The sequence below is a fragment of the Camellia sinensis genome, chromosome 2 (genome assembly GCF_055761805.1).
Source record: "Camellia sinensis isolate YWXY chromosome 2, ASM5576180v1, whole genome shotgun sequence".
Taxonomy (NCBI): Eukaryota; Viridiplantae; Streptophyta; class Magnoliopsida; order Ericales; family Theaceae; genus Camellia; species Camellia sinensis.
The window spans coordinates 65,459,101-65,531,189 of NC_138962.1; the positions used below are offsets into that span (position 1 = coordinate 65,459,101).

The window sequence follows — 72,089 nt, forward strand, 5'->3', positions numbered from 1 at the left end:
CAAAATAGTAATGGAAACATGACATGGGCTCAATTTAATACGATCTTTTATGACAAGTACTTTTCACAGTGCTTCCAGGATCAAAAGGTTTCAGAATTTCAGGAACTCAAACAAGGCAGAATGTCTGTAGTTAAGTATGAGGCAAAGTTTACTGAGTTAGCCAGATTTGCTCCTCATATGGTGGACACGAATTATAAGAAAGCCCACAAATTTGAGAGTGGATTGGATTTAGATATACTAGATCGGGTAGGAGTCCTCAACCTACCCACGTATGTGAATGTGTTGGATAGAGCATTGATGGCGGAAGCCATTTTGGCAGCTAAGAAACAAACTCTTGTTCCAACAAGTGAATGGAGGGGCAAAAGATTGGGGTCTAATTTCAAAAGAAGTCAGTCATTCTCAAAGAAGCAAAATATGGGGTCCTACAGTAGCTCAAGCCAAAGCAATGGATCTGTACCGACTTGCTCAGAATGTGGTAGGAAACACAAGGGGGTTTGTTATCGAGCATCAGGTGCCTGTTTCAGGTGTGGTAAAACTGGCCATATGATGAGAGATTGTCCTGTCAGACTTGAAAAGGCCAATCACCCAGCAACAAGTTCAGCTGGTTCCGCCTTGGCACCAAAGATGAACACAAAAGCTAACGCTGGAAAGGAAACCTTAAAGCAGGGTCAAGTATTTGCTCTTGTGCCTGGTGTTGTACAGAACACCGAATCTGTGGTGTCAGGTATAATTTCTATCTGTGCTCAGGATGCTTATGTGCTGATTAATTCTGGTTCCACGCATTCATTTGTATTGCATAGTTTCTCTCGAAAATTAACTAGACCGTTAGAACTTATGAATTGTTTACTATCTGTGTTTACATCGATTGGGGGTTCTATGATATGCGCTTATGTTTATCCAGTATGTGATATTGTAATTGGTGAAATGACATTGTATGTTGATTTGCTACCGCTGAGTATTGATCTTTTTTATTGTATTCTGGGTATGGATTGGTTAACTAAATATTGTGCCACCATTGAATGTGCAAGTAAATCTGTTGTGTTTAGACCACCTGGTATGCTTGAATTTATTTTTACTGGAAATGGGATAGTTCCTCCCACATACTTGATTTCGGCCATGAAAGCTGCTAAATTGCTTAGGAAAGAATGTAGGGACTACTTGCGTTGTATACTAACGACATCATCTGATAATGCTAATGTGGAAACTATTCCTGTTGCTTGTGAATTTCCCGATGTGTTTCTGAATGACTTGCCTGGAGACTTAGTTGATAGAGAAATTGAATTCACTAGCGAAATAACTCCGGGAACACAACCTATTTCCAAAGACCCCCTAGAGAATGTCAACCTCAGAATTGAAAGAATTGAAAACTCAACTTCAAGAACTGTTAAACAAGAAATTCATCCGTACGAGTGCTCCACCTTGGGGTGCTCCAGTCCTATTTGTCAAGAAAAAAGATGGATCTTTGAGGTTATGTATAGATTATCGGGAATTAAACAAAGTGACTATCAAGAACAAGTATCCACTACCCCGAATAGATGACCTGTTTGATCAACTTCAGGGAGCCCAATTGTTTTTTAAAATTGATCTTAGATCCGGGTATCACCAGTTAAAGGTTAAGGAAGAAGATGTAGAGAAAACTGCATTCATAACTAGATACGGTCACTATGAATTTTTGTAATGCCGTTTGGGGTGACCAATGCACCTACCGCCTTCATGGATCTTATGAACAGGGTGTTTAAATCATATCTGGACGAATTTGTTGTTGTATTTATTGATGATATCTTGATTTACTCCAAAGGCAGAAAAGACCATGAGAATCACTTGAGAACCGTGTTACAGACTCTGAGAGAAAAAAAAACTATATGCAAAATTGTCCAAATGTGAATTCTAGCTCGACAGTGTAGCATTTCTGGGACATGTGATTAACAAGAATGGTGTATTAGTAGACCCACAGAAAATTGAAGCTATTGTTGACTGGCGAAGACCAACCAACGTGACAGAAGTTAGAAGTTTTTTGGGACTTGCTGGTTATTACAAAAGATTTGTGAAAGACTTTTCAAAACTTCCTATGCCATTGACCCAGTTAATTCAGAAAAATGTCTCATTTGATTGGAATGATCAAAGAAAGTCTGCCTTCCAAGAGTTGAAAACTAGGTTAGTAACTACACCAATTTAACTCTGCCTAATGGTACTGATGGGTTTCAAATTTACAGTGATGCTTCCTACAAAGGTTTGGGGTGCGTGTTAATGCAAAATGGGAAAGTGATTGCTTATGTTTCTCAGTAACTTTGTCCTTATGAAAAGAACTATCCAGCCCTTGAACTTGAATTAGCCGCCATAGTCTTCGCTTTAAAAAATTTGTCGCCATTATTTGTATGGGGTGACTTGTGAAGTATACATAGATCATAAAAGATTAAAATACTTCTTTACCCAAAAGGAACTGAACATGAGACAAAGAAGGTGGCTAGAATTGATTAAAGATTATGATCTACAAATTTTGTATCATCCGGGGAGGGCAAATACCATTGCAGATGAATTAAGCCGAAAATCCATTGGGAATTTGTCATGTTTGCTCACTGGCCAGAAGGAATTGTTATGTGACCTGGAAAAGAATGAAATTGAGATTGTGATGCGTGAACAGGATGGAAACTTAACTGCTATTACCACTTAGCCTGCAATCATTGAAGAAATTAAGGAGAAACAACCGCAAGATAAGTTCTTGAAAAGGATCATGGATGAAATTGACTCAAAACCAAGGCCAGGGTTTGTACTTGAGAACAATGTATTGAAATTTCAAGGTCGCATTTGTGTGTCGGATTATGATGATTTGAGGAAACGCATTCTGACAGAGGCCCACAATTCCAAATTTATTATGCATCCAAGAAGTATGAAAATGTATCATGATTTGAAGTAGAATTTCTGGTGGCTGGGAATGAAAAAGGGTATTGTAGATTTTGTGGCTAGGTGTTTACACTGCCAATAAGTTAAAGCTGAACATCAACGACCCATTGGTTTGTTACAAGTGCTTCCAATACCGGAATGGAAATAGGAGCACATTACCATGGATTTCATTGTGGGATTGCCTCGCTCCTCCCGAGGTATAGATTCTATCTGGGTCATTATTGACCGTTTAACTAAGTCTACTCATTTTCTACCTGTCAAATCTATTTATAATGCAGACAAGTTAGCTAACATATATATAAATGAAATCGTGAGATTACATGGTGTACTAGTATCTATAGTTTCTGACAGAGATTCTAAGTTTACATCAAGATTCTGGCAGAGTTTACAACAAGCCTTGGGGACTGAATTGCGATTGAGTAGTGCCTATCACCCACAGACAGATGGCCAAACTGAACGAACAAATCAAACTTTAGAAGACATGTTAAGGATGTGTGTCTTAGACTTCCAAAGAAATTGGGAGACCTATTTACCATTGGCCAAATTTGTGTATAACAACAGCTATCATTCAAGTATTGAGATGGCTCCTTATGAGGCTTTGTATGGAAGGAAATGCCAATCTCCTATCTGTTGGGCTGAAGTAGGTGAGAGACCAACTTGTGAAGGAAACAACAAAAAAATGTGGAATTGATTCGACAAAGGTTGAACATTGCACAAAGCTGCCAAAAGAGCTATGTAGATGTACGAAGGCGACATAGAGAATACGAAGTTGGGGACCATGTGTTCAATAAAGTGACTCCAATGAAAAGGCAAACGCAGTTTGGAGTTAAAGGGAAATTGGCACCGAGATACATCGGCCCATATGATATTCTTGACAAGATCAATTCAGTAACATACCAAATAGCCTTATCTCCGGTCATGGAGCATATGCATAATGTTTTTCACGTATCTATGCTTCGAGAATATTTGAGAGATCCATTACATGTGATTGAGCCCACTCATGCACTTCTAAAAGATGATTATACATATGAGGAGAGGCCAATACAAATTGTGAATCGTCAAATCAAAAGATTAAGAAACAAGAAAATTGCGTTAGTGAAGGTCGATTGGCAGAATCATGGAGGAACCTATGCAACTTGGGAAACAAAAGAAGACATGATGAAAAGACACCCAGAACTGTTTCCTTTGAACCCAGTATTCTTCCAAAATGAAGGTAATTCAAGTTTTGAGGACCAAACTCTTTAAGGAGAGAAGACTGTAACAACCCCGACCCATGATTAGCCTTAATCCATGATTTCATATGTCTAATAAGTTATTAAGATCAAATTCTGAATTAATTACATGCATGTTGCATTATATGCTGCTTTATGTATGCGTATATCTGTCTAACATAGAAGATCTGTTCATGTTTTTATTTCAATTGTGAATTGAAAGCCTTGTCAGCATCCGATTTAGAAATTGACTTGATTTATGTGTTATTTGGAATTTTTAAAATTTTATGGTAGGTTTAATTGAAATTCAATTCGGAACGATTAAAATAGATTAATTTGATGCCCATGTGATTAGCCTTAGTTAATTATCATTTGGCAGGCCTATATAAGGCACCTTTTGCCTCCACTCATCTTTTTCCTTCATTCAACACACTCTTGAGCCTATATTCACACACACAACCATGAGAGTGAGATGGGGGGAGAGGTTGGAGTCAATTTGAAGCCAAGCTAGCAAGAATTACAGAAATTGAAGAGAATTTGAGGGATTAAGTAAGAAAACACTAGCATTTGAGGCCTTGAGGACTCTAGGTAAGGAATCAAACTCTTAGATATGTAATTGAGTTAGATTTTACAAGAATTCAAGTAAGAGAAATAGATTGACAAGAGAATCAAGTTAGAATTTGGGAATTGTAAGTCATTCCATTCATGCATGACCATATCATGAAGTTTTGAATTTGTTTTCATGAGAAATCTCACATGCATGTTCATATTTTGGTTGTAGTCTAAGAATCCACCATGTTTTTGAGTTGAAAATTTCATTTGATCATGTATTAGATGCCATGAACTCTAGTGAACACATGCATGTCATTTCATGGATCATTCATGAATTTTAAGTTGAATTTTGCACAATTGGCAAGCTATTTGGCCATGATTTCTTGAAAAGATCCTTAATTCATAATGTATTATGAACTTCTAAGTGTTCCTCAAGTTTTAGCCCAGAAAATCAAGTTTGAATGCTTAAAGTTTGAGTTTTGAGCTTTGGGAACAAATCTAGAAATCCCAGAATTTGCATCTACGCTCGAGCGACCTGAAGTATGCTCGAGTGTGAAATGCAAGCCCTCAGAAGTCCTTGTGTTTTGCAGCACGCTCGAGCAAGGATTTGAGTCTCAAGCTAGAGCGGGGATCGAGCGCTCGTCGAACGTGAAAAACAAGCAACAGTACTTTTGTCAAAGTTTGCAAACCGCTCGAGCAAAGAAAGTTAGGCTCGAGCGGACCCTCACATTTTGCATGTCCGCTCGAGTGAGGAAAGCCACGCTTGAGCGTGGACCCTATTTTCAGCAAGTTTTGAAAAATATTTTCAAGTACATTTTGCATCCTCATTCCATCATAGGCAGTCCTAAGCCAAGATTAAGACACCATAATGAGAATGAAGGCTAGAAACACACTCAAATAAATGAAATAAGTTGTGCAATCTGAACGTGTGTTTCAACATATGTATTTGTCATGTTATGTAGGTCACGCGCCTCAAGTTAAGTGAATTGCCCACTCTACTTGTCTAATTGGAGCCATCGGTTATCTGTGAGTAATAACTCCGTAAAGTTATCTTTAACTTTAATTATTTTCTGATGATATGAAATGATTAGTTTTCTGAAATGCTATATCTTGAAAGAATGAATGTTTCTCCAAGTCTCTGAAATATATTCGTGGCATCCTTAGTATCATATGTTATGCATCCCTTTATGGGTCATTGAAATGCCTTTATGGTCGTCCCTTTATGGGTCATCGGAATGCTAGACGAAATGTGGGTGACTATAAAAAAGCAGTTAGCAGAATTAGGAAGGAGAACAACAAAATGTTGATGCGGAGATATCGACATTTCATGCTTCAACTAGCCACCGAAATGACAGAAGCAAGCAACAAAGAATTGACAGTGATTGAGCGAAATAATGTCTTAAACAGTGAAAAATATCTCTCTGACTACTACACATCAGATGAGGAATGAGAAATCAAATACCTTTATCTTTCATATATGTTTGTATGTTGTGTCGTATCTTCGTTATTGGGGTGTAAGACAATGTTGTTGTTGATCTAGGTTACAGATCTATTTCAATTATTTGTTATATGAAGCTGAAGTTTATGAATCACTACATTTATAAGTACACATGTCAAGATTCGTTACGAATTTCTTTTCCTATTGATAACTCATGTATAAGCATTGCAAAGTCATTACAATAAATGAAAACGTTTGGTCATACATGCAACCAAGTTCATTCAATATCATCATTATATTCCACTTCAATAATGCATAAAATCATGAAAGCGTAGTTCAATTAGCGTTATTCAAAATAACAATAACAGAGAGAAAGCAAAGATAATTATTATTTGTAGAATTACAAGAACTATTCAAAAACTATTAAAATTTCTTCATTCATTGATAAGTCATGGATAAGCATTAGAAAGCCATTACAAGAGAAATGGTTTAATCATTCATCCAAACAATTTCATTCATTATCATCATCATTTGACATCTCAATGTCAGATTCATACATAGCATCCATGCTCCAGGTGAAGTACTGGTGCACATTATCCATTAACCCATCTTCGGCATCCTCATTTGCGGTCTTCATTAGTTCGGACCTTTGCAAACGTTGGGTTATGCGATTAATTTCGTTGCGGATACGATGCAATGCCCTTTGCAACAACTGTGGAGTGTCGATTGGCATACGCATGGCTAACCGTCGAGGAAATTTAATATTAACTTCACAACATAACTCAACGAGAACGCTTGCTTGAGTTATGCGAAATTCCCACTCAGCTCTTACGATATTGACGGCGGCATGTGAGTAACGCAAATTTGGATTAAATGGGTATTGAAATTCATCTCCATCTGCAACCTAATGGCGACCCATTGCTGAATATAGATCAACCACCGTACATCTCATGATAATATCTCTCGATATATTTATAAAACTTTTGTTGTGGTATGATGTGATATGTATACCACATATGCACAGTTGTTGCAACATGCACAAATTCAAAATGGAGATGGACGCAAGTATTCATGTCTTATAAACTCTAAACTCACATGCCAACAATGACTTGTCATACTTCAGGAGGTTCACATGGTAGTTGTATGTTTAAAATTATTGTAAAAGAGTTGTCATGTCAACCTTTATATGATCTGAACAACTATGCATCAACTTAATAGGAGTTGTCACTTTGACTTTTATTGATTATTCAGTGCATATCTGAAGGTTTTAAGCAAAATTCAAATCCGCTTAGAAATTTAATTTCACTTTTCTGTTTACAAATTTAATTCAATTTATTTTGCCTTGACAATATATTTAATTTCACTTTTCACCTTACATATTTAATTTAAATGGAGAAATTTAACCAATTTAATTTCTCTATCTTTTATAAGTATTGTGAGCATATTTAAATGTACATGATGGGGTTTGGATTCTTCGGTTCGGCAGATATCTTTTAAATTGTTCCACTTCCTTGATTTTCTCGAATTGTTGTTGTATTAACTACTCTTAAAATCTCTTTGAACTAACTTTTAATGATTTCTCTCAAATTTTTAGTTAACTATGTGTTGATTTAAGTTGGTGTTGTTCTTGTCTGGATACTAGGCTAGCTTTTATCTGTAACACTTTCAAGTTCTATACATCCAAAAACCCATCTATAAGTACTCTACAAAAAATTAATCCTCAATACATTCCAACTCTATAATATTTTCTGTTCAAGATTTATCAATCTATTTGAAGCTGCATATGGTAGCTTTTTAAACGCACAGGGTCTAATTGTTTTGTTGTTTTGTTCTGACACCCCCACATCCCGTTATGAATTGCTGAAGTTCACATGGGCACAGTAGCTATGGTATGACTTCTTGCTTTTTTCATATAGTAAGTAGTCTCGTCAAAGTCGTCGCAGTGATACGTCCAACATTTCTCAGTGATGCAGTGATGTAGTGACTTTAACAGACGTAATAAATTAAAGGACTCAATGAAATGGCCAAGTTCACATGGCCACAGTAAACAACATACGGATGATTGGTCTTTTTTGAAAAAGTGAGTAGTCACTTTAGAGTGACGATTAAAGTACTGATTGTGTGGAGCGCGTTTAGCATTGATTGTTTGTTCCTTACAATGACAACGCATAAAGATGTGTTGGTATATGTGGGCTTTTAATGGCATGTGACTTTGTGTAGTGCGACTTAGATGCTTTGTTTTTTCCTTACATTTCATAACTCATCTAAGTTACATTAATACGACCACATGGAAATAGTGCTGACAAATAACTATATAAAGGACTGAAGGAGTGATAGTAAATACACAACCTTTCCACTCAGTTCGCCCTATGAAACTATCTTTCATTTACTGCGAAAAAATCAAATGGAGTATAGATTCACGGCAGGGGGTAGGAATTGCAGAGGTGAGAGTTCACGACGAGGAAGAGGAACGGGAAGGGGGGACTCGCAGGGGGTAAGACTTCGAAAAAGGTGAGAGTTCACGTGAGGAAGAGGAATAAGAAGGGGAAGTGGCGATACTGAAGATGAAACGCCATTTGCTTTGTTAGATGCCTCTTGTGCTTATCATGATAGGTTTGGAAAGCGACATTTTGTCATGCCCAAGTACTATCGAGATCCATGTGGTTTCATGGAGGATCCATCTGATAATCAAACAGGATATGGTTTAGCAGACACTGCACTTCTGAAGTGGCCCGCACTATTTATAGAGCGAGTGCAAATGGAAAGATTATCTCGGGAAAATTGACTGAAGGTACTGAAAGCATGTTCAGTTGAGATCCAAAAGGAAGATCCGGATAATGTTGATCGACTATGTGAAAGGCTTCAACGTGAGATTTCTCAAATGCGCCGTAGGTTAGCCCGTGATATGAAACTATCTATACTTAAGTCAGATGCCAAGAAGAAAGGAATAACACCAAATGTTGAGGCTATCAAGGCTATCAAAGAGGATCCTGCACTTCTCTTTGACCCTGAGCTCTCAGATTGTTCGGACTTTGAGATTGCTGATTCGAGCGAGGATTAGGTGTCTATTTGTCTACTAAATTATATGTTGTTATCCATAATTATGTACTGTGTGTGTTAAACTAACTCTTTCGGCAATGACTTTGTGAAAGGTTTGTCTGATATTTGTCTATATAACTGTTAAGTATTGTACTCGTCACTTTATTTTATGTACTGTGTTATGTTGAATGTTTCCACAAATTAGTTTTGTGGGATACTTATGTTTGAACTAGCTACATCATTCTGAAGTGTTATAAGTGTTATAGTCATGCCTTTATTTTGTTTCCCTGCTCATAGTAGTAATTAGCAAATTAGATACTTTGTATATGCTGTGTGAAGTTTTATTTAAATATTTCTTGGCAACAAATATTTAAGGAAACAAACAAGATCTCTAAACTCATTCATCTGTTCAACAGTGATAACCAAAAAAGTGATTACCCCCCCCCCTCCCCGCTGTGCACTCTCTTCGTCTCTCTTCGGCTTCGTCTGTGTGTATTGGACTGGAGAGCAGGGCAAAAACGTGCATTCAACCAAAACTAACACTGACAAACCAAAAAAACAAACATTTTTTTAAAAACGGCTTTGCTAAAGCCATATTGTAAAACGGTTTTCCTATAACCGTTTTATGTTTGAAATATATTTTCTGTATAAATATTTATCTTCAAAATTAAGAATTTAAAAACAAAAAATATTTGGCACAGAGTAATTATTATTTATTATTATAAATTATTATTATATATATTTAATATTGGTCTCATTTTAAAAATATGATTGTTATCTTTTTATTGGTATTAATTTTATAAAAATAAAATTTATATATATTAAAAATTATATATGTTTTATTAAAATAAATATAATCAATAAAATTAATTATTTTTATTTTTGATTATTTATTATAAGTGTGTGTAGATGTGTGTGAAAGAGAGAGAGTGGAGTGATGTGGGTGTAAGTGTGTCTGAGAGAGAGAGAGAGAGAGAGAGAAAGAAAAGAGTGTGTGTATGATGTTTGACGCTAAGTCTTATCTTTTTTTTTTTTTTTTTGGCCACGGGGTCACTGCTGTGACCCCCTATTGTGTTTTTTTTATTATTCTTAAAATGACACAGTTTTTTTTTTTTAATGTTCTTACTATGTTTTTTGGCATCATAAATTACACTTTGCCCTAAACCTTAAATCCTAAACATAAACCCTAAAATTAAAAAATAAAAAATAAAAAATTAAGAATTAAACCCTAAAATTTTTAAAAAAAATTATGAATTAAACCCTAAACTCTAAAATAAAAAAATAAATTTTAAGAATTAAACTATAAATTCTAAACCCTAAATCTTAAACCCTAAAATAAAAATAAATAAAATTTAAGAATTAAACCCTAAACCCTAAAATAAAATAAAATAAATTTTAAGAATTAAACCCTAAACCCTAAAATAAAAAAATTAAGAATTAAACCCTAAATCCTAAACCTTAAAATAAAATAAAATAAAAATAAATTTTAAGAATTAAAGTAAAAAAGTTATCATTTTATATAGTTGATTATTGTTTTCTATTATAAATTATTACTATATATATTTAATATTGGTCTCAATTTTAGAAAATAAAATATATATATATAAAATTATATATGTTTTATGAAAATAAATATAATGAATAAAATTAATTATTTTTATTTTTATTTATTTATTATAAGTGTGTGAATGTGTGTGAAAGAGAGGGTGGAGTGATGTGAGTGCGAGTGATATGGGTGTAAGTGTGTGTCACATAGAGAGACATAGAGAAAAGAGTGTGTGTGTGAGTGTGAGTGTGAGTGTGAGTGTGTGTGATGTGGGTGTAAAATTAATTAATTAATTATTTATTTATTTATTGAAAGCGTGTTTTCAAAACACGTTTTCATGTTGTGTGTTTTTCAATTGCGTTTTATTAATTTACAGGATAAGTAGTAAACACGCGATTTGTAATCGCGCAACCTTAATTAAAAGCGTGTTTTCTCACACGGCTTTATAATTTTGTTTATTTTGTTTGTCTGGATCACAAAAATACTGAAAGCATGTTTAGTAAACATGTTTCAGCTTAGTTTGGGAAATAAAATAGTGTAAGGGCTTAGTTTGGGAAAAGGGCCCTAAAGGGACAGGTAGAGAGCCCATGGCCTAGTGGTATGGAGGTACACTTAGGTTCTTGCAAATGAGAGATTGGGGCTTCAACTCTCCTAGGAACTAATCTAACAACTAACAATTGACTTTCGCTGATAAAAAAAAGAGGACAGTTGGAGACCAACATCCCTCCAATTTTTTATATAGGTTTGACTTATAATTATTATTATTTTTAAATACTCATCCCCTTTGCAACATTCGCCCCTTCAAGTTAAAATCCTTCATCCAACCTTGATTGGATTTGAATCTTAATTGAGTTGAAGTCATTTAAAAAATTTAGAATTTCCATGCTCAAATCTAAGACCGAATTTGGAGAATCAAGAACATGGAGGAGTGGAAGTTACATACCCATCAGCCTGATTTCCCAAAACCATCCCTCCCAAGTCTGCAGCTTCTCTGAGTGCTTGCCTCCATCTTCTCACCTTCTCCACCCAGTCCTCGTTTCCTCCACCGCCTTCCGTCTTCTACCTCCGTTCATGCCTTTCAAATGCTTCAGCAAAACTTCCCGTTTGTTTCCTTACTTGGGATGGATCCACGTCATAGAAGACAGGTAAAACTCAATGTTTAGAAGTCCTTTTATGTTCAAAGATTGTCACAAGTTCGTCAAGGCACCATCTGGAAGACACGTAGTTTTTGGAGAAGACAGCTACTGAAATCATTGACTACATGATTGCCTTTTGCAGTTCTGAATTAATCTTTTTGCCTCTTGTGATCTCGTCGTCGTCTCTGAATGTGCGAAAACCAGCATGCACCAAAGCTGTGTAGAGGTGGTCAGTGAAAGTCTTCCTTGTGTCTTTGCCTCTGAAGCTCAAGAAAATGTGGTAAGCAAATGAAGAAGTGGGAGAGAAGGCTTCTTGGGATGTCACAGCAGCCATTTAACAAGGGTCTAAGAGATCATTGGGGGCTGAGGTATGTATATGATCTGCAAAGGTACCACTGTGGAAGGTGCAAAGTTTTAAATAACAGTATTGGGAGACAAATTGAAATCACCATGTAACACTGCAGAAGTATTAAGAAAGTATTATAAAATTTTGAAAAAAAAAACTATATGCAAAAAAGAAATTTATAGCAACTGAATCAACTGTATTGGCTGTAAACCGATTCGTGAATCAATTATGAACTGTGAACCGGCTGATATGCTTGTGATTTTTTTATTCTTAATAGTATATCAAGATGCAAAATAATTGATATTCGCTGATATTTAAAAACATGGGAAGTTGTCAATGTTTATAATTTGATTGGAAAATTATGCAAATAGTCCCTGTCCTTTACACGATGCGTCAATTTGGTCCCTGTAGTTTTAATTTGCTCGATTTTGCCCTTAATTTAACGAAAAGTCAAACAATGTGTCAATTTGGTCCCTGTACTTTCAACAATATGTCAATTTAGTCCCTGTCAAAATTGAGAAAATTGAAACTACAGAGACCAAATTGTGTAAAGTAGAGGGCCCAAATTGATACATTATTTGACATTCCGTTAAATTAATTTAACAACTGTTATTTATTGGACTAAAATGACACAATCCGTTAAATTAAGGGAAAAAATTGAGCAAATTAAAACTACATGGACCAAATTGACACATCGTGTAAAGTAGACTATTTGCATAATTTACCCTAATTTGATTATAAAAAAAAAATAGATATTTGTAGGAGATTTCAAGTTAAATCATGGAGAAAAATAGTAGAAGTCAATTAAATCCAGTATAAAAAATAAACCAGTGGTGAGGGAAATACTCCCATGACCTGTTGATACATGGTTTTTCCATGAGGTATATGAGAACCCGAATATACAACTCAAATAAATAATTAAGTAATAATTATTTTACAGCCTCAAATATTTTACTTGTGAATTCTAAAGTGCAAATTAAATATTTGAAGGGTCTTTTAATTAATTTTGAACCTAAAATAAATTTATGATGAAAGTCTTTAATTTAGAGTCAAGATTTATTGTTAAAAAATAGTAATAATAATAATAGGGAACAAATTATTAAGTATATTTTGATCTGATAGTTATATTTAATTTAATTAGTGAAAAGATAATGAAAAATAGAATTAAATATTATAAAGAAACATGGCAGTGGATCTTTGTGAGGAAGCTTATTAGGGTTTTATATTCACTATATCAGACCATAAGTCTCCATAGCTGAGACAGAGGCGACAAAGTGTGTGGCGAACATCAAGGAGAGAAAAAGGAATTTAGTAGTGGGTTCTGTGTAATCACCACTGTGGGTAAGACAATTGTTTATTCTCACTTTTATTTTATCTTTTGATCTTCCAATAGTCGAGTTTGAGAAATTGCATGGATTATTCATTTAGGTATTTAGTAATTTATGGGCTGGTGTGAATGAATTTTGAACTGAAAGTTTTACTGTAGATTAATTATATATTGAATTGCATACCAGAATTTTTTATAATTTTTGAGAGTCAAAATCTATATTAACTGGTGCGTTCAAATCTATTCAGAAAACTGGTGTAAAACAGTAATTTCGAAAGTGTCGTTCTCTTTGGGTATAAATTCGAAAATTATCAAATCAGTGTCATTAGAACCGGTTACGAGTCTAGTTTCTTACATTTTTTGCCTTGCATTTATTCCTCATGTATACTAAGAGAACCATTAATTTCTTTAAAGTGCTGTGGAAAACAATCTGTTTGGGCATAATTAATTGTAAAATAATTACTTTGATAACAAAATCAAGTAAAACCAATTGGATTTGAAACTTAGGATATATTGGTTGATATCTGGAGGGTTTTGGAATTTTTCGAACAGCATGGAGTGGGTTTTGTAAATTTTCAAAGTTAGCGAATAGATTGGGAAAACTTGTTTAAAATTCTATTTTATCTTAAAGTTACTTTTAATTAAGTTTCGATTTGAACCCATATCTTGGGCGATTTTAGACCTTGAAAAACATGAGCTTAGATAATATTTAAGAGTAATGGTGTGCTGGGTTGAGCCGTGTTAGGGCGCTTAGTTTGGAGTTACTTAGTTTCTTATTCTTTAGTATTTTTAAATTAGTAGTGACGTATAGTTTTTATACTTGGTTCAGGGCACTAGTTGGACTTTATACTCTATTCGAGGATAACATTATTTCGTTTTCAGGTGAGTAGTTGTATGCTACATATTTTTATAAATGTTTCCCTGTCCTGAACTGTTGGAAAATTTAATTGTTGTTTCAGGACTAAATTGTTTCGATAAATTATTCTATTATCAATGCAATTAAATTATTTCTGAAACATGTGTAAACTTGGCATACTGTAAACTATTTGTTATGGTCTCATGTTTATAATGGTGAACTACCATGTTTTGCGAAACTGAATTGTATTGATTATCGGGACCATATGTATATTTTAGTCCAGGGAAATTATTCCATTGTGTGTTGTGACTCTGGTCACTAGAGAACAGATCCGGGTTGGGCCGTGATGACTCTAGTGCTCAACGATTGTAAGGAAAAGACCTAGGCTAAGCTAGGTGACCTTCAATCGGATCGTCTTAGAGAAAAGGCCCAGGTTGCCACCCCAAGGATGACTCTTGGTTCGATATTGGATCCAATGGGCTTATTGCCTTGAGAACTGTGTGGCATGTTACTTGTTATTGTGAGAACCCGAATATAAAAATTAAGTAAATAATTAAATAATAATAATATTACAATCTCAAATATTTTGGTGGTGAATCCTAAAGTGCAAAATAAATATTTGAAAGGTCTTCTAATTAATTTTAAACCTAAAATAAATTTATGGTGAAAGTCTTTAATTTAGAGGCAAGATTTATATAAAATATATATATAGAGAAAGGTGTGACTTGAACTCTAGACCACAAGGTTAATAAATAAGCTCTTACCATTTGAGTTGCATATGACTTGTACATATATATAGTATATTTATCTATTTATTTGACCTACACATGCTTTAGGTGTACCCAACCACTAGTATAAAATAAAAACAAAACAAAACCCTAGCTCTTCTAACAATTTCCCTAGCAGCAGCATCAACAGCAGCCGCGAGAGAGAAGAGAAACAAAAGGTTGCAACTAATTAAGGATGGAATTGGGTGTGTTGTGCTGTGAGTGATCATCAAAGGATAGCCCTCCTAGGTTTTCTTCTCTTCTTTCTTTGTTCTTCATCCTTATTCTATAATTATTTTATTCATTCATGGAGAGGTTGTAGGTCTATGTATTTTGTATATATATATATATACAGTTAAGAAATTTGAGGAGTTAAATTCATGTATAAAGAATGTGTATAATTCTTAGTCCAAAAATTTTGCACAGAATCACAAACTTTAAAAATCAAGAAACCATATCAAATGGATGAATTTTGAACTAAAATTTTTACAGTAGATTAATTACATATTGAATTGAATATCTGAATTTTCTCATAATTTTTGGGAGTCAAAATCCATATAAACTGATGCGTTCAAATTTGTCCAAAAAACTGGTTGTGAACAGTAAGTTCGGGAGTGTTGTTCTCTTTGGATATAAATCAAAAAATTATCAAATTAGTGTCATTAGAACCGGTTATGAGTCTAGTTTTGTACATTGTTTGCCTTGCATTGATTGCTCCTATATATTAAGAGAACCATTAATTTATTTAAAGTGCTGCAGAAAACAACCTGATTGGGCATAATTAATTGTAAATAATTATTTTGATAAGCAAATCAAGTAAAACTAATTGGGTTTGAAACTTAGGATATATTAGTTGATATCTGGAGGGTTTTGGAATTTTTCAAATGGTGTAGAGTGGGTTTTGTAATTTTCAAAGTTAGTGAACAGTTTGGGAAAACCTATTAAAAATTCTATTTTATCTCAAAGTCACTATACGAGCACGAAATAATTCTCCTCATATGATCCTGTTGACCAAGTTTGCACTCCTCCGTACGTCGTCGCTTTACTCCCTGAAAACACAAACGTGAGCTAACCGGCGGGTGTGTGCCGGATACCTCTCTGATGCCTAAGTTAGCAAAATAGACAAATAGACAAAAAGCTCTGTGTATTCTGGAATCAAAGTTATGTTACCTCTTCCATAGGTTCTGTGTGGCACAATCCTAGTAGGACTCTTATTCCTCCATGTAGAGTCCTCCTAGGAATCACACTCCTGAAAGATAATACTTATCCTTCAACACCCCCCTTACTGCTTAAACCAAGTAAGATGGTTTTACGTCGGTAGTATGACAAAACAACCGAACTAACATGGCCATGTTAAAGCGGCAGAAATGACCGAGCTCCAACTAGCTCGGTTCTTCCTTTCATTGCTTGTACCCCTGTTCGACACACTTCAACTAGGCTAAAAACTAAAACCGAGCTAACTAGGTAGAATGGCATCGTTATCTCGGCGCAACTATGTGTGATGTTTAGCTCTGTCCGAACCTCAACAAGGTCCCACTACTTAGCACTTAGACCGAGCTATATCATCTCTTAACCCGGCCCAATGTGCGGCCCAACTTACAAAGAAGGCAATTCCTTAGCTCGGCCCAATTTACTTATAAATTACCCTCTCAATTGCCCCTTAATTCCATTTGCGCAGCATGATTGGGATTACCTATCACCAGCCGAGCTAAAACTTTTAACCTGTCAACCGAGCTAAATTCACACCGAGCTACCAATCTATCCGGTCAAAAGCGTCTCTTCAGTCACAGTAACTGAATCGCTTTCTATTCTCTTGGACACGTGGCTAACTTCTATTAGTCAAATACATCTGCCACACCATCTTCGTATTTCACGAAATTTGAACAGTCCCGCCTTTTTTCACTCTCTTTACACCAAAACCATATGCCTTGAACCATTCATTTCTGCTATTCATCCTCTCTCTCTCTTTTCTTCTGAGTCTCTGTTCTTGCAACCATAGTGCCTGCGAATCTCGTGCTTTTGTTGATATTGTTTCCATCTTCAATTCCTTCATTCTTGACTGGTATGTGGCTCAAATCTATTTCCTTTCCGTTTATTTCGCATTGTTTTTGTAATACATAGTGTAGTATGCATGTTTCTCAAAACACTTTGTAGTTCCCATGGGATATGGCCACTTTTGTCCAAGAACCATGTAATAGATCCACTAGATTTACGAACAATTTGGGAAACAATACTTTTGATCCAAAATAATACTCCAACCGAACTAGGAAGTAGTTTGTATTAGGTGTGAACCTAGCCAAACTGAACAACCGAACTAAAACTTCATGCCATACCCGTAGTTTCAATAGGTCTAAGTACCATCTGTTTCATTTAGCCGAGCTAGCGAACCGTATTAGGTTTGCGCAATACTGTGCTAGAAAGCCTCAACCACTGACCGAGCTATAACTTGGGGCCAAAACTAGCTCCCTAACTTAGTCAAAACCGAACTAAGAATGCTGCACCATTAGCTTCAACCGGGCTACGAACTTCTCGTTCTACTTAGCCGAGCTTAAGTCTTCCGCTCTAACTGGGTTAAGAACGGATAGTATCCCACGTAGCCGAGTTAGGACTCCATTTATTTTACCTTTGCTATTTCTAGCAAGGTCCAACGATCTGTGCTTAACACTTTTCCTTTTCACTTTGCAGACTGACTTAGGTTGGCCAGGCACACCCTTGCACGCTCAACCGAGATACTGAAGGTCATCTCAACGCCGAGCTAAATTATACGTAATTTAAGGCCTCATGGGGAAGTATCGATTTTTAGTGAACTCTTCAGGGGCCATAGCCGAATTCCAAAATGATTACCAAATTCCAGACGCCGTCCATCTTTCCCTAGCCGAACTAGACACTATTCCTTGGGAAAAATCGGGCTTCGTTCCTTTCAACGTCATTTCCATCGTGGAGGCCGATTTCCGTTTCCCTGTTCAACCTCTGCTTTGTGAATTCCTTAGACAAACTAGAATATGCCCAACCCAACTTAGCACCAATTCATACAGAATAATAAATGGCATCGCCGAGCAAAACCGCCAGCTTGGCCTCAACCTCGGTCTAAGCAGAGTTATTCCACCAATATTCATTAGGTCAAAATGAAGACGGCTGGGTGTACTATTTAAGAATAAGACGCTGCCGAGAAAATATAATAAAAAATACCCCAAATAAAGATGTAAACGATGACGACTTTTTCTAGGTCTCGGGCAATTTTGAAGACCAGGAGGCCCAGATCCCGGGTGACCGAATCAACTGGAACAAAGGAGTAGCCGATATACATACCTCGGCTCATTTTGTGCGTTCTTTACTCCGTTTGTAAGTTTTGAACCGTACTAATAGTTGTCTTATTCCTTTATGCAGATTTGAATTATCTAAAGTCGCAGTACAGTTACCCCAATTTAGATGCCCTTCGCGCCGCGCTGCGGTACCACGAACGAGGTTGGGTCCAACTACTCAATTTCGAACCAACATACCGATACAGCAGCAGGAGGAAGACCAGAGTAACAGACTTCCTATTGGAACCCTTACCAGAGCTAGATCCAATACTACCTCAAATCAATTTGAACCCACTAACTGCAGAACAAGAGATGGCAAAAAAGAGAGCAGTTAGGGCCCTCATCACCGAAGCCAATCAAGCCGAGGTACCACAAACCGGCCAAACACAAGAGGCCGTGGTAGCCCTTCCAACCACCCGGCCTTTATCATCTCGGCCGACCAAGCACGCCCGGACTTCCACGACCGAGCCGCGCCTCGTCGATGAAGAAGACACCATTCTCCCCCAAACCACACAACCAAGCCTAGAGCCCGCGGGTTCTAACTGAGCTAGCCCTTCAGAATGGGCCCCGAGATTATCATACCGGAACCAAGCCATTCGAGACACCAATTCAGTGGTGGCAGACAAAGATCACACTTTTGCCTTCAACCTGGCTAAGAGCGTGTGCTTGCCCCTTGACATGGATCACCATGATCACCTCACCGAGCTGAAGGCCATTCGCTCAGCTACCAAATTGATAGTGTTGGTGAGTACTCTTTCCTTTGTTCTTCAATTTTGGACATCTGTTTACTTGATTTTTACTCAAAATTTCTTACCCTCTTTACAGGCCATGCAGAAAAACCACGTCGCTCACAAGCGCGTGCTGGAGCTTCGAAAGACCACAAGGCAGGCCGTGGCACAGGCCGATGCTAAATTAGCCGAGCTAGAGGAAGCCAAGAAGAAAATGACCGAGCTACAAACCGAACTAGCTTGGCTCACCAGGCTTGTCAACTCGGCCGAAGCAGACAAGCAGAAGGCTGAGGCTGTGTTAAAAGACAAATATCTGCATGAGCTGGCCAAGCTCGAGAATAAGAAGAATGCCGAGATAACTGAGCTTGAGAAGAAGCTGGAGGACGCGGAAGACCGCGGTTACAAGGAGGGCGAAGCCACATATGTCTTGTAGTGTGAAGCTGCTAAAGACATTTTCTTCAAGTGTGGGTGGAAGGCAGCTGTGGCACAGCTCGGTCATAGCCCAGAGACCGAGGTCTTCCTAACCCCACCTCCACATTTCATATCGAGCTACATTGTGGAGTATGCTAACACTATTCAACAAAAATTTCTTCAAGCTGAGGACGAAGAAGAGGTATCAGAGCCTAACAATGCCCCGGTCATTGCCAATGATCCCGCCATTCAGTCAGCTCAAGTGGAGCCAGCGGTGGAAGACTTGGTTGAAAATGCAACCGAGCTACCTGCTGAAGCCGGGCTTCGAGTTGAACTAGATGCGGATCTTAACGACCTTTTTGCTTGATCCTGTATTTTCTTTTTTCTTCTTTTTACTTTTTTGGCAAGAATGTGTAACCGGGCTGAGGCCTCATTTCTTGTACCTTTGATTTGCAATCTCAATGAAATCTTCTGTTGTTCAACTGTTTGTGCAGTTAACTTTATGCTTGTGTTTATTTTCTTAGCATAAATGCATGAAGTATGACACCTTTTGGCCGAGATACCTATCTCGATCTTTTCCTTGTAATCTGTTTATACCTGCCAACCTCTTTAACCTAGATCCTCAATCTCGGATGAAGAGTACTCAAAGTTGGTTATTCCAGCCAACCATTCTTCAGCTTTGATCCTTATCTCGGCTGAAGAGAAATAAATGTTGGTTTTTCCGGCCAACCTCTTTACCCTAGATCCTTATCTCGGCTGAAGAACAATAAATGTTGGTTTTTCCAGCCAACCACTCTTCAGCCTAGATCCTTATCTCGGTTGAAGAGTACTAAATGTTGGTTTTTTCAGCCAACCACTCTCAGCCTGGATCCTTATCTCGGCTGAAGAGTACTAAGTGTTGGTTTTTCCAGCTAACCTCTTCATCCTAGATCCTTATCTCGGCTGAAGAGAGCTCGAAGTTGGTTATTCCAACCAACCTAGAGTAAGGTGTTTAGTTATTCCTGCCAAACTTCCTGCAGCCTAGATCCTTACCTTGGCTTAGGAGAAGTAAGTGTTGGTTTTTCCAGCCAACCTCTTCAGCCTAGATCCTGATCTTAGCTGAAGAGAGCTCAAAGTTGGTTATTCCCGCCAACTCTGATTTCATTGCCCCTAGTTCACTAAAACTATTTTTATAGAGGAAAACAATTTATGTTGAAAAGGAAACTACTTGTTTTATTGAAAAAAATTACAAGTACATTTAAAGAAAAGCTAAAAGTAAAATAGTTTGAGATTTGTAGTGTTCCATGGCCTGGAATGGCCTTGCTGTCATCATCTTCCAAGTGGTATGCCCCTTTTCCTGCTAATCCAACCACTTTGTAAGGTCCTTCCCAATTGGGCCCTAATTTGCCATCTCCAGGTACCAGGGTGTTTCTCATTACTTTACGCAGCACCCAATCTCCAATCTTGAATTGCCTTGGATGCACTGTCTTGTTATATTTTTTGGATAACTCTTGCTGGTATGATGCAATGTGAACCAGTGCTCTTTCTCTTCTTTCTTCCGCAAGGTCGAGTTCCATGGCAATGGCTTCTCTGTTTAACTCTGGGTCAAAATTTTCGCTTCTGATGGTGGGGAGGCCAACTTCCAGTGGGATTACTGCTTCCATGCCATAGGCTAAGGAAAAAGGTGTTTCTCCAGTTAACCGCCGAGGTGTGGTACGGTAAGCCCATAAAACATGGGGAAGTTCCTCAGCCCACTTGTCCTTTGCTTTCTCTAACCTTTTCTTCAATCCATCCAAGACGACTTTGTTTAATGCTTCCGCTTAGCCATTTGCTTGGGGGTATGCCGGTGTAGAATTGGAGAATTCTATCTTGTATTCTTCACAAAAGCCTCTAAAAATTTTGCCATCAAACTGAGTGCCATTGTCAGATATTATAGCTTTTGGTATGCCGAACCGAGTGATGATATTCTGCCAAACGAATTTCTTAACATCTTTCTCCTTTATTGATGCTAGTGCTTCTGCTTCCACCCACTTTGTGAAGTAGTCTGTTGCTGCAAGAAAGAACTTTCTGTTGCCGGGTGCCGTTGGAAGTGATCTTACTATGTCCAAGCCCCACATTGCGAAGGGCCATGGGCTAGTTAATGGTAGAAGCTCTCTGGCTGGTTGATGTATTTGGTGTGCGAACTTCTGACATTTCTCGCACTTCTTGACATACTTCTCAGAATCTGCTTGCATGTAAGGCCACCAATATCCTTGTGAAATTGCTCTGTAGGCTAAAGATCTTCCTCCTTGGTGGCTGCCGCATACGCCTTCGTGAATCTCGAACAGGAATGCTTCGACTTTGCTGGGATGGACATACTTCAGATAAGGTCCCGTGAAGGATTTCTTGTATAAGGCCATTGATGGAGAGAGCCAAAATCACTGTGACTTTGCTCTTATTTTGTTGGCCTCTTTCTTCTCTTCGGGTAAAATGTCGTCTTTTAGGAACACTATAATGGGATCCATCCATGAGGGGCCTAGTTCGGCACAACATACCTCTGTTGCTTCAAATTCTTCAATGCTTGGTCTTGGTAGGAAGTCGATCAGTAATGGATGTGGGATGGATGTATCCGCCATTGACGCAAGGCCTGCTAGTTCATCCACTCTGCTGTTTTCTTCACGGTCGATCTGCTCTATCCGCACTACTTCGAATTTCATGATCTTCTTTCTGACTAACCCTTGGTACTTAGCCATCCTCTCATCCTTTGCCTCGTAGTCGCCTGAAATTTGGTTTACCACCAGCTGGGAGTCACTGTAAACCATCGGTGGCCTGCATGAAGAGTGTTGATTTCAGGCCTGCGAAGAGTGCTTCATACTCCGCCTCATTGTTTGATGCTGGGAAGCCAAGGCTGACTGCTTGTTCCACTACTAGGCCATCTGGTGAGATGAGGACTATGCCAAGTCCTGCACCGTGCTTGTTGGATGCTCCATCCATAAAAAGCTTCCACATCTCTCCAATGAATAGCTTCCCGCAGGTGGAGGGATCAGATGATGTCTTGGGGTCATGCGTGTTGCGGATGCCTTCTTCAAAGTCTACACCTACTGTTTTCCCCTCACTATCTGTTTGAACCGAGTTTTTACTTGTTGATGAGTCTTCGCCAGGTATAGCGCGGTCTGCCTCTTTCTCTCTTTCTTCGACTCGGTGTGCCTTGGGATATGGCTGGGCATCTTGTTGTGGGGGTTGCGCAGTTCCTGCGGCACTTTCCATCCCCTTTTCTGTTGTGCCAGTCAAGTCAACTGGGCAAATATGATGGCTTCCTAGCGTGAACTCTGCCACAAAGTCTGCCAAAGCTTGAGCTTTTATTGCGGTTCTGGGTTGAAACTTGATATCAAATTGTCCCAATTCCACCGCCCACTTTAGGATTCGCCCAGAGAAGTTCGCCCTCTCAAACAAAGCTTTTAATGGAAAAGTTGTTAGGACGATTATAGTGTGGGCGTGGAAGTAATGCGACAGCTTCCTTAATGCCATCATCAAAGCTAAGGCCAGCTTTTCCAATGGTAAGTACCTGGTCTCTGCGCTCAGTAAGGTCTTGCTGACATAAAAGATGGGCAGGTGTTGAATTCCTTCCGCTCTGACCAATACCGCGCTGACTGCGTGCTGTGAGACTAACAGGTACAAAAGGAGCTCTTCTCCAGGTATTGGGGTTACTAGCAACGGTGGAGAAGACATGTATTTTTTCAGGCTTTCTAGGGCGCGGTCGCATTCTTCATCCCACTCAAACTTAGCCTTTAGTGCTTGGAAGAATGGTCGACATCTGTCTAATGACCGACTTATGAACCGATTGAGCGCGGCTGCCATGCCAGTGAGATGCTGCACTTCTTTTTCTGAGTTAGGCCTCTCTAGGTCCTGGATTGCTTTGATCTGAGAGGGGTCTACCTCTATATCTCGGTTGGTCACCAGGAAGCCTAGGAATTTGCCTGATCCTACGCCGAACGCACACTTAGATGCATTAAGGCGCAACTTGTTCTTCTTCAGGATCTGAAACATTTCACCTAGGTCCCTGAGATGGTCCTTCTCATCCTTGCTCTTGACCACCATGTCATCTATGTAAGCCTTCATTGTCTGCCTAACAATGATTCAAACATCTTGGTGACCATCCGTTGGAATGTTGCCCCTGCATTCTTTAGGCCAAAGGGCATGACCTTGTAACAGTACAATCCTCTAGGCGTTGTAAAGGATATGACCTCCTGATCTGGTTCATACATAGCGATCTGATGGTAACCTCTGTACACATCAATGAAGCTAAGTCAATTATGGCCTGCTGTCAGATCTACCAGTTAGTCTATCCATGGCAGGGGAAAGCTGTCTTTTGGGCATGCCTTGTTGACTATTTTGTAGTCCATGCAGACATGCCATTTTCCATTCTTCTTTGGCACTACGACGGTGTTGGAGATCCACCTGGGATAGTGCACCTCTCTGATCGCTCCTGCTTCCAGCAAGTTTCCCACTTCTTCCGCCACTATCTCGGCGTGGTGGAGTGCCGATCTGCGAGTGTGCTGCATAATTGGTCTGGCAGTTGGGTGGCCATTTAATTGGTGATAGATGAAGTTTGGGTCAATGCCAGGCATGCCATACGGCGTCCAGGCAAACACTTCGATGTTAGAGGTTAAGAATTCCATGACCTCTATTCTCTTAGTGCTGGACATAGATGAGTCGAGCAAAAAGAACTTTTCTGGGTTCTTTTCATCTATCCTTACCTGTACCAAGTCTTCCATTATCTTCTATTCAGCGGCTTTGCCAATATCTGCAAATAATTCATTGCTCTCAGGTTCTTCCACTATCTGTACATATCCTTTGGCAGCTTGGCTGCCATTTACTGTGACAAAGCACTGCTTGGATATAATTTGGTCTCCAAAGACTTCTTCAATTACTTCGACTTTGTTGGGGAACCGTAATACTTGATGGTAGGTTGACGCTACCGATCGCATGGCGTGCAACCATGTCCTTCCCAAGATTATGTTGTAAGTGGAAGGGACTTTCAATACCCAAAATTCCAATTGTTTCGTCATGCTTCCTTCTCTGACTGGGAGGATTATCTTGCCTACTGGCCACTCTGGCATTGAGTTGAATCCAATTAGGGGAGATGTTGCCGGTGCCAGGTCCTTGTCCTGTAGTTTCAGTTGTTTGAAGGTTTCGTAATACATTATCTCACATGAGCTTCCTTGGTCGATCAAAATCTGCTTGATGTCGAAGTTCATGATTCATAAAGTGACAACCAGTACATCATTGTGAGGGCAGTATATCCTTGCTAAATCTTTATCTGAAAAAGATATGACATTTGTGGCTTCTGTTCTCCCCTTTTTGATGGCAGGTTGTGTACTTAATACCTCCCTTAAGTGCTCAGCCTTTTTGATCATTCCCCTGAGCTCACATACCAACTCAGGTTCGAATACTCCATGTATTACGTTAATTACGCCTTGAGGTGGAGCGTCGACTGGCATCCCGTTTGGGTTGTTATGGTTCTAGGTGGCTGCAGGTGCCCAACTGCCACTAACTCCTCCAAATGCTGCCTCAACGGCGTGCAATTTTCAGTACGGTGCCCCTTTTCATCATGGAAGGTGCACTGAGACCTCTCGTCATAGTCTTTTTGTGTTTCTCCCAATTTTGCTGGCCATCTGACGAAAGGTTCGTCGCGTATCTCACTGAGAATCCAACAGATTGGTTTTTTGAACACCGTGGTGATGGCAGTGCGAACTCTTAACCACCTTTTATCTGAGTCCTCTCTGTTGGCCCGCTTGCCTCGCCCATTCCTACTTGATCGTTCTACTGTGTTGACTTTTGCCGTAGTCTTTTTATCTGGCATTGCTGTTATACCAGATTTTATTTTAGCACGGGTGCCATCTTCTTCTACGCGAATATGTTGATGCACTCTCTCCATCAAGGCCTCCATCGTGAGTGGTGGCGCCATAGTAATTGAGTCCCTTAACTTGTTTCCGACTGGTAGACCTCTTTTGTATTGCGTAATAGCGAGATTTGTGGGGCAATCTCCTATCTGGTTGAAAGTCTCCCAGTAGCGACCGTTGTAGGAGCTCAACGTCTCCTTGTCGCCCATCTCAATGGAGAGTAGTTGATCGATCTCCACTGGAGTTTTGGTGTTCGTTCTGAACCTAGTCACAAACACCTCTGCCAATTGCGCCCAAGAGGCGATCCTGCCTTCTGGTAGTCTTTCGAACCAAGTTAGGCCTAGGTCGCCAAGGCTGGATGGGAATAGGATGCACATCAAGGCCTTGTTTCGCCGGTATACCGCCATAACCTGGCGAAAGTGGCTTAGGTGCATGTAGGGGTCTGTCTTCCCCTCATAAGTGGTAAACTTAAGCTGGAGAAAGCCTGAAGGTAGTGGTGCGTTCTCAATTGCCGGAACGAACAGCGAGCTCTGTAACCTTGCTAATGCTTTGTCTATTGGTTCGTAAGCAAGGCGCGGTATTGGCATTCCTACCTCGACGCTGCCATGCGTCCAAGGAGCCAACCGCTGAAGGGCTGAAACTCTGTGTGGGTCGCGCGCCCTGGTATCCTCCTTCCATCATGCCTTTTCCTCAAGCACAGTTCGCAAGTCAGATGATCTGGGCAACTCCGTATGCCTAGATGACGTTTGGTGCGTGTGCAAGGGCCGTTGGTGCTTCCCTCAGTATATGACCTCTCTGTTCTCGTTCTCTCAGACCTGGAGTAACGAGTCCTGGAAGTCCTTGATTGGGTGTCGCTTGTTCTCAGTCTCCTACTCTCTGCTTGCGATAGTGTGGTATGCCTACCACGATCTTCCGAGTGGCGAGGGGGCATATTACTTTTGCGCCCCTCTCCTGTCTCCATTGCTTTTCCTTTTATCTGGCACTTCATCGACTCCATGTCTGCCGCCATCTTCCTTATTAATTCGTCTTGCTCCTTCACGCGATCCTCCAGAACTTGAGGATCGAACCTTCGCCTTTGTCTTTCAGGACTTTGAGAGCGACGGGGGCTGTTAGCCCTCCTTCCCCTTGCATCCCTCCGGTGGTTCTGTCGCTGGGGTTCTAAATCCGCCATGGGAGGGACAGAAGGAAAACCTTCGTGCCTCCCAACCCCATCCGGGGTTTGCCCATCAATGGCTGATTGCGGCAAGTCTTCATTGTGCGTCATTACTTCCAACTAGGGAGGAAAGCTTGATCAAGAGGTTTTGTTCTGTGTCTTCCCACAGACAGCGCCAATTGTACGAGCACGAAATAATTCTTCTCATATGATCCTATTGACCAAGTTTTCACTCCTCTGTACGTCATCGCTTTACTCCCTGAAAACACAAACGTGAGCTAACCGGCGGGTGTGTGCCGGATACCTCTCCGATGCCTAAGTTAGCAAAATAGACAAATAGACAAAAAGCTCTGTGTATTCTGAAATCAAAGTTGTGTTACCTCTTCCATAGGTTCTGTTATGAGCTTTTATAGGTTCCGTGTGGCACAATCCTAGTAGGACTCTTATTCCTCTATGTAGAGTCCTCTTAGAAATCACACTCCTAAAAGATAATGCTTATCCTTCAACACCCCCCTCACTGCTTAAACCAAGTGAGATGGTTTTACCTCGGTAGTATGACAAAACAACCGAACTAACATGGCCATGTTAAAGAGGCAGAAATGACCGAGCTCCAACTAGCTCGGTTCTTCCTTTCATTGCTTGTACCCCGGTTCGACACACTCCAACCAGGCTAAAAACTGAAACCAAGCTAACTAGGTAGAATGGCATCGTTATCTCGGCGCAACTATGTGTGATGTTTAGCTCAGTCCGAACCTCAACAAGGTCCCACTACTTAGCACTTAGACCGAGCTATATCATCTCTTACCTCGGCCCAATGTGCGGCCCAACTTACAAAGAAGGCAATTCCTTAGCTCGACCAAATTTACTTATAAATTACCCTCTCAGTCACATTTAATTAAGTTTCGATTTGAACCCATGTCTTGGGTGATTTTAGACCTTGAAGAACATGAACTTAGGTAATATTTAAGAGTAACGATGAGTTGGGTTGAGCCGTGTTAATGCACTTTAGTTTAGGGTTACTTAGTTCTTATTCTTTAGTATTTTTAAATTAGTGGTGACGTGTAGTTTTCTTACTTGGTTCAGGGCACTAGTTGAACTTTCATACTCTATTCGAGGATTATATTGTTTTGTTTCTAAGTGAGTCGTTTCATGCTACATATTTTTATAAATGTTCCCCTACCTTGAACTGTTGAAAAATTAAATTGTTGTTTCAGGACTAAACTGTTTTGATAAAATTATTATATTATCAATGAAATCAAATTATTTCTGAAACATGTGTGAACTTGGCATACTATAAACTATTTATTTTGGTCTCATGTTTATAATGATGAACTACCATGCTTTGCGAAACTAATATGTGTTGATTATTGGGACCATATGTGTATTTAGTCCAGGAAAATCATTCCACTGTGTGTGGTGACTCTAGCCACTAGGGAACAGATCCGGGTTGGGCCGTGATGACTCTAGTGCTCAACGATTGTAAGGAAAAGACCTTAGAAAAAAAGTTAGGTGACCTTCAATCGGATTGTCTTTGAGAAAAGGCCCAAGTTGCCACCTTGAGGATGACTCTTAGTTCGGTATTGGATCCAACGAGGCTTATAGCCTTGAGAACTGTGTGACATATTATTTTGTTATTTTCTTGGTACCCAGAAAATTATTGATGTTCATATTGTAATATGTTTTAAGTGAAAAATGTCATTTATCATGTTCTTGAGAGACATGAGTATTTTAACTGTTAAACTGTGGAACCTTCTTTTTTAAACAGATTCTCTTTACCAAACTGTATGCCAATCTAGTATCTGTGATATATATCTTATTTTGGAATTGAACCATGTTTTCAAAATTGTATTTACTATCCATGTTGCTACTCACTGAGCTATCAGCTAACTTAGTTGTTACATTTCCAGGTGTTAGAAGGACTTAGATTGGATTTATGGCGTAGCGGGGACTCGATTGCATGAACCTCTAGGGCATTCATTTATTTTAACTGTTAAACTGTGGAACCTTCTTTTTGAAACAGATTATCTTTATCAAAAGTGTATGCCAATCTAGTTTCTGTGATATATATCTTATTTTGGAATTGAACCATGTTTTCAAAACTGTATTTACTATCCATCTTGCTACTCACTGAGCTATCACCTGACTTAATTGTTTATCATTTCCATGTGTTAGAATGGACTCAGAATGGACTCATGGTGTAGTGAGGACTCAATTGCATGGACGTCTAAGACATTTATTTATTTTGTTTTAGATTGTTATGTCAAGTTTGTACATATTTCTTTTTATTTTTATTGAGGTTCATTTAGGATTATTTTGATGTGTGGGCTTTTTATATCCCATAAGTTTAGATGGTATTGATTACAGTTGGTTTTGCCATTTGTACTTGTGGCATGGAACTGGATTGAGTTTGGTTATTTATTACTGGACTATTGTATAGTTGTTTAATGTGATTATGAATTCGTGTTTCGACTTATGTGTGTCTTGGGCTAAGGCCCTGTGGGCCACGGCTGGTCATACCCGAGTTTGGGGTGTGACAAGGCTTGACCTAAGTGAATGTACTATAATGTAACAATAAATCTGGACGACAAACCAGCCTTATTTTGTTGTACCAAACACAAGCGTGACTATAGGGATAAGTAGTTGTTTCACTTGTAATTAATCTTTTATTTCTTTTTCACTTACATAATTATTGAGAGGGACCTTCTATTGTTTGTGCTTCTGATTACTCAAAATATATATATATATATATATAGATTTTTATAGGTGTTGACTTGAAAAGTTATGGAGACCGTAAATTAATTTTCAAGTACTACTACTAACACATGAATGAATTACAAAATGAGACACAACCACTCACATATTTGTAGGTTCCATAATGTAGCGGTTTACAATATGTGACCAGCTGTAACTCATTTTTGTAATTTATTTCTGCATTAGTAACATTTTTATCATTTTTCCAGTGTATACTATAGATTGCCCTTTGTTAAGTGGAACGTGAATTCTATTGCATTCCCCAACCATGGTTTTTCTTTTCTGACAGTTCTACAAACTTAGGGGAAGAAAATATTATTCAAAATTTGTAATCAAAGGCCAATATTAATTTATGGTGTCGCCCCCACAACAAGAAGTTCAAATATACACCTCAGATTTGAAATTCTGATAAATTTTGTATTACTTTTTTGGGTGCATGGACTTTTCTCTTTTTTTAATTGCCGATTACCTGAAAATGAGACATCTTTTTTTTTTTTACTTTAGTTTTTGGAAAGTAAATTTACTAAGACTTGGCCAAGAAGCCAACACTAATGTTAGCTATTTAGAAAAAATGTGCAAAAGAATAGAATAGATTCATTTTAAGTGTAATTCACATTACATAAAATTTGAATTTACATCACATACTTTATTTTTTGGACTTTTTTTTTTCAGTTTATAGTTTTTTCAATAAGCCAAGCATCTCTCACAGCAGAGCCCCTGACTCCATCCCATCATTTTGTGTACATTTTTTCTACTTAACTCAAAGCTTTGTGTTAATAAGGAACCAGCATATCACTCGTGCTAGCATATCATCCGTGCTATGCACGGGTTGTGTTTCACTATTTTATCTTCTTTTTTTTAAAATGTGTTCTTTTTTTTATTTTTATTTTTATATTATATTAAAGTTTAATATTTTAATAATAATCATATGTATTGGACTTTTTAAAGAATTCATATGCGTTGGATTTTTTAATAATTTTTTTTATACTTGTTCTTAATACATTAAAGTGATTATGATTTAGTAATATAATTATATATTTTTTTTATATATATCTATCAAAATTTTAAATCACTTAATGGGACAAATTAATCAATTTTCTAAAATTATTGATTTTTTAATTTATAAAATAGATTAAAAAAACTATTGACTGATTTATTTATTTAATAACAAAAATATCTCATAATCTCTCCCTCCTAATCTCTCTCATCAATTTCAAAAAAAAAATATTAAAACTTGCATTCATTTTCTCTTCCCCAAAAAATCAGATAATATTAAAGTTTTAGATATCTATCTATATCTTATATATTATATTATAACATAACCAAAAAAAAATAAAAAAAAATCTTTAAAGTTTATCTAAATAAATTTTAAATCAATAAAACTCATATGTCTATCACATATCTAAATCACATCATAACTTACCTAAATAATAATAACTAAAAACAAATAGAATCCACAAATAAATTAAATTTTTTTAAAAAAATAGATACCCACAACTCCATCTTAAATAAATTGAAAAAAAAATACCCGAATAGAAACTACACAAAAATAAAAAAACAAAAAAGATAAGAATTTAGATATGAATCTAAAAAAAATATTAAAACTTGCATTCATTCTCTCTTCTTCAAAAAATCAAATAATATTTTTTATGAAAGTTGTAGATATCTATCTATATTTTATATATTATATTATAACATAACCAAAAAAAAAAAAAAAAAAAAAACTAGTTAGGTTACCGTATAGTTCGAACTCAGCCATTCCCATGAAATCCCACTCAGTCAAGCTCAAATTGTTAATCATTTCCGAATCAACGTTTCCAATTGGTTCTAACTTCAATAATCCCGGAATATCAACTAGTTTCTCACAATTACCTATGTCCAAATATAGTCGTTTATACAGGTTTGACAGATTTGCTACCGTTTCCAAAGATCTGCATCCAGTTAAATCTAATCCGTTTAAACCTAATGGAAGCTCTGGAAGTGATTGGAGCCTAGTGCAGTCAGCTAAGCTAAGATAAGTTAGCCTAGTAAGACCTTTGATGCTTCCTGGAAGGCTACAGATTGGATTTCCTCTTAGATGCAAGTTTTGCAATGAGGACAGGGTATTGAGATCCCCTGGAATACCATTACCAGATATATTGCAATTTGAAAGATTTAAGGTTACTAATGAGCATGGTAAGGAAGTCAATGAGAAAGAAATGGATTCAGGGCGGCTTCTTAGTTTTGATACCCAAGACCAAATATGTTCATGCCATGGTTTAACTGCTCCACTATTTGAGTATAATTGATTTATGGGCAATGCTACATCTCCTAAAAATACCCCCCTAATTTCCATATCAAGTAAAAAAAAAAAAAAAAAAAAAAAAAAGGAAACAGCTGCCCAAAATGGAAATTAGGGGATTAGGGGGTATTTTTAGGGCTCCAAATCATTTCCCTTGATTTATTCCATCTGCATGAAGCACTTTCAAAGATTCCATCTTGACCAGGTCAGGAGGCAACTTGTCAAGACTTGAGCAGCCGGAGAGAATAAGTTCTTCAAGGGATTTGAGCAGAACAATTTCCCTTGGAAGCTTTGTAAGATTTCTGCAACCTCTTAGATTCAGCAAAACAAGTCTCTCTAATTTCCCAACGGATTCATGAACTGTAAATCAAAACACAAAACATGCAGCGGAATAAAATGTTTAGATCATACCTGATTTGATCTAAAACCTCGTGGATAAATCACGTGCTTCCAGAATCTAATCAATCAATCCCAGCAGTGGGGTGATATTACAATGGTGAATATCACCCACACAAACCACAGTGCAAATGACTTGATCGTTGTTTCTTGGGAGAGAGTAAGTTTATGGGTAGAAACAAAACATACGTTATTTCTCTCTTGGTTACCCATAACCATATATCAGATATATAATATATTTATCTCATTTATCCATTGGTTAAATGAGATAATATCTGATATCTATCTCATCTATCCATATCATGATATGATAGATATATATCCTGAGTGGCTATCCAAATAGGTTTGAATTCAAATTCAAAACCCATTTGGATGAGGTTCAAAAGGTTCTAAGGGTCATGCCACATGGGCGCCCAATTTCTAACATCTCCCACTCGGACATGAGTTGGCATGACACTGCCACGTCTCAATCTCAATCTCCCCAAAAAATAAACAATCTCATACTAGCCACTGCACCGTGCGACTGCTGAGAACACCTGCATGTGGGAGCTCTATACTAGAAACTCAAAATGAGCCAGCATAGAGACATCAACCCAAAAAAGAAAAGAAATAGTGTCTCATATACCCCAGACCCATCTAATTACACCGGTCCAAAAAAACATCTCTAATCCCTCAAAAAAGAGCATGTTTGACCCTCTCAATTCTTGCAATATATTCACACTCAATTCGCCTCTCATACAGAGCGATGTGAGTTGCCGGCAGTGAATATACAACAGTGGTGTAATACTAGATGATCTTCCCTTTGCACTCATGCCATTTAGTTTAGGATTGACCGCTTTCCCAGTGATGTCCCTTAAGGCCGAATCATGCATGACCGCAGGCAACATACCAAAGTAGCAGAACATCAACCCCTTACCTTATGACATAGTCAAAAGTCACAAAAGGGTACATAAATGAAAGTCATATCAATAATGACTCGTAAGACTCACACGGTGAGGAAGCAGGGATCCATTCTCTCACCTCATTACTCGGTCGCTAAGTACATATAGTATGAATACATGTTACGGTGGAGTAACTCTTCCATAAAGAGTGACGTCATACTCGATACACCGTACAGATATTAGTCTAGTCGCTTTCTAGCGCCTAACCCGAATTCTCTATTTGCTCGCCTTCTAGGCGCCAAATGAGATCTCGAATCTGGCTAATCATAACAGGCACAACATGGAAAGTGGGTACTAACATCCATGTTTGGTCCTTAACACGACCTCATCTTGGTTATAACCAAGGCGACATACATAGTGGATGATTTAAGCCTCTCTTGGCTCCGAATAAAAACAAACCACCAGTCTCATCCTTGCTCGCTCCCAAGCGCCAAGGGCGATTGCTTGTGTGAGTGAGCCAATCTTGCCTGCTGACATCATCATTTGCTAATCATTATGACACAAACCATAATAGTGTCAACATCCCATCATCTCAAAATAAGTGATCGATTTAAAAAAATGACCACAGCTTGCGCAATTATAGATTCCAAACATAAGCCTTATCAGCACCTCTTGCGATAAGTATATACAACGGAATCCACCATGTGCGCCTCACATGAAATGATTTAAGATCACTACCTCTTGCGCAATAACCTCTCTAAAGATATTTTTGGTGACCAATTTGCGTTCATTCTTAATGCGCCCAACTAGCGCAGATGCGCCCAACTAGTGCATTGAATTTTACAAGGAGCAAATTAATATGCTTCTAATAAAGCATTTTATCCACAGTCTAATGAGCAAGGTCAATGTCTGAACAACTCAGTTAACCATTTATCAAAGATAACACTTATCATGCCGAATACGCCCACATAGCGTACTTTAGGCTCCCACAACAAAGAAAAGATCAAGGAATATAGGTCATCTGTTTCTCCCAAAGACAATCTGAGGATTCACTCAATAGCTAAGGCTCTGGCTTTTACCGATAGGTAAGTCAATGGGTTTGCAATTTTGCATCTAGAATCGTTTTAGGATATTCCTTATGTAAGTCATCGAAGACAAACCGAGAATTTTCCTAAAACAATCCCTAAGGATCGTACATCCGAGCATATGAATTACATCACCCATGTCCATCATATCTAAAATGGAGGACTGCCCACCCTAGGTGGTGACAACCTTTTAAATTCCTGGCTCATAATGACTAAGTAAGGAAAAAACTTCTTTTGGACCATTGATCATGCCTCAGTGGTCTTCATTGATCATCGTTGGCCTATCATGGCTTGACGAAATCTAAGAACCACTGTTTGGATAACTGCTTTAGGTTGTAAAAGATTTATTGGAACCAGCAACCTTTTGCGCTCCTAACTTTTCACCATAAAAGCAGAAGGTAAATCCTTACGGATCTACTTATCCAATTCTCTAATGAAAAATCAGGTCACAATGTCCACAAATCAATGTTCCGAACTTATGTCAATCATAGCCTAAGTCAAAATAACCTCACTCCCCAGGAGGAAGTCTTCTCATGGTCTACACTTTCCTCAATGGTGCGACCATTCGGTATCTAGCGAGCCTTATGCCTCAACAATGACTATCCAAATTACGCATAACTTTATAAAAATTTTTGCGTCATAATGGAAAGTCAACCAAATTATAAAAATGGTTAATCCTCAAAGACTTTGTCTTAAACTGCGCAACATTGATCCACTTTAAAAAAATAGAGGACTAGAGCCTTAGGCATTATCCTAGGCTCTTTATCATCTTGCGGAGCAATCATGAATGTTTCCCTCTCAATCACCCAGTGATGACGTGGAAAATTTTCACATTTGCTACCACGCAACTAAGAATGTAGAGTATTCTTCTCTAATGGAGTAATCCATTAGTAGGCACATCGCTCCCACTGTCCCTAGGATATTGGAAATTTCTTTCCATTCTCAACTAGGCTACATAGAGCGCTATGCTTGGAATTCTCCATCTTATAGAGTTCCGAAAACTCTATTCACGTCACCTTTACTAATAAAACTTTATGTGACTTAGTTACACTACCACAAAGCTGCTTACCTATATGCACATGACCCGGAGGGTTTGCATGACCGCATACAATAATGCGCCACACGACCCTTTGTGTTTACAAGACAGCATACAATAATGCGCTATAGAACCCTAGGTCTTAACTTCGCAATCTTATGAGAAGTAGAATAAAGATAAGCTGCTTAATGGTTACAGATCACCCATAGATGGCTCTCTGCTAACCCATTACTCAAAATGGAGTGTAAAATCTGATATGGAGGGCACTTAGTTAGGGATATAGGCAACAAACTAGTGCAATTCCCAATTGGGAAACATTTTGCGCCATTATCCACCTAACATTAACAATATTTAATTCCCTATCTCTACTACACCAGTGTGTTGTTGAGTACTAGGAATAATCAATTTTCTAAGCATCCATCTCTCTTCACAGAGTTTTTTTGAAAAATAACTCAAATAGATACTCGCCACCTTGGTCAAAACTAAAAGCACAAAAAACTCTTATCTAATTGATCTCGACCTCATATGTGCAATGTCAAAAATCATCTCAAAACTTTTGACTTATGGGAGATCAAATAGTCTTGACTCAGATGCGTATCGTAATCTATAAATGTGTCGAGATTGAGGCTTAGCTATCATACCCTCACACATATCTAGTCACAAAATATCATAGTGGACTAAATGCGCCAAAACAAATGACCTTCTGCGGCTTTCCTACTTACTTGTGCGCACCCATTGCGAACAAAGTTACACATTCACATGAGAGCAGGATGTCATAAGCGAGTGGGCCCGAGAAGGCCTACTCAAACCATCGTGTCATCATCTCATTAATGTGATTAAGTATAATAAGCCACTGGTTCATGACCAATGTCATAAACTAATTCCAATCATCTTAATGTGTGAGTTCTTGAAGACAAGTTTTAAAGGTTTAGGCCCAACTAGGTAATGACTCACGACTAAGTCATATTCACTAGATCATAAAAAGGATGTCATGGAGATATCAACTGCGCCTATGTCGCAAATTTAACTAGTAAGTGCTAATCCCCTGCACCTTTAAGTCAATTTTATTCTCCATACACTTTAATACATCTAGTTGAAAGATGACGATACTCCTGTTGCCATCTCTATTTCTCGCTTCATAGTTACTTGCAATTAATTCTACTATCCACAAGAAGGAGAGAATAAGCTATCAACTATGATAGCTCCTGAAGTAACTTAAGCGCGAATTAGGCTAAAGAGTCTAATTCAACACAATGCTCTTACAAGCGATGCGTTAAATTCTTAGAGTCATAACAACCTTGTCAGCCTTAACCTTTTCATTACTATGCTGCAACGTTTGCGCTTAGTGGTAAATGTTATTCAAAACGTTAGCCTAGTAAAGGAATCACACAAAGAAGCACCTCATCCATGTTTCACACTCAAGTGTGGAAACAGTAAGTGTCCACACTTAGACAAGTTGGCAATGCTAATAGATTTTGCAGCCACTAAGCGCTAATCTTTTCACTCAGTGTTAATAGATTTTGCAGCTTCTAAGCGCTAATCTTTTAACTTCACGTGATATTTCAACGCACACTATTATAGTGCATGAAATTTCGCTCAATCCACTCCCAATAATTGGGTAGAGAGCAAAACACTGCTCGTACTGGCTACTCGTCTTACACTTAATGACTAATTTATTTAAGCTCGCATTTCTTGGATGACGTGACTCTTGAATGTTACTTCATCCAATGATGTAACATTATTTACAAGTCAAATTACAAAGTCAATCCGCGCAGCTCATTAGTCAAGATCATATACAGATCTATTGAGGGCTTACTAATTTCATAACTCCAAAACTCGCCAACCAAAGCTATGTAGCGTGTCGCTAACTATAGCGCACACATTAGTTTTTATTGTGCCAAACAAGGCAACAAAAACACGGCGACTTTGAGTCATGTTTCCTTACTTTGGCTCAATTAAGGTTTGACCTAAAGTCTCCAAGACTTTTGCTCATCTAAAGAATGGGATTAGTTTGTTCACATTTGAACATCTCTACTAAGTCTAGGTCAACCAAATTAACTTCCATAAGCTAAATCAATTTAGAGAGAAATTCGCATTGGGATTAATAATGATTAGCATAATATAATTTTGCCGCAAAAATCTAAATTAAATAGTGACAATATTACACAAGTCGCAAGATCGAAAATCCGCTATGCTCGTAATCATCTCTTGCGCCACAAGTGACAATTATCCAAAATTTAGTTTAATTTATGCGCAAAATATTGGTTTTCGGGAGTTAATCTACAAAGATTTCTCTCAACCGAATAACCTCCCACTGACTATGGCATATACAAAGCATGATAAATTCCATACAATAGCATTTTAATGTAAATCTACAAATAACTCATGCTATATTTATTTAATAATGGAATTCTAATAAATAAATAAATAATCATGCTCCTCTAATTACAACATATTACAAATCCAAAAAAAAAAATATGCTGTATTCAATATTCAGATTATGCCATAATTAAAGTGTACATCATTTTGGAATTTTCTGGAATTTTTCTGAAATATTCTGGAATTTTAAATAACTAATAAACACACATAAAAGTAGAAATAAAAAATCCAGAAACTGATAAACTGAGATAACATTACCATTAGATAGTAAAACATTTCAGAAGTCCACAATAAAAATTTCAACCCCAGAAAATTATTTATGTAATACCAGAATCATTTTAAAGCATAAAAAATGAATTATTAACACAGAAAAAGTATTTTTTATTTTCGTAAAATTTTCAAAATTTTACAGAATGTAGAAAAATTAATTCTGAGTCTAAGGGTACCAACCATGCTTAAAACAAAGCTATAACGAATAAATTATGGCCAATTAACGCAATTCAGAATTAAAAAACAAACAAACAGAGCCTTAGAGCCAAGCCAGGCGGGAAAAACGGCTCGGCTCGGCTCGGAGCCGCTCAACGCAACTCGGCGCGAGTCGGCTCAAGGAGCGGCTCATGGCGCGCGTGTGTCGCACACGTGGCGCGGCTGGAAGCGGCGCGGATAACGCGCGCGTGTGGAAGGGAAGGGACAAATCGCGCGTGTGGCGCGTGGGGGCGCGTGCCTAGCGCGCTCAGCGCGTGGCAGCGCGTGGTGGCGCGTGGCGCTGCTGCTCGGCGTCATACAGCGCGTGAATCACACGCGCCGCCTTCCCGGGTGTTTTCCGGTCCGATTTTTGTACTGTCGGACTCCATTTTTCACAATAAAAACATTTATGGCATAAAAAATAACATTTAAGCAACATAAAATTGAGGTATATCACTCTCTCAATCTAAATGGAGTTAAAATGCAAAAAAGAAAACCGTGCACTTCATCTTCCTCCTCCATTAATATTCATGCATATACATGTATATATACACATGTAAAAATAGAAACACGAAAATATCCATCAATGGCTCTGATACCAATGTAAATCAAAACACAAAACATGCAGCGGAATAAAATGTTTAGATCATACCTGATTTGATCTAAAACCTCATGGATAAATCACGTGCTTCCAGAATCTAATCAATCAATCCCAGCAGTGGGGTGATATTACAATGGTGAATATCACCCACACAAACCACAGTGCAAATGACTTGATCGTTGTTTCTTGGGAGAGAGTAAGTTTATGGGTAGAAACAAAACATACGTTATTTCTCTCTTGGTTACCCATAACCATATATCAGATATATAATATATTTATCTCATTTATCCATTGGTTAAATGAGATAATATCTGATATCTATCTCATCTATCCATATCATGATATGATAGATATATATCCTGAGTGGCTATCCAAATAGGTTTGAATTCAAATTCAAAACCCATTTGGATGAGGTTCAAAAGGTTCTAAGGGTCATGCCACATGGGCGCCCAATTTCTAACATGAACACCAACCAAATTTATGCATGCAATCTTTAAGTTTCAGTTTCTCAAGATTAGGGAGCAACGAGAAATCTGGGGAATCGACAAGGCCATGGGAATGACTGAGATTGAGGATCTTCAACAATCTGAGCTTCTGTCATAAGGTAGGAAATTAGTCTCCATCAATTGGCACATTTAACAAAAAACTTAAACTAAAAGAAGATAAGTCAACAAAAAAATTGAATCACACCTTGGTTCCTTTCCAAAGTTGTGCCAAGCTGCTATTGCGCATATCAAGAACAACCAGACTCTCTAGAGGAAAATCATTAGGTATGAATTTTAAAGGGAATCCATGCCAATGCAGCCATCTTAACTTCTTAGGAAAGTTTTCATAGCCACCAATGAGTTGTACACTATAAAGCTGGAGTATTCGTAATTTGCACATCGAAAAAAATGCATCAGTGTTCAAACCGACTTCTTTATTTGATTCTGTTGAGACAGAATATGTGGGAAGCCAAGAGAATAACCAAGACGCCGGCGCTTTGATAAATTGTTGTCCACAAAATTGTCAAAATGGTGGTGTTGTGTATTATTTACACTCTTGCCTTGCATATCTTCCTGTAGCACACACAAGTCCAGGATGAAACCTTCAATTGTTTCTGTTCCCTATTAAGAAAAAGGACCCCATAATTAATCACAAAGTGCCAAAAAAAAAAAAAAACACACCAATAGACAAGAGAGGTATAAATCTTACAGTTTTTTCTTTCAATACATTGTAGGCATCCTTATGGCGCCATACTCTGCTGCGTTTTCCAGGCTCCTTCAGAGATTCTTGGCGAATAATCTCCCTCCCCATGTCTCTAAGCAATTGATGCATCATTAGCTTGTTGTCTACTCCAATTGTTACAAGGCATCTACGAATGAGATATTTCCCAACAGTTGTGTAGTAATCACATTCATCCAGTATTTTAACTGCAAAATCTTTTTCTTTTTCAACAAAAAAACAAGCAATATCAAGGAACAAGTTTTTGTCGTGATCGTCTAAAGAATCATAGCTTATTTGAAGTACATTTTGGATTTTCTCATCAAAAAATGATCCCAATTTTGCTAATGCAATTTCCCATGCATCAACACTCTTTCCAAATAGAGAAGCACCTAAGACTTCAAGAGGTAAAGGAAGCCCCCCACAGTGGTATGTCATCCTCTTGGCCTGCTTGATGTATGCTTCAATAGGATGGTCTTGTCCAAAAGCATGCCAACTGAAGAGACGAAGCGCTTCAACATCATTAAACTCCTTAACCATGGAAACCTCACAAACTTCATCAACCTTTAGCAATCGGTCATGCCTAGTTGTAATGATAATTTTACTTGCAGAATGAAACCAGTGTCGCATTCCAAATATTGCATTTACTTGGTCCAACTCATCCACATCATCTAAAACAACAAGAACATTTTTACAGCTTATAGCATCTTTAATCTTAATGATTCCCTCGTCAACATTGTGTATTTTTTCTATTTTCCACTTAAAAATATTTGAAAGAAGTTGTCTTTGTAAACGAACCAGTCCATTGGATTGTTTTGAAGTTTCTCTAACATTTGCAAGAAAACTACTACCTTCAAATCTATCGAAGTTTTGATTATAATAGTTTTTGCAATGGTTGTCTTCCCGATTCCACCCATTCCACATATCACCATTATGCCAACATTGTTTGATCCTTCTTGTAACCACGAATTGATGTCTTTTACACGAGATTCTATACCTGTTAGGTAGGGAGTGACACTCAAGACCGTATGATCCAATTTGTTAGCAATCTTTCGAACAATTATTTGGATAAACTTTGACTCATGCCTACAAATCATGAACAAAAGAAAAAATAAAACAAAATAAGCATTAAAATATGATGCTTGATTTTTAACATTGCCCATCTAATATAATCCTTAGAACTCAATACATGAGATTGATTTGAAATTGAAAGAATCACATAATTAGAACATGAGGGGGAGAGAGAGAGAGAGAGAGTCAATAGACTGACATTGCAAGTCTAACTTGCATCGTCAATAACTATAAATTTCATGTTGTTTTAGCCAGCTATAAAATGAAAAGTAAAATTAAAAAACACAAAAGTGTCGTGAGAATTTAGTATGTTGACAATTTCTATAGACGAAATGGTAGTAATGCATTGATATGTTAGGTTGAATGTGAGCGTTGCAATTAGGAAGATCAACACGAACCCAATGCAATCATCACTCCATACTCACATAGGCATATTCCATTAGTATTTGGACACATGTTTTAAATTAAAAAAAAAAATTACCCAAAACAATTTCCCGTTCCTGAATGGTTGTGTTAGAAAACTTGTGACAAACATGACCGTGAGCCAAAATTCCAAGGGCCTAGCTTGAATGCACTCAAATCCCTGCTTGAGCGGAGCATGAGTTGCGAAGGAGAAATCCAATTCAAGGCCTCATTCATTGTTGTAAAAGTATTTTGGATTGTTGCTAATAACAAATTATAACAGAAATTTGTAGGGTTTCTATATTGTGTGAGAGATTAAGTGGTCTAAGAGGTGAGGAAGATGAGACGTAAAATACAATAGTGAGCGGGCAATTGTGGAGCTTAGCGTTTAAAGACTCAATTACTCTTGAGCTACGTAATGATGTCCTGTTATAAGTACTTTCATCTCATCATTGTACTTTATTCTATATAGTGGATTATCTCTCATCTTTGGATATAGGCATTGAGCCAGAACCATGATAACTATTGTGTTTCTTTTATGTATGCTCATATTTAACTTATGGTATGCTTCCAGTGGCACATGAATTCATATTTCATAATGCAATATCAGAGTTTTTGAGAGATTTATTCCCAACAAGTGATATTAGAGCTTAAGATGGGATTTTTCCCAACAAAATTTACCCGTCAGCTTGATTTTGCAAGACCAAACCTCCAAGATCTACAACTGCTCTGAGTGCTTCTCTTCACCCTTCCACTTTCTCCATGCCTAGTTTCCCATTTCTTTCATCAATTTCCACCTCAAATTGAGCTTCATGTCCTGCAAATGCTTCTGCAACACTGCCAGTTTGCTTCCTAACTTGGGATGGATCCATGCCATAGAAAACTGGTAAAATTACATGTTTGAAGTTCCTCTTGCACTCAAGGATCATCACAAGTTCATCAAGGCATCTTCGCGAAGAAGCATAGTCTTTTGAGAATACAATTATGGAGCTCCTTGATTCCTTGATTGCTTTTTCTAGTTCACCTCTCTCCATAGCATCATCATCACTTCTAAACGTGCGAAAACCTGCACCAATCAACGCTGTATAGAGGTGGTCTGTAAAATTTTTGCAAGTGTCTTCGGCAAAACTCAAGTATACATGATAAGAACAACGAGATTTGGAAGAGGAGGCCTCAACAGCCATTGAATGAAGCTTCAAGGGAAAAAAATTAAGGGGAAATTTTATGTTCTCAACTCTTGGCACATGATAGCAAGTGATCACTTCTTGAATGACTAACAACACTACAAATAATGAAGAAGAAAAAGGAGTAATATTGTATGGACAGAAGAAAACTGTGACCACTTAGACTATGACAACCATTACACTTCAGACCACAAAAATAGAGTCGAAAAATCTCGTAAGCTACCTCCAACGCTACACTAATTTATTACTAAATTCAAATTTAGTGCAAAAGTTTTTTTTTTTTTTTTTTTACTCTAATGATTTTATCAAAGACGATTCACACCTTATAATTTGAGGCTTGTATCACTTTGATCTCCGACTTTTCAATTGTGACACATTTGATTCTAAATTTTGAATCTTATTTCAAATAAGGACAATTGAAAATACCATTGCTCAATTTCAAAGGCAAAGTTGTCAATTTGATAAAATATAAATTAATTTGACAAAAATAAATGTCAAAAAAATATTTTTTAATTTTTAAAAATTATTTCTATCCACCAAAAATAAAATTATACAAAATTGATAAATCTTTTACACATTTTTTTTTTACCAATTAATTTTTATTACGTATTTGGATGATAATCATCTAATGGGTGATTGCTAGGCTTTTATTGTGTAATCGATATATTTTTTAATATATGAAATGTTATAAGTTTTGAATTTTTTGATTTAATAGATTGATTTAATAATGATATCAAAGTTGTCGCCATATTTGACTTTTGAAAAAATAGGAAATAATTTAAGAATAATGATTTGTAGCTCGAATTTCCCCCCCCCAAATCCCCCGAATGCCCAAGCATTTTTTTTTTTTTCTTCTTCTTCTTCTTCTTCTTCTTCTTCTTCTTCTTCGTCTTGCAGGTCTAAAACAGAGGGAGAGGAGAAGGAGAGAGAGTGGGAGAGGAGAGGGAGAGAGAGAAAGTGAGAGAGAGAGAGGAGGCAGGTCGTCGTCGCAGCCCCCTCCGCCCGCCGTCGCAGCCCTCCGCCGTCGCCTCTGCCCATCATCGCAGCCCCGTCTCCACCGATTGTCCTCGCAGCCTCTACCTCGCAGCCCCCGCCCCTCCTCCGCCTCCAGCCCAATTTGTTGGCCCCCTCCAGTCCCTCCTCCTCCTCCTCCTCCTTCTTCCTTCTCTTCTTCTTCTTCCTTCTGATTTTCTTCTTCTTCTTTTGAAAAAAAAAAAAATGAAAACACCGAAAACAACATCGTTTTCGTTTCGGGGGGAATTCGGGGAAGCTCTTTCGAGCTACGTAGCATTACCGATAATTTAATGAAAATAAAAACGAACACCCATTACATGATTGTCATCCAAACATATAATAAAAATTAATTTGGTAAAAATAAATAAATAAATATGTAAAATATTTATCAATTTTACATAATTTTATCATTGGTGGGTCAAAATAATTTTTAAAATTTTAAAAATATTTTTTGATATTTATTTTTGTTAAATTAGTTTACATTTGATCAAATTGACAACTTTACCTTTGAAATTGAGTAATGGTATAGTCAATTGTCCTTATTTGGAATAAGATTCAAAATTTAAGATAAAATGTGTCACAATTGAAAAGTTGGGCACTAAAGTGACACAAGCCCTAAACTATAGGAACCTTTAGTATAATTCGCCCTTTTATCAGACATATATCAAATTGAAAATATCAAAAATATTTCACCAAACTGAAAAATATTTTATGCATTTTATCAAATCATTGTATGTTGTGCTTTGCAGCATTAAAAGCATCTACAATGGATGCGTTAGTGAGTGTGTTAGTATCAGGTATTAGTTTTTGGCCAGCCAAAAACACTGTTGGGTGCTACAATGGGTGTGTTAATGTTGTGTGTTAGTGTCAGCTATTAACTTGTGTGTTAACTGTGGCCAGCGTTTTAGCTAGCGAATGAAGAGAGAGATGTGTGCCTAGAGAAGTCCTCTTCGACGTCTAGCCGGAAGTCCCCCCGGACATCCGGACCCTTCAAGAAAAGGGGGGAAAAAAAAAATTGGGTCTAACCGGTTGACCGGCCGGACGTCTGAGAGGTCAACTGATTTCTTTTTTTTTTTCACTTGTTGGGATTTTTTTTTTTTTTGGGCTTGAAATTTAATTTGGGGCTTGAAATTTTTGATTAAATTAAATTATTTATTTATTTTATTTATTATATATATACATATACTCCCTTCGTCCCAAAATAATGATCCCTTTTGGGGAATCCAACTTTTTTTGGTAGTACAATTATTGCATTTGAAAAAAGTTGATTTTTCAAAATGACCCTTTTGATAGTACATTTTTTGAGAATATCAATGTCATAATTGTACTTTTGATATTGTTTATTAATTTAAAAGAAGGGCAAAATAGGAAATTTATATTATTTTTGTACTTGATTTTAGAAGAGGGACTAATATTTTGGGACAATGAAAAATGGAATAAGGGGCTAATATTTTGGGACGGATGGAGTATATATTCTTAACACACCCCTTCACACATCTATTGCACCACTACTCACTCTCTAAAATTAACAAACTCTTAACATATCTTAACACACATTTTTTAGCCTCACTTTTATCATTTTTTATCATATAACACACATCTTAACACACTTTTATAGCCATCCACTATGGATGTTCTGAGAGCATCCACAATGGACACACTAACGCATGTGTTAGTGTCAGTTGCCAACTTTTGGCTAGCTGAGGGGGAAGTTTGATGATACAGTGGACCTGTTAACGCGTGTGTTAGGGGTGTGTGTTAGAGTCAACTGCTAAGTTGTTTGTTAGCTGCGGCGAGTGTTCTAGCGAGGGAGGGGAGGTGTGTTTTTTGTCTTCCGGGTTGACCGGCCGGTTGACCGGTCAACGGCAATTTTTTATTTATTTTTATTTTTTTTGTTTAAACTTTTTGGGATTTTTTTTTAGACTTGAAATTTAATTTTGGGCTTGAAATTTTTGATTAAACTAAATTATTTATTTATTTTATTTATTATACACACATATATATATATATATATATATTTAACACACACCTTAACACACCCCTTAACACATCCATTGCACCACCACTCACTCTATAAAATTAACAAACTCTTAACACATCTTAACAAATATTTTTTGGCCCCATTTTTATCACTTTTTGCCATATAACATACACTTTAACAAATAATTTTAACTATCCCATTGTGAATGCCCTAAGAATGCTCTATTTCGACTTAGTGTCAGTGGGTCCGCCATGTTAGTTGGTCCGCCACATTTTGCTTAACCCTTAAGCAAACTTTACCGTTTGTTTACCTAGAGAGAAGAAAGTCTGTTAACTTTTAGAGAGAAGAAAAATATTATTTTATTTTTAAGATGATAATTCCCGCTCAAGATGATAATTCCATCTTCCTATGCCCTCGTCACGATTCAAAGCTCGTTATCCACTTCAAGAGGAGAAAAACGTGAGAGTTGAAACCCACCCCCCCCCCCCCCCATTTAACCCATGGCCATTATTTTTGTTGAATTTAGTAATAAATTGTGTGTTCTTCTTTCTTTTGTAGCCTGCATTGCACTTGTTCATTATCTGTTTGTAAAAATGTTTATGAGAAAAATAAAATCTTAGTTGTACACTTGCGTTGCTCAAGAGATTTTGAAAGTGATTTGAAAAGAAAAAATGAGAAGGTGTGCGTGAAATTAAATAAAATATAAGTATATTTTATTCATATTTTATCTACCTTTTTCATTTTTATTTTTAAATTTCTTCTCAAATCTCTCAATCAAAACTAACATTAATGATTTGCGTTATGACAATTACTTTGATTTTGACAGGTAACTTGGCTTTTCATGGTCTTTAAGGATCTTTTGGGAAGTACTACTTTTTATTCATTTTAAATCACATCACCTCTCACATTTTTTACTTACAAAAAGATAAAATAGAATAAAAAAAATCAAAACATTAATTTTTTATCAACTTTCCAGAATACTCCTTATTGTTCATATTATTCGATGGGTCATTAGTGGTGGCAGAGATTTGCATCTTCAAGTAACTACAAGAATTGAAAAGGACTTCATGTGTTTTTTTTTTTTTTTTTTTTTGGCAGGGGTTTGGTAAATAGGTGGTGTACGGGAAAGAAATTCACCTTCTCGTATAATCCTGTTGACCAAGTCCACGCTCCTCCGTACGACGTCGCTTTATCACCTGAAAACACAAACGTGAGCTAGCCGGCGGGTGTGTGCCGGAAACCTCTCCGATGCCTAAGTCAGAAAACTTGACAAATAGACAAAGCTCTGAGTATTCACAAGCAAAGTTATGTGTTGTGTTCTGTTACCTCCTCCAAGGTGATGTTTTGTGAGCTTTTATAGGTTTCGAGTGGCACAATCCTAGTAGGACTCCTACTTCTCCATGCAGAGTCCTCATAGGATTCATACTCCTAAGGATAATGCTTATCCTTTTACACCCCCCCCCCCCCCACTGCTTAAACCAAGTGAGATGGTTTTCATCATGGCCGAGCTGCCATACGACCGAGATAAACCTGGCTATTCTGAGCCACAGAGTAGGCCGTACTAACAATAGTTCGGTTCTCCTTCTTGCTACACCATATCTCGGTTCTCCCGTACACAAACCATGGTGTGTCTGGTCCGATCTACCGAGTAGCAACATTCCGACCGACCTACCCAAAATATATCATGACCGGACTATCTCTGACACCGGTCAAACTAGAAAAGTTGCACGGACCGAAGTAACTCAACATCTCTTCTAGGCCGGAGTAACTTTCTTATTCTTGGACTGGAGTAACTTAACATCTCTTCTGGGCCGGAGTAACTTTTACATTTCTATTGGGCCTTTTTACCCAGTCCTTCGTACTTTGGGCCACAAAGTCCATCTTACAGCTCGGCCCAATTTTTACCAAAAATTACCCTCTCAATTGCCCCTTAATTCCATCTGCACAACATGATTGGGATTACCAGTCTACCAGCCGAGCTGAAGTTTTTAAGCTTTTCCAATCGAGTTAAAAACCCTTTAGCTTATCCAGCCGAGCTAAAAACTGTTAAGCCTTCCAGCCGAGCTAATTTCACTCCGGGCTCTGTTTGTTCGGTCAAAACGTCTCTTCAATCACGACTGTAACGCTTCCTTTTCCGTATACACGTGGCACGTTCCCATTCGCAGAAGGCAGCTGTCAACGCCGTCTTCGTATTTCGCAATTTTTGAACAGTTCCCGCCCTTTCTCTCTCTTTCCACAAAACAATCATCCTGCTTTTGAACCATTCACCTTTACTATTCTTCTTCTCTCTCTGTGCCTCCTCCTCTTCAACTGCCAAGCTCGCGTTCTTTATAGCTGCGACTGTTTCCATCTCTAGTTCCCTCTTCTTCAATCTGGTAAGCAAATCCATTTCCCTTCCCTGTTTTTGCTTTCGTATTTGGTCTTATGCATTTTGTTTACTATATTTTTGCAAAACATTTTCTTCCATTTCTGCTTCGCTTCTGTACTTTTATGGAAAAACATATCCATAGAACGCTTGCGTGTATGAATTATCCTGTGGAAAACTAGCCTTGGATCCAAAATCATATAGCAACCGAACTAGGATACTGTTTGCCCTATATAGGTAGATCACTTTAGTCAATAACCGAACTAGGATCGTAAAAGTTTTAACAAATCACCAACTCCTGATTCACTGTAGCCGAAATAAAATCACCGAACGAATGTTTGAACATATTAGACTAGGAACCACGATCTTCAACCGAGCTAAGCTTTTGGGGCTAAGCCAGCTTTCTTAGTTTCTAAACCAAACTCAGAAAGCTGCCCTTAGTGGCTTAACCGAAGTAAAAAACCCACTGTTCAAACCAAGATAACAAACCTTATACGAAAACCGATCTTGCGCACCCTAAGTTCAAACCGAACTACCAAATATTTCGCCGAACCGAGACAGAACCTGCCCACAAGGCCGAAGTAGGGCTCATTTACCTTGCTTTTAATTTGTAGCACGGTCCAATGATCTGTGCTTAACCCCTTTGTTTTCTACTTTGCAGACTTAGGTTACCCAGGCACTCCTGCGTGCACTCAACCGAGCTACTGAGCACAATTTTTGCACCGATATAACTTATTCGTAAATTATACAACAAATGGGTAAGTATAGGTATCTAGTAGAGACCCCTGGTGGCATGGCCGAATTCCGAAGGGATTATGGCATTCCAGATGATGTACACCTTACCCTAACCAAGAAGGACATCATACCATGGGGCGAAGCAGGCTTTGTACCTTTTACCCTGCTTTCAATAATAGAGACCGGACTAAGGTTCCCAGTCCAGCCTTTAATTTGTGAATTTCTTAGGCAAACCAGACTATTCCCAACCCAGCTATCCACCAATACATACCGGATAATAATGGGTATAGCCGAGCTAAACCGCCAAGCAGGCCTGAACCTCGGTTTAGCCGAAATCTTCCACCAGTACTCCATAGGTTCCAAAGATGATGGCTGGGTTTATTACCTTAGGATACGTCGCCGTAGAGAAAAGATAATAAAAGATACGCCGGATAAGGACGTAAATGATGATGACTTTTTCTGGGTATCGGGCAATTTTGAAGATCAGCAAGCCCAAATCCCAGGCCGAAGTATAAACTGGAAGAAAGGAGAACCTAGTAGAGTTACTTCGGTTTTATGCATGTTTTCTTTTACTTCGGTTTCAGGTGTCATGACCGATCTAACAGCTGTATATTTTTTGCAGACTCAGCTCATCTTGCTTCCTTGTATAGTTACCCAAATCTGAACACACTTCGAGCCGCATTACGGTTTAAAGAAAGGAGTTGGGCTAAGCTTCTAAACTTTGAGCCGACCTACAGATATAGCGGTCGCCGAAAAGCCAGAGTGACCGATTTCCTTCTTGAAGACGCTCCAGAACTGGACCCAACCCTGCCCGAAATAAGACTCGTCCCACTAACCGCTGAGGAAGAGATGGCAAAGAAAAGCAGAGTCAGGGCCCTTCTGACCGCAACAACCAGGGCCGAAGTACCACCATCAATCCAATCACAGCTTGCCGTAGTGGTCCTTCCTTCTCAACAGCCTTCTTCATCTCGCCCCTCAAAACGCGCCCGATCTACATCGACCGAACAGCAACTTGTCGATGAGGTTGAATCCATCCCTCGAAGTCCTCAACCTACCCTTCAACCGGAGCAAACTGACCGAGCAGAATCTTCCAAATGGACTCCGAAGCTAACCTTCAACGACCGAGATATCAAAGATTCTGATTCGGTTGTTGCTGAAAAAGATCACCAATTGGCCTTCAACCTGGCCAAGAGTGTGTGCCTCCCCAAAGATATGGAGCACCACCTAAAGCAATTAAACACCGAATTGAAGTCCATCCGGTCTTCATCGAAGTCCATGATTTTGGTAAGTAACTCTATCCGTTTTTTCGGCCTAATTTTTCCAACTTTTACTTCGGCTAAAGGGAAGCCTTCGTTTTGTCAGGCCTTACAGAAAAACAACATTACTTACAAGAAAGTCCAAGAGCTTAGAAAAACCACAAGGCAAGCAATGACGGAAGCCGAAGCAAAGGTGGCCGAGCTAGAAGCAGCCGAAAAGAAAATGGCCGAGCTGGAAGCTGAGAACGGCCGACTTGCCGGTCTGGTTAGTTCGGCCGAAGCAGAGAAGGAGAAAGCCACCATCGCTACGAAAGACAAGTATCTACGCGAGTTGGTGAAGCTCGAAAAGAGAAAAGATACCGAAATAACTCAACTGAAAAAGAGCGCGAAGGGAGCCGAAAAGCAGGGCTACAAGAAGGCAGAGGATGCATATGTCAAACAGTGCGATGCTGCCAAGGAGCTGTTCTTCAAGTGCGGCTGGAGGGCGGCAGTTGAGAAGCTCGGTCACGATCCACAGACCGAGGTCTTCAACCCTCCAGCCTATTTTATACCGAGCTCCCTTGCGGACTATGCTAATGCCCTGCAACAGGAGTTTCTAGAAGACTCAGATTCCGACGACTCCTCTACTTCTGAAGATACTCCGGTTGTCAGTGCGGACCCATCAGTTCGGTTGGAGCCCATGGTGGAAGACCTGACTATTGAACTACTAGGTGAAACCGTGGTTCCAACCAAAACCACTCTGGCAACCGAGAGCGAGCTCCCTCATGAAACCGGTCTTCAAGTTGATGGCGATGCAGCTTTTGATGCCGAAATTGAAGGACTTTTCTCTTGATTTTGTACTTTTTCCTTTTGTTACCTTTTGTCCTTGTAACTGGGCTATGCCCCCTTTGTAATTACCTTTCAATGAATGAAAATTTTGTTTGTTTGAACTCTTTTTCCGGTTTTGATTCGTATGCTTGCATTTGTAATGTCTTGAATGAAAATTTTTCGTGAACTCTCATTCTGGTTTTAGCTGGTTAAACTATGCTTACCGGCCAACCACTCCTTAGCCGATATAACTACTTCGGCTGAGGAGTATACAGTGTTTATTCCAGTCAACCACTCTTCAGCCATACCTTTACTTCGGCTGAAGAGTAACCAGAGTTGGTTTATTCCAGCCACCACTCTTTAGCCATACCCTTACTTCGGTTGAAGAGTAACAAGAGTTAGTTTATTCCAGCCAACCGCTCTTCAATCATACCCTTACTTCGGCTGAAGAGTAACAAGAGTTGGTTTATTCCAGCCAACCACTCTTCAGCCATACCCTTACTTCGGCTGAAGAGTAACCAGAGTTGGTTTATTCCAGCCAACCATTCTTCAGCCATACCCTTACTTTGGCTGAAGAGTAACCAGAGTTGGTTTATTCCAGCCAACCGCTCTTCAGCCATACCCTTACTTCGGCTGAAGAGTAACAAGAGTTGGTTTATTCCAGCCAACCACTCTTCAGCCATACCCTTACTTCGGCTGAAGAGTAACCAGAGTTGGTTTATTCCAGCCAAACCTCTAAGTTAGTTTTTCCAGCTAACTTAGAATAATTTTTGGTTATTCCGACCAAATGTCCTGCAGCCTGGATCCTTATCCTGGGCTTAGGAAGGGTGTTGGTTTATTCCAGCCAACCTCTAAGTTAGTTTTTCCAGCTAACTTAGAATAAAATGCTTGCAATGTACCTAACCTTCACTAAGTTAACTTTTACAAAGAACAACTTGTGCTGAAAAGAAATGCTTGTTTATTGACGAAAGAAAAAATTACACATGCTTGAAAGAGAAAAATTAAAAGTAAAATAACTTGAGATTGGCCGTGTTCTATGGCCTTGGGATTGCTTTGTCGTCCTTGTCTTCCAGGTGGTATGCCCCTTTGCCTGCTAACCCAACCACTTTGTAAGGACCTTCCCAATTTGGTCCTAACTTGCCATCTCCTGGAACAAAGGTGTTTCCCATTACTTTGCGCAGTACCCAATCGCCGATCTTGAATTGTCTTGGATGCACTGTTTTGTTGTATTTTCTGATTAACTCTCGTTGGTATGAGGCGATGTGAACCAGTGCTCTTTCTCTTCTTTCTTCTGCAAGGTCGAGTTTCAATGCTATGGCTTCTCCATTCAAGTCTGGATCAAAATTTTCGCTTCGAATTGTGGGGAGGCCAACTTCCAGTGGGATTATTGCTTCCATTCCGTAGGCTAAGGAGAATGGTGTCTCTCCTGTTGATCGTCGAGGTGTGGTGCGATAGGCCCATAAGACATGAGGAAGTTCATCCGCCCACTTGCCTTTTGCTTTCTCTAACCTTTTCTTCAGTCCATCCAAGATGACTTTGTTTGAAGTTTCTGCTTGGCCATTTGCTTGAGGATATGCCGGTATAGAATTGTAGAACTCTATCTTGTACTCTTCACAAAAGCCTCTAAAGATTTTGCCGTCGAACTGAGTTCCATTGTCTGAAATTAGGGCTTTTGGTATGCCAAACCGAGTGATGATATTCTGCGAGACGAACTTCTTCACGTCTTTTTCCTTGATTGATGCCAATGCTTCTGCTTCCACCCACTTTGTGAAGTAGTCTGTCGCTGCGAGAAAGAACTTCCTGTTGCCAGGTGCTGTTGGAAATGGTCCTGCTATGTCCAAGCCCCACATGGCGAAAGGCCATGGGCTAGTCAATGGTAGGAGTTCTCTTGCTGGTTGATGTATTTGGTGTGCGAATTTCTGGCATTTCTCACACTTCTTCACATATTTCTCTGAGTCTACCTGCATATATGGCCACCAATATCCTTGCGAAATGGCCCTGTAAGCTAGTGATCTTCCCCCTTGATGGCTTCCGCATACTCCTTCGTGTATTTCGAACAAGAATGCTTCCACTTTGCTGGGATGAACACACTTTAAGTAAGGCCCTGAGAACGATTTCTTGTATAATGCCAAGGACGGGGAGAGCCAAAATCGCTACGACTTTGCTCTTATTCTGTTGGCTTCTTTTTTCTCTTCTGGTAAGATGTCGTCTTTTAAGAACAGGATGATGGGATCCATCCAAGAGGGGCCTAGTTCTGCGCAGCATACTTCTTCTGCTTCGGGGTCTTCTATGCTTGGCCTTGGTAGGTAGTCGATCAGAAGTGGATGAGGTATGGAGGAGTCTGCCATTGAGGCGAAGCCTGCTAGTTCGTCCGCTCTGCTGTTTTCCTCTCTGCCAATTTGTTCTATCCTTACTACATCAAACTTCTTGATTTCTGTTCTGACCAACTCTTGGTACTTGGCCATCCTATCATCCTTTGCCTCATAGTCGCCAGAAATTTGGTTTACCACCAACTGTGAGTCGCTGTAGACCATTACTTCGGTGGCCTTCACGTAGTATGCTGATTTGAGTCCTGCAAGAAGCGCTTCATACTCCGCTTCATTGTTGGATGCTGGGAAGCCAAGGTTGATTGCTTGCTCTATAACCAGGCCGTCTGGAGAGATGAGGACTATGCCAAGTCCTGCGCCATGCCGGTTGGATGCTCCATCCACAAAGAGCTTCCACATCTCTCCAACGAACAACTTCCAGCAAGTGGAGGGGTCAGATGATGTCGTGGGGTCAGGAATAGTGTTTTCTTCAAAGTCCATGCTTGCTGTCTGCCCCTCGCCATTTGATTGTACTGTTGGTGAGTCTTGATTTGTTTCTTCCTTGCTGTTTTTAGTTTGGTCTGCCTTGTGGTCTGACTGAGTGCTTTTTGCTAGGGGTTGCGCTATACCGGCGTCAATTTCCATCCCTAGTTCGGCTATGTCAGTTAGGTCGACTGGGCAGATATGATGACTTCCAGGAGTAAACTCTGCGACGAAGTCTGCCAAAGATTGGGCCTTTACTGCGGTTCTGGGTTGGAACTTGATGTCGAATTGTCCCAACTCCACTGCCCACTTTAAGATTTGCCCACTAAAGTTCGCCCTCTCAAACAAAGCTTTTAGTGGAAAAGCTGTGAGGATAACTATGGTGTGGGCATGAAAGTAGTGTGCCAATTTTCTTGAGGCCATCATCAAGGCTAATGCCAGTTTTTCCAGTGGCAAATACCTTGTTTCGGCTCCCAGCAATGTCTTGCTAACATAATAAATGGGCAAGTGTTGGATCCCTTCCGCACGAACCAATACCGCGCTAACTGCGTGCTGAGAGACTGCCAAGTACAAGAAGAGTCCGTCACCAGGCACTGGGGTAACAAGCAGTGGTGGGGAAGACATATATTCCTTCAAGCTTTCCAGAGCTTGGTCGCATTCTTCATCCCACGCAAACTTGGTTTTGAGAGCTTGAAAGAATGGTCGTAGTCTGTCTGACGATCTGCTTATGAACCGATTGAGCACAGCCGCCATGCTGGTGAGATGCTGCACTTCTTTGACTGAGTTTGGTCTCTCCAACTCCTGGATTGCTTTGATCTGGGAGGGGTCTGCTTCTATACCCCGGTTGGTCACAAGAAAGCCCAAGAATTTGCCAGATCCAACTCTGAATGCGCACTTCGACGCATTGAGGCGCAATTTGTGTTTCTTCAAGACTTCAAACATTTCTCCCAAATCCCTGAGATGGTCATTCTCATCTTTGCTTTTGACCACCATGTCGTCGATGTAAGCCTCCATTGTTCTGCCTAACAATGGTTCAAACATCTTGGTGACCATCCGCTGGAATGTCGCCCCTGCGTTCTTTAGGCCAAAGGGCATGACCTTGTAACAGTACAGTCCTCTTGGAGTTGTAAAGGATGTGATTTGCTGGTCTGGTTCATGCATGGCGATCTGGTGGTAGCCTCTGTATGCGTCCAGAAAGCTGAGTCGATTGTGCCCTGCCGTCAGGTCTACCAGTTGATCTATCCTTGGTAGAGGGAAGTTATCTTTTGGGCACGCCTTGTTGACTGTTTTGTAGTCGACGCAGACACGCCACTTACCATTTTTCTTTGGCACTACGACCGTGTTGGAGATCCATTTTGGGTAGTGTACTTCTCTAATTGCTCCTGCCTCCAGCAAGTTGCCTACTTCCTCTGCCACTATTTCGGCATGGTGAAGTGCCGATCTGCGAGTGTGCTGAATGACTGATCTGGCGGATGGGTGGACATTGAGTTGGTGACTGATGAAGTTTGGATCAATGCCTGGCATGTCGTAGGGCTTCCAGGCGAACACTTCGATGTTAGAGGTCAAGAATTCCAAGACCTCTAATCTCTCAGTGCTGGACAGCGACGAACCAAGCAAAAAGAACTTATCCGGGTTCTTTTCGTCTATTTTTACCTCTACCAAGTCCTCCACTGCTTTCTGATCCGCCGCTTTGCCGACATCTGCGAATAGCTCATTACTTTCTGGTTCTTCCACCGAATGAACGTATCTTTTGGCAGCGCGGCTGCCATTCGCTGTGGCGAAGCATTGTTTTGACATGATTTGATCTCCATAGACTTCCTCAATTATTCCGGCGTCATTAGGGAACCGCATCACTTGGTGGTAGGATGATGCCACCAATCATATGGAATGCAGCCATGTTCTGCCTAAGATGATGTTGTAAGTGGAGGGGACCTTCAACACCCAGAACTCCACTTGCTTTGTCACGCTTCCTGCTCTGACTGGAAGAATTATCTTGCCGACGGGCCATTCTGGCATGGAGTTGAATCCAATCAGGGGAGACACGGCAGGCGCCAAGTCTTTGTCTTGCAGCTTTAGTTGCTTGAATGTTTCGTAGTACATGATCTTACATGAACTACCCTGGTCAATCAGAATCCGCTTGACGTCAAAATCCTTGACTCGGAGAGTGACGACTAGGGCATCATTGTGAGGACAGTATATTCGATCCAAGTCTTTATCCGAAAAGGACGTGACGTTTGTTGCCTCTGTCTTCCCCTTCTTAATGGCTGGTTGGGCATTTTGTATTTCTCTAAAGTGCTCAGCCTTTTTGATCGATCCCTTGAGCTCGCATACACGCTCAGGTTCAAAGAATCCATGTATGACATTGATGACGCCTTGAGGCGGGGCGTCTATTGGCATTCCATTGAGGTGGTTATTATGGTCCTGGGGAGCTGGCTGCGTCCCTCATTCAATGTGTTTGTCCAGGTGTCCTGCTGCCACCAATTCCTCCAAGTGCTGTCTTAGTGGCGTGCAATTCTCAGTTCGGTGCCCCTTTTCTTTGTGGAAGGTGCACCGCGATCTGTCGTCGTAGTCTTTCTGAGTTTCTCCAAGCTTGGCTGGCCACTTGACGAAAGGTTCATCTCTTATTTCGCTCAGAATCCGATATATTGGTTTTTTGAACACTGTTGTGATGGCAGTGCGGATTCTCAGCCATCTTTTATCTGGGTCTTCTCCGTTATCTCGTTTGCCATGACTGTTTCTGTTCTGACGGTCTACTGTATTGACCTTTGCTGAGGTTTTCTTTTCTGGCATTGCGGTCGTACTAGATTTTGCTTTAGCACGAGCGACATCCTCTTCCACCCTGATGTGCTGATGCACTCTTTCCATCAGGACTTCCATGGTGAGGGGTGGCGTCATGGTGATCGAGTCCCTTAGTCTATTCCCGACTGGAAGGCCTCTTTTATACTGTGCAATGGCGAGATTGGTGGGGCAGTCCGCAATCTGATTGAATGTCTCCCAGTAGCGACTGTTGTAGGATCTAAGGGTCTCTTTATCTCCCATGTCGATGGAGAGTAGCTGGTCGATCTCCACCGGTGTTTTAGTGTTTGTTCGAAACCTTGTTACGAACGCTTCTGCCAATTGAGCCCAGGAGGCTATGCTGCCCTCTGGAAGTTTCTCGAACCAAGTCAAGCCTAGATCACCAAGGCTTGATGGGAAGAGTATACACATCAAGGCCTCGTTTCGCCTATATACGGCCATGACTTGGCGAAAGTGGCTCAGGTGTGAATACGGGTCCGTCTTTCCTTCATATGTAGTGAATTTTGACTGAAGGAAGCCTGATGGTAGGAGCGCGTTTTCAATCGCCGGAACAAACGGCGAAGTCTGCAGCCCTACTAACGCTTTGTCCGTTGGTTTGTAGGCAGGTCGCGGTATTGGCATTCCAACCTCGATGCTTCCATGCGTCCGAGGAGCCAACCGCTATAAGGCAGAAACTCTGTGTGGATCCCTTGCCCTGGCATCCTCCTTGCATCGTGCTTTTTCTTCGAGCACGGTTCGTAAGTCGGATGATTTGGGTAACTCTGTCTGTCTGGATCTGGTTTGGTGCGAATACGAGGGCCAGTATGTGCTTTCTTCAGTGTATGATCTTTCAGATCTCGTCCTCTCAGACCTGGAGTGACGAGTTCTGGAAGACCAGGATTGAGTGTCGCCTATCCTGAGGCTTCTGCTCTCTCCTTGCGAGGGTGTGGTATTCCTACCACGACTTTCTGAGTGGTGAGGGGGCGTCTTGTTTTTGCGCCCCTCTCCTGTCGCCACTTCTTTTTTCTTCATCTGGCGTTTCAAGGCCTCCATGTCCGCCGCCATCTTCCTTATCAATTCATCTTGTTCCTTCACGCGGTCTTCCAAAGCTTAAGGATCAACCCTCCTTCTTTGCCTGTCGGGACTTTGAGAGTGGCGGGGGCTGTTAGTCCGCCTCCCCCTACCATCCCTCCTGGAGTTATGTCGTTGGGGCTCCAAGTCTGCTATGGGAGGGACTGAGGGTAACCCTTCACGCCTTGCGCCTCCTTCTGGAGTTAGCCCATCGACGGCGGACTGCGGTAGTTCTTCAATGTGAGCCATTGATTGAGAAAAGGAGAAGCTTAGCCAAGAGGTTTCGTTCTGTCTGTCCTTCCCACAGACGGCGCCAATTGTACGGGAAAGAAATTCACCTTCTCGTATAATCCTGTTGGCCAAGTCCACGCTCCTCCGTACGACGTCGCTTTATCACCTGAAAACACAAACGTGAGCTAGCCGGCGGGTGTGTGCCGGAAACCTCTCCGATGCCTAATTCAGAAAACTTGACAAATAGACAAAGCTCTGAGTATTCACAAGCAAAGTTATGTGTTGTGTTCTGTTACCTCCTCCAAGGTGATGTTTTGTGAGCTTTTATAGGTTTCGAGTGGCACAATCCTAGTAGGACTCCTACTTCTCCATGCAGAGTCCTCCTAGGATTCATACTCCTAAGGATAATGCTTATCCTTTTACACCCCGCCCACTGCTTAAACCAAGTGGGATGGTTTTCATCATGGCCGAGCTGCCATACGACCGAGATAAACCTGGCTATTCTGAGCCACAGAGTAGGCCGTACTAACAATAGTTCGGTTCTCCTTCTTGCTACACCATATCTCAGTTCTCCCGTACACAAACCATGGTGTGTTTGGTCCGATCTACGGAGTAGCAACATTCCGACCGACCTACCCAAAATATATCATGACCGGACTATCTCTGACACCGGTCAAACTAGAAAAGTTGCACGGACCGAAGTAACTCAACATCTCTTCTGGGCCGGAGTAACTTTCTTATTCTTGGACCGGAGTAACTTAACATCTCTTCTGGGCCGGAGTAACTTTTACATTTCCATTGGGCCTTTTTACCCAGTCCTTCGTACTTTGGGTCACAAAATCCATCTTACAGCTCGGCCCAATTTTTACCAAAAATTACCCTCTCAGGTGGGTACTTGTGGAATTAATGGCGGTGTTTGATTTGTCTTTGAAATTATAATTTTAATGGAAAAATTTTTAAATTATTTTTTAAAATTTATAACTAAATATACAATTTAAAATTACTCAAAATTCAATTCAAAAATCAATTTCGAAACTCATAACTAAATAAATATCTCAAAATTCAATTCGATATTTTTTTCAAAACTCAAAATTAAACTTTTTCAAAACTCTATTTTTTTTAAAAAAACTCGAAAAATATTTTATTTTGTTTTTTAAAATTATTTTTAGAATCATGATTTGAGTGTGGAGTCATGTTTTGAGTTATGAGTTTTGAAAAGAGAAAATTTGTTTAGTTATGAATTTAAAAAAAAATTAAGTTTTAAGTTGTATTTTGAGTTTTGAGTTGTATTTTGAAATTTTTTGGATTTATTTTTTTTAATTTTTTGTAGGGTAAATATTTTATATTTTAAATATTTATTTACTTATTTTAATGTACTTCATACATTTATGTGCTGTATTTTTTTAATATTAAAAAAATATTTTTTATTTTATTTTTAAATATTTTAATTTTTTGTTATGTGTTGGTTATGATTTGAGTGTAAAATTTTGAAAGTGGTGTAAAATTTCGAATTATGTATTTGGTTTTGAAAATAATTTTAAATTGAGTTTTGAGTTATGTATAGTTTCGATTTAAGTGTGAAGTTGTGTTTTGAGTTTAAAATATTTAGAATAAATTTTTTTTAAAAGAATTTAAATAAAAATTATATATTTAAAATGAAAAAAATTCTTAAACATTTTTTTAATATTTTAAAAAAATAATCCAAAAAATTCAAAATACAACTAAAAATTTAAAAACTCAAAACTCAAAACTCTTTTCAAAATTTAAAATTGAAAAACTCTTTTCAAAAGCACTGTTCAAAATTCATAACCAAATAAATTTTCTCTTTTCAAAACTCAACCCACAATTTCTCACTTAAATCACAACTAAAAAAAAAAAAAAAAAAAAAAAAAATCCCAATTCCAAAACTAAACCAAACACAACCAATTATTTTTCCTCTTGTTTCAAGTTGCTACTCCATTTGGAATTGGATATGGGGTTGACTTTTCCCTACTCAAGTTTTATGGAATGTATAACTAGGCACACTTTCTTTTTGTGTACTGATTTGCGATGTAACTCTAATGAGAATTGGAGCCAGTAACAGAATCATAAATAAGGCCATCAACCAAATTTTTACTCATTTTGAGTAGAATGTTCATTCATCAGTATGAAGTACTCAAATACAAACACCACTTTTACTCAAATTAGCTCTGTTTTGTGTGTGTGTTTTTAAGTGAATTGTGAAATTTAAATTGAGAATCTCTAACATTTTTTATTAGTATTTTGGCCAGTATACAAGGAGGTATGCTTTGATAATTAGCATGAAGCATTGCCCCAAAGCTAGCAATAATTTTTCCTTAAATTATAAATTGGATAAAACTTGATTTTGTACACATCTGAGTCAAGGAGTGAAAAGGATTTTTCAATGTATTCTTTAATTTTGTGTCAAGATTTTTAATAAGGATTGGATATTTGGTATTTTCCATTGGCAGATGCATCTTTCCCGTGGGATTGCATCACATTTAAAAATAAAAATAAAAATAAAAATAAAAATCTTAGGAGCTCCAAATATCCTAGCATCTGGCAGCAAATTAATCAATTATAAAAACAGTAAGATACACCTGTATCAATTGTTCATTGTCACATCAATGCAGGCAAAATAAATCAAATTATGGTTTCAGCAGACACAAGAGAACCACAAAATTTGTATCCTGGAATGAAAAGTGCATTTAAACAATTAGGCTTTGTTTGGTTTGCCTTTAGAATTATGGTTTTAAAGACAATTTTCATAATTCATAATCAAACACATAATTTAAAATTATTCAAAACTCAATTTAAAAATTAATTTCAAAACTCATAATCAAACACACACCTCAATTCAAAACTCTATTTTAAAAGAAAAAATTTTAAAAAATATATTTTATTTTGTCTTTTTAAATTATTTTTAGAAGGGGCTAGCTTCCCTCCAGTCCGTTCGGGCTGAAGGATATTGTTGGGCTCGTGGGGACCCGCCAGGGATCCGTTTTGATAATTTAAACCGTTCAATGTGTAGAACTTGTCGAGTACTATATGTTCGTAAAAAAATCACGTTGATCGGATATCAATAGTTACATGATCAAATTAGTTTTGTATAAAAAAAAAATGGACGATGAAAAAAATAAACGACGACAGAAATTTGATCCGATGAGATAGCTATCGATATCCGATTAACGTGATTTTTTACAGGCACATAGTATTCTACAAGTTCTACACATTGAATAGTTTTGATTATTGAAACGGGACCCGTGGTGGGCCCCCACGGGCCCAACAGTACCCTCTAGTCCGTAAGCCCAACCCATTTTAGAATCATGATTTGAGTGTAGAGTCATATTTTAAGTTTTGAATTTTCAATTGAGTTTTGAAAGGAGAAAATTTGTTTGGTTATGAGTTTTGAAAAAAAGAGTTTATTTTGAAATTTTTTGAACACTTAAAACTCAAAACTCAAAACTCTTTTTTCAAAATTCATAACCAAACAAATCTTCTCTTTTCAAAACTCAACTCGCAATTCCACACTCAAATCACAACTCCAAAAAGAGAATCACAATTCCAAAATTAAACCACAAGCAACCTTAATTTCTTTTGTCACATCTTCAGCGAAATGAAGAAAAATGAAAATACAAGTAGCTTTATTTTTGAGCTACTTTTGAAAATTTTAGGTAGCATTTGATAGAATTTTAGAATTATGATTTGATAATAAAATTGTATTTTAAGTTTGTGAGTTTTGAAATTATTATTTGAAAAGAGAAAATTTGTTTGGTTATAAATTTTGAATTAAGTTTTAAATTTTTGATGTAACATATGAAATGAGAAAAGTTGTGTGGTTATGAGTTTTGAAAAGAGTTTTTAAAACTTATAACTCATAATCAAACACACAATTCAAAACTCTATTGAAAATTCTATTTAAAAATCATAACCAAACTCTTTTTAAAATTCAATTCAAAAAAATAATTTATCATTTTGCTCTAAAAAAATAATTTCTATATTTAAAAAATATCAAAAATAGATATATATTTTTCTTTTCAAATAACAGGTGGCGATTGGCAATTGTAAAAAAAAAAAAAATATTGTTCCGCCCAACCGGCCGGACATCCAAGAGGATGTCTGGACGGACAACCGGGTAGATCAAAAATTCAAAAACTGTTTGGTTTATCAAACACGTTTTCAAATTGTGTTTTGAAATGAATTTGAAAATTTAAACCAAACACGACATTAGAATATAAGGATGAAATTAGTTTTAAATTGTTAAATCAAACACAACCTTAAAGTCGTCTACTTGCATCTGTCCAGTCAATCTAGCCTTCCCGGCAACCTCTTATCCCAAGCAGCAAGTATGTCTTCTTTAATCAACAAGTCTGCGACACAAAATAGAAAAATTGATCAGAGCTTGCAATGGAATAAAAGAGAGAAATTTGATCAATGCCAAAGTTGATCAATGTCTTCTCTAATCAAAGAGAGAAATTTGATCAGAGCTTGCAATGGAATAAAATAAAATACAGGCAACTTCATTTACATGTTAAATCATGAATAGTAAATAATCAATGCCAAAGTTGTCTGCCAAAATCAAAGGAATAGAACAGTCATCATGCATGTAAGAATGTGTACAAAAGGAATTTTTATTATGGAGAGGGGCACATTCTTATGAGCATTTCTACAAACAGTTAGTGTGTAGGATACAAATGAAGGAACTATCCATGTTTTTTACACTGAATTCTAGCAAAATTGATGCAAGTAGTAGCGGAGTCAGGAAACTAAATCAAAAGGGATACTTATTAATTATAATTTTAATTTTTTTTCTTATAACCAACAATAAGAAGATAATAATAATTTTTGAATTAATATTAAGTACAAAAACTTAAATAAATTATTACAAAAATATTTCACATAAAATTTTACAATTAACTTCGAATAAAATCGAAAAGAAAGTATTGGGTGTAACTAGTGTATCATAAACAATGTAAAAAAGTTATATATTTAAGTCGTAAAATGAATTATATAATGGTAAGATAAATCAAATTTTTACAAACTTTGAGTAAAAATTTCATATAATAGTGATATCATGTCATTATTGACATATGATATCACCAACCAATAGTAAAACAACATATGAAGGGTGAACTCCACATGCAAATATAACTAACACTCTAGTAATTTTTACATATATATGGTGAGATTAATTATATTTGCATATCAATAATAATGGATATTACCTTTATGGGAAATGCTAGAGAGCTCTAAATCTAGAGCTCTAATTTGAGCTCTAGTGATGTGTCAAAGAAAAAAAAAAAAAAAAAAAACAAAGCAAGGCACAAACATCACATCAGAATGGGTCCCACCTTTCCATTAGAGCTATTACAGCTCCTATATTAGAGCTCTAAAGCATTTTTGTTACCTTTATATTGGGATTTTTTCACAAAATTTTCATAAATCACTACAACAAAAACATACTTTAGTGGCACTACACTAGTGGCATATTTTTAGAAAATGCCACAAAAAATGATATTTAGTGGCACGTTTTTGAAAAATGCCACAAAACGACAAGCATAAAAGGCTCTAGTGACATTTCAATGAACAAGTGTCACAAAAATACAACAAAAACATACTTTAGTGGCACTACAATAGTGGCATATTTTTAGAAAATGCCACAAAAATGATATTTATTGGCACGTTTTTGAAAAATGCCACAAAACGACAAACATAAAAGGCTCTAGTAACATTTCAATGAACAAGTGTCACAGAACTACAACAAAAACACACTTTAGTGACACTATACTAGTGGCATGTTTTTAAAAAATGCCACAAAAATAATATTTGGTGACACATTTAGATAAATGCCACAAAGCCGCAAACATATAAGGCTCTAGTGGCATTTCAATAAAGAAATGTCACATCAATTTTATGACATTTTATAAAATAATGACACAAAAAATTATGTTCGTGACATTTACCAACAGATGCCACTAAACTTTAGTAGCAATGACATTTTTTAAAAAATGTCAGGACACTAGGTACGTGCAAATTACTTTTTATGGCACTTAGGTGAAAAGTTTCATAAACAAATATTTTATAGCATTTTGAGAAATGCCACTAAGTCAAAAACTTTCCAAGCTTATAATGATATTTTTGAAAAAACAAAAAATGCCAATATATTTTTAAAATTTTTAGAATGCAGTATATGATTAAAAATAAATAAATTAAACTCAATATACACTACGGGAAAAAGCATATTCAGCAACTAAATTTCCTGACCAAAAAAAATTTGGTCGCTGAAAGTATAGCTTTCAGTAACCAAAACAGCATTAGTAGCCAAAAGTAAAGCTTTTGGCGACTAAACAATTTTAGTAGCCAAAAGTCTACAATTGGTGACCAAAACTAAGTTTGGTCGCTGATTATATGAGTTTTAGTGACAAAAAATTTTAGTAGCCCAAAGTAAAGCTTTTTGGCGACTAAAAAAATTTAGTAGCCAAAAATCTACAATTGGCGACTAAAAATAAGTTTGGTCACTGATTATATGGGTTTTACCGACTAAAAAAATTTTAGTAGCCAAAAGTAAAGCTTTTTGGTGACTAAAAAAATTTTAGTAGCCAAAAGTCTATAATTGGCGGTTAAAAAATAAGTTTAGTCGCCAAAAGTGATTATTTTTAGCGCGGGAGAACTAAAATCCTAATGCGGGAATTAAATTTTTTGGCGACTAAAATTTTGGTAGCTGAAAGTGCATCTTCGGTGACCAAATCCGATTTTGGTCGGCAAAAGTTAAGTTTTTTAGCAACTAAAAAATAATTAGTAGCCAAAAGTATAGAATTGGCGACCAAAAAATATTTTTAGTCGCCAAAAGTGGCCTTTTTTTATTTTACTAGTAAATAGTTTATTTTACATAAATTATGTTCAAGAAAATAATTATGTTTGTACATATACTTTTATATTAATATAGATGTATGTACTATATAAATAATATATGTTGCATGTATAATCATATGGTGCTATAGAGGTGTAGTGGGAAGAGTGTGGTGTATAAGATTTATGGTGCGGGAGGTTGGCGGTTCGAGTCTCTGCAAGAGCGGATCAAATTGTTCTACAACGAATTATCGTCACGAATGGCACTTGATAGCGTCACGAATAGTGCCTACCATGACATTAAAGTGTCACTGAAAGGTTTTAGTCTTGATGGTTTAATGACACTTATAAGTGTCACTAACTCTTTTTTTAATGGCGCTTGATAGTACCACAAATAATATCTACCATGACATTAAAATGTCATTGAAAGTTTTTAGCCATGATGGTGCAGTGGCACTTGCAAGTATCTACCATGGCACTCGTATCTACCGTGGCACCGATAGAAGTGGCACTTGTTCAAAATGCCACAAGACCAAAAATGTCATTAGAAAAATAGTTTTGTGGCACTTTGAAATGTCACTAAACTAAGAAAATGTTGTAGTGAATAAAAATATGATTTGTTGTAGTCACTTTATTTTCAATAAAACAATTACTATTGTTTTCATATATTTAAAAATGCCCTTGACATTTTATTCTAAATATTATTTTTGTTTAAAATTTTATTTTTATACATATGTAATAAATAAATAAAAAATCCAAGGAGGGCACGTGACCCCCTGGTCACCATGTGACTCCGCCACTGGATACAAGAATGCAAAATTCCTTCAAAAAATGTTGCCAGTTTAATGATTGTCATAAAAAATTGGTAGGGAGAGAGAGAGAGAGAGGAAGAGAGAAGAGTTGCACTGTGGTGGAGCTTGCGTGAAGTGGCTGTGCCCACACTGTGGCTAAAGCATGGCGTTAGCAACGGTGGTCGTTGGTTATGCCGGTCAACAATGGTGATAGAAGATGGAGAGATCAACTAGGAGAGAGGGAGAGAGAACGATCAGACTCATTTGCTGACTTTGAATGTTAAGCGGGAAGTTGAAATGTTTTAAAAAAATTTAATCAAGTTGACAACGTTACTACTTCTCAAGTGGGGAGATGGGATTGCCCCACATGGTAGATCCGCTGACGTATTGGCTTGGAGCACCACGTCGGTTAAATGAGTTGGTGCTCAAGATCACTCAACAATTTTCCATTTTTCAAGGCCATTTCTTTCAGAATATATAAACTTGAATCAAAAGGAGCTAGTAATTTTTTTTTTGGATAAATAACTATAATTTTATTAATGAACGAGCATCAAACTGATGCTAATGAATACATCCAAGACTATCAACAAACCCAAAACCTAAAAGACGAAGGCATGGGGTTGTTTGGGAAGTGTTAGATTAGTATACTTGTTGACTTTTTACGAATTTTTTTTAAATATAAGTTGGATTTGAAGTGATGTGATAGGGAGGTGATGTGACCAAATAAGATGATTGTGACCCAAATAGGATAATGTAGCACATGCCAAACAACTACATAAAATCAACAAAAGCAAACAAATCTGGAGACACAATCCCCGTCACCGAGTTATACAAAATCACCAGAAATCGAGTCATCATACAAACCACTGACTCATTCACGCCCTGAAAAGTGCACTGATTTTGTTTCAACCAAATCATCCACTTCAAACAGAAAATGTGGCAAAGTCCATGCCTTTCTACACCTCTTTCTAACCCGACCCCCTCTCCAACTGTGAAGTACACCCACAATACTCCCTAACTACACCCAAACCATGTTGAACACAGATAGAGCTAGTAACTATAATTTCATTACTATCAATTTTTTTAAAAATATATACACACACATGCATATATATATATATATATATATTATAGGAGTACATTCGGGCTCAAAATCTGATATACACCTAAAACACCTTCATTTATTTTTCTAATCTCAATAACTCAACACACCACAACCACATGTTGCTAAAAAAAGGCTAAACCCATTCAATACCTCCAAAGGTCCACACCCAAAAGCAAAGCATCTCTCAACAGTGAGTAACGTATATGAAAATTTAGAGATCCTGAACCTTGCACCTGTACATACAAAAAAAACTACAGGCAGCCTATTTTCCAAGTTAAACCTCTCAATATACTACAAACTGTAAGTTTTCTGTATATTCAATTATGTCATAATACAAAGGATATATCTAATTATATAGTACTGCTAACCTTAAGACTAAAAAGGAAACGAAAATATTCACACAATCTCTCACAATTTCTCAGAATATATACACAATACACTACCATATATACATATATACACAATATTCTCACACATCCTCTCAAACTCAAAGTGTTTTAGCAGAAAATAAGGAGAGTTTGCCGAGAAGAAATTGAAACTGTGCAGTGATGTGAGTTTTGGTAAAGAAGTCAGTAAATTGCAGAGCTGAAGAGACGAAAGGAAGCAAAATAGAGCCAGACTGTAGATGTTGACGGACAAAGTGACAATCAATCTCAATGTGCTTAGTCTGCTCATAAAAGATTGTATTATGTGCAATCTAAATAGCATTGTGATTGTCACAATAGAGGGAGGTCGGAGAAGATTGAGGGACACCTAAGTCAGAGAGAAGACAACGAAGCCAGACAATTTCAGCAATAGCATGAGCCATAGCATGGTACTCAGCTTCGGTAGTAGACCATACAACAACAGTTTGTTTCTTACTTTTCCAAGAGATCAAGGAATCGCCAAGAAACATACAGAAACCAGAAGTGGACTTACAATCAGTAACATCACCAGCCCAATCAACATTAGCATAGGCCACTCACTCCAAGGGAGAAGGAGAAGATAACAATAAGCCTTGGAAGATAGTACCATGATGATAGCGAAGAATCCGAACCAAAGCAGCCCAATGTGTAGAGCGAGAAGTAGAACCAAACTGGCTAACCACATGAACAGCATAGGAAAGATTAGGATGAGTAACCATCGGATAGACTAAGCAATCCACAAGCTCGTGACATAAAGTGAGATCATCCAGAAAGACACCATCAGTAGTGTTGAGTTTCATATTAAGCTCAATGGGGGTATCAGAAATCTTAGTGTCAATAAGACCGGAACAATGAATAACCTCATTGGCATACTTGGCTTGAGACAGAAAATAGCCCTTGGGAGAAAAAGCTACCTCAATACCAAGAACATATTGTAAGGGTCCCAGATCCTTCATTTCGAAAGTGCGAAAAAATGCTGCTTGACCTCAAAGATAGCAAAAGAGTCAAAGCCAGTGGATATCATATCATCCACATATAGTAATAAAGCAACAAAACCAGCAGAGGTGTGGAGGAGAAACAAGGCAAAGTCATGGGCATAAAGATGAAACCCAAGCTTAGTAACAGCTATCTAAAAGAGATCATACCAAGCACGAGGAGATTGCTTCAAACCATACAAAGCACTCCAAAAATGACAAACTTATCCAAAGGAATGAGGAAGGCCAGGGATAGGATGCATATATATGTCACAACCCAACCCCGGGTGCTTAGGACTGGATTCGCAACTAGCTAATTAATTATAATTTTAACAAATTAATTGACGTAGGTGGAGACAAGATAAAGTAGTAAATAAATTAAATAAGTAAATAAATAATCGAAATACTCCATAATTTTTATAAAAAAACATTCCTCAAGTCTTTTATTTATTTTATTGATGATCGGACAATTATTACAAAACAAATACAAAATGTCCTCATTAAGTCCTGTGCTAGGCCCATTACACAAGGTTACCACTGTTTCTTACATTTCCTCACCTAAAAGGGGATAACAACTATAAGCCAGAGTGAAAATATTATATTGAGAGCATAAGGGTATAAAATCACCATGGATAATTATTTAGGCCAAATAGAGAATAATTTGGTGCAAGTAAATCATTTAAATAACAGCAACAAAATACAAAATTATAGCAAAATAATCATAACCACGGTACAAAACACAACAGAACAGAGAGTCAATGGATCCATGACAAACAGAGGGTCACAAAGTGACTAATCAGAGGCTAATGGTTATTTAAGTCCCCCGAGGCATGGGACCATCAAAGGTCACTAAAATAACAATTTAGAGGGTCAATAGTTATTTAAGTCCCCTAGGGCATGAGACCTCTGTAGTGGTATTTATAAAATAATTGCTCAAAAACACATTTAATAAATAGTTATATCCATGGGTTTCCATTTTTTTTAAACAAATAGGGTTCACAAATAAATAACATAATTAAAATGTTAATATAATTTATAAAGTATGATTGGCATAAAATAATTCATAAAACAATAAAACAATTTATGATTATTCAAGGTATAATATAACTCACCTTAATATTAATCCTTTACTTTTACTTCTCCATTTACCAAAACTCCCTTCTTTTGCTGACTGACCACACTTTCCCTTGTTCCCCTTTTCCTTGCTCCATGCACCCATTTATAGGTGCTTTACCAGCACCTGATTCAATTCATTTGGCCAAAGCACCATGTGGCATCAACACGTGGCCATCTTCTTAGTTGCCCCCTCAAGGCATGCTTATCCCCTTAATGCTTCCTTATCACTTAATTCCTTTTTTTTTTTAATTAAACACAATGACTGCTAACTTAAATTAAATTACATTTTAGAACATATAACTATTAAATTAAATGTATTAATGCGGTGTTAAAATTAATTAAATGTTTGGGGTGCCACATTTCTCCTCCTCTAAATAGAAGTTTGTCCCCAAACTTGACGTACCTTGGTTTCTGAAAAGGTGTGGGTATTTGGCTCGCATTTGATTTTCAACTCCCCATGTTGCTTCTTCGACCTGATGATTTCTCCACAAGACCTTTATAAGAGGTATGATCTTGTTTCAAAGAATCTGATCACGCTGGTTGAGAATCTGCACTGGTTATTCTTCATAAGAAAGATATTCTTGAACTTTCAGGTTCTCATAATCAACAACATGCTCGGAATCTCAAAGATTTCCTCAAAGCATCGAAACGTGGAACGCATTGTGGACATTGGACAGTTCCGGTGGCAGTGCAAGGCGATATGCCACAGGACTAATCCTTTCTAATATCTTGAATGGCCCGATGTAACGTGGGTTTAACTTTCCTCACTGTCCAAATCGGATAACCGCTCTTGTTGGTGAGATCTTTATGAAAACATGATCTCTTATTTGAAATTCCAAGTCTCGTCTCCGTGTGTCTACATAGCTTTTCTGGTGGCTCTGGATAGTACGAATTCCCTATTGGATGAGTTGAATTTTATCACTTGTTATTTGCAAGATTTTAAGGCCCAATAACTTTCTGTCTCCGATTTTTGTCCAACACAGAGGTAATCGACACTTCCTTCCATACAGTGCTTCGTAGGGTGCCATTATAATGCTTGCTTGGTAACTGTTGTTATAAGAAAATTCCACTAACGGTAAGTGCTCATCCCAGTTACCTTTAAGGTCTAATACACATACTTGTAACATGTCTTCCAAGGTCTGAATTTTCCTTTCGGATTGTCCATCGGTTTGCGGATAGTAGGCGTTACTAAACTTTAGTGTAGTTCCCAAAGCTTCTTGCAATGTGTTCCAGAAGTGAGACACGAATCGAGGGTCTCGATCAGACACGATTAAAACTAGGATGCCGTACAATCAAATGATTTTCTTGATGTATAAGGTGGCAAACTTATTGAGAGAGTACGTGACTTTGATTGGTAGAAAATGCACCAACTTTGTCTATCAATCGATTATAACTCATATCGCATCATTCTTCGAGGCTGACTGTGGTAGTCCGATAACGAAATCCATAGTAATGTGTTCCCATTTCCATTCAGGAACGGGAAGTGGTTGTAGTAATCCTGCTAGTTTCTAATGTTCTGCTTTAACTTGTTGACATTGCAAGCATTTGGAAACACGGCTCGCTATGTCCTTTTTCATTCCTGTCCACCAGTAGTGCTCTTTTAGATTGTGATATATCTTTGTATTGCCAGGGTGGACTGCAAACCTCAAGCTATGAGCTTCCACCAATACCTTCTTCCTAAGCTCTACAATGTCGGTTATGCAAATTCAATTTTGAAATTTTAGCATCCCATTGCTTATAGTGAAATCAGGATCGGGTGTACTTCTTTACTTATTGTATTTTTCTTTAGAAGTTTATCTTCACATTGATGCGCTCTAATTTCTTCAATCAAAATAGATTCCATGATTATGTTGGTAAGCAATCCATTGATCTTGCGGGGAATAAGCGTACATGCCAAGCTTCTGGCGGTCTTTCGACTTAATGCGTTTGCTACTACGTTAGCTTTGCTTAGATGGTGATGGATCTCTACATCGTAGTCTTTCATAAATTCTAGCCATCGTCGTTGCCTCACATTCAATTCTTTTTGTGTAAACAAATATCTAAGACTCTTATGATCAGTATAAATCTAGCAAGTTACTCTATAGAGATAATGATGCTAGTTTTTTAGGGTGAAGATCACCGCGGCCAATTCTAGATCGCGGATTGGGTAGTTCTTCTTGTGAGTCTTTAGTTAACACGAGGCATATGCAATGATTTTCCCATCTTGCATAAGGACGTAACCCAACCCATTGTATGAGGCATCGATATAAACTACAAACCCATCTGTTCTCGTATAGAGTGCTAGTGTAGGTGTTGACACAAGTCTGCTTTTCAACTCTTGGAAGTAACCTTCATGTTCGTCAATCCATTCAAACGGTGTGTTTTTATGGGTGAGTCAGAAGTCTTGAACGAAGCGTCGATAATAGCCTGCTAATCCCAAGAGGCTTTGGAACTTCAGTCACATTAGTGGGTCGTGGCCAATCTACAATTGTTGTAACCTTCTGTGGATCGACTGAGATGCTATCTTTGTTTATGACCTGACCGAGAAATTGTACACTAGCGATCCAAAACTCGCATTTCTTTAACTTGGCATACAGTTTGTGATCACGTAGTGTCTGTAGAACTCTTCGCAAGTGGTGTTCTTGATCTTCTGGTGATTTAGAGTTTATGAGGATGTTGTCAATGAAGACAATGACAAACTCGTCAAGATAGGTTTTGAACACTCGATTCATGAGGTCCATAAATACTGCTGGAGCATTTGTGACGCCAAATGGCATGACGAGGAACTCGTAGTGCTCGTAACGTGTTCTGAAAGCAGTTTTTTCGATGCTTTCTGTTTTAACTTTTAATTGATAATAGCCATAACACAAGTCAATCTTTGAGGATACTTGAGCGCCTTGAAGTTGATCGAACAAGTCATTGATCCGTGGCAGAGGGTACTGATTCTTGATGGTGACCTTATTTAATTCCCGATAATCGATACACAATCTCATCGTACCATCATTTTTCTTTACAAGTAGTACTAGAGCTTTCCATGGCGACATACTGGGTCGAATGAAGCCTTTGTCTAATAATTCTTGGAGTTGAGTCTTCAATTCTTTCAATTCCTTCATAGACATACAGTAAGGAGTTTTTGATATCAATTGTGTACCTAGTTGAATTTCAATAGAGAACTCTATTCCTCGATCGACCGAGGTACCAGGTAAGTCATTAGGAAAGACATACGAGAATTCTCGAACCACGAGAATTGCATCAAGTGTATGATCCACTTGCCGAGTATCGATCACATAACTTATATAATTACAACAACCTTTCTTTAGAAGTCATCGGGCCGTCATGGACAATATAATACATGGAGGGATGGAGACTCCAGTTCCATCAAAGGTGGGCTTACATTGGTTTGGTGATCAGAGAGAGACCTTTTTGGCTGTACAATTAATAGAAGCATGGTTGGCAGCAAGCCAATCCATCCCTAGGATCATATCAAAGTTTCTAATACGAAGGAGAATCAAATTCACATATAAGGTTTCACCTTTCA

At 38.2% G+C, this 72,089-nt stretch overlaps 2 protein-coding genes and 1 pseudogene across 6 annotated transcripts; 1 reads left to right on the top strand and 2 right to left on the bottom strand.

Moving 5' to 3' along the window:
• The first annotated feature begins 18 nt into the window (after nt 1-18).
• Nucleotides 19-2,286, top strand: LOC145813955 (uncharacterized). The gene is made up of 4 exons (XM_082910441.1): nt 19-724; nt 1,091-1,383; nt 1,892-2,154; nt 2,214-2,286. The coding sequence occupies exons 1-4, from the start codon at nt 19-21 to the stop codon at nt 2,284-2,286; spliced, it is 1,335 nt and encodes a 444-aa protein (XP_082766567.1).
• A 29,363-nt stretch (nt 2,287-31,649) lies between these two features.
• LOC114310535 (disease resistance protein RUN1) lies at nt 31,650-42,407 on the bottom strand. 5 transcript variants are annotated; one of them, XR_014361035.1, is made up of 4 exons: nt 41,807-42,407; nt 39,644-40,738; nt 39,140-39,555; nt 31,650-31,966 (listed from the first exon to the last, which is right to left on the bottom strand). XR_014361035.1 is itself a non-coding variant. In XM_028256579.2 (3 exons), exons 2-3 carry the CDS (start codon nt 40,574-40,576, stop codon nt 39,355-39,357), a joined length of 1,134 nt encoding a protein of 377 aa, XP_028112380.2. In that variant the 5' UTR covers nt 40,577-40,738; nt 41,807-42,407; the 3' UTR covers nt 38,218-39,354. The 5 variants fall into 5 exon arrangements, 1 of the variants encoding a protein (XP_028112380.2); XR_014361036.1 differs by lacking the exon at nt 31,650-31,966 and adding an exon at nt 38,219-39,040; XR_014361033.1 differs by lacking the exon at nt 31,650-31,966 and adding an exon at nt 38,222-39,043.
• On the bottom strand, nt 41,869-42,309 carry LOC145813958 (TMV resistance protein N pseudogene; annotated as a pseudogene).
• Nucleotides 42,408-72,089: the final 29,682 nt, after the last annotated feature.

What these genes read in the sequence shown, in the direction of transcription:
- LOC114310535 (XM_028256579.2), bottom strand. Translation starts at nt 40,576, where the DNA reads ATGTGGAATGGGTGGAATCGGGAAGACAACCATTGCAAAAACTATTAT. An exon ending in ATGTATTGAAAGAAAAAACT is followed by an intron (nt 39,556 to 39,643) that starts GTAAGATTTATA and finishes TTTTCTTAATAG; the next exon opens with GGAACAGAAACAATTGAAGG.
- LOC145813955 (XM_082910441.1), top strand. Translation starts at nt 19, where the DNA reads ATGACATGGGCTCAATTTAATACGATCTTTTATGACAAGTACTTTTCA. An exon ending in CACCGAATCTGTGGTGTCAG is followed by an intron (nt 725 to 1,090) that starts GTATAATTTCTA and finishes GAAATGGGATAG; the next exon opens with TTCCTCCCACATACTTGATT. An exon ending in AAAACTCAACTTCAAGAACT is followed by an intron (nt 1,384 to 1,891) that starts GTTAAACAAGAA and finishes TGTGAATTCTAG; the next exon opens with CTCGACAGTGTAGCATTTCT.